The 71565-nt window shown below is 51.2% G+C and overlaps 3 protein-coding genes across 3 annotated transcripts; all 3 read left to right on the plus strand.

The window, feature by feature from the left end:
- Positions 1–30652: 30652 nt before the first annotated feature.
- PMCA (plasma membrane calcium-transporting ATPase 3) lies at positions 30653–46911 on the plus strand. Its single transcript, XM_029110666.1, has 10 exons — positions 30653–30765; positions 30914–31076; positions 31241–31628; positions 31814–32011; positions 33454–33534; positions 34292–34447; positions 34589–35550; positions 35668–36792; positions 40232–40375; positions 46174–46911. The coding sequence occupies exons 1-10, from the start codon at positions 30653–30655 to the stop codon at positions 46909–46911; spliced, it is 4068 nt and encodes a 1355-aa protein (XP_028966499.1).
- Positions 46912–63542: 16631 nt separating this feature from the next.
- LOC100900482 (uncharacterized) lies at positions 63543–65132 on the plus strand. The gene is made up of 2 exons (XM_003740486.1): positions 63543–63773; positions 64008–65132. The coding sequence occupies exons 1-2, from the start codon at positions 63765–63767 to the stop codon at positions 65130–65132; spliced, it is 1134 nt and encodes a 377-aa protein (XP_003740534.1). The 5' UTR covers positions 63543–63764.
- Positions 65133–67499: 2367 nt separating this feature from the next.
- Positions 67500–68810, plus strand: LOC108863793 (peptidyl-prolyl cis-trans isomerase FKBP65-like). The gene is made up of 2 exons (XM_018638386.1): positions 67500–67517; positions 67701–68810. The coding sequence occupies exons 1-2, from the start codon at positions 67500–67502 to the stop codon at positions 68808–68810; spliced, it is 1128 nt and encodes a 375-aa protein (XP_018493902.1).
- Positions 68811–71565: the final 2755 nt, after the last annotated feature.

Here is a 71565-nt window from a genome sequence, read left to right on the forward strand (position 1 = left end):
CTGATTGTAGGCTCAGTGTGAGAGCGACCTTCGCGACATTCGGCTTTGGAATAACACGGCGCGTGGCGCTGACAGGTTCCTTTTAGCGAAAGGCGGGCGGGCATCAGGGAATTGATTTATCAAGTCGTCACAAAACCTCTTCGGAGCCTGACTGACTGACTGAGTGAGGCTCATAGCACAATGGCTGATCCATGGAGACCGGAACTCGAGGTCGCCTCCCATCTCAGAATAATGCGAGACGAGACGTTCGATTCCTGCCAGCTTCCTCAGTCGATTCCTCCATGGAGGATCAAAATCGATTCTTCCTGGTACGGAGACCCTCCCCTACAGTCTGGGGCGGGCGTATGCACCGGACGCTCTCATTTTGCATTGAACACCTATCTCAGACGATAGCGAATCCCGCGAGGACAGATCGTTAACGGAGGCGTTTAATCGGGAAATCTCCTCGCTTCATCTCCCTGGTTCGTCCGCGAGAATCGCTCCGGGGATCCTCCAGGTGGCCTGGGTGCCCCGGGGATTCCGGTCCCGGAATATGATTGTGCTCGAAACTTCGCGTGTCACGATGATTTCCGGCCCGTGAACGCCGGATTTTGTTGGAAAGCGCTTGACGTGAAGTTCATCCATTTTATCGGGAAGGCTGCGTTGCTCTGCTCAGTGTCACATCCGGGTGTCTGGGAGCCTTCCCATTCTTTTTTTTTGCGGCCGTAGGCTCTCCGTCTCTCCGTTTAGCTCCGACAGAAAGTTAAGCTTCTTGTTCCCGTAGGCGAAAAACAGCGCAGAGAGAAAATAGCGGGATTTCGCTCAGCCTGAGTGATCGATCCAGCGGAAGTGCGCGAGTTCGAAAATTCCCATTCCGTTTTATTTTTTGTGAGTTCGCAGATAAATTGGCTGGCTTCTATCTTTTCCCATGGCCTGCTGCGTCGACTCTTTTCGCTTCGTGCCGTGGGTGGAGTTTGGCAGCGAAAGGGCACTGGGTCTTCGGCGTGAATTGTGCCCTCAATGGACGGGCTATCCTGTTGCCGACAGTCTTTTTTCTCTACATTTTCGGGACGAGTGACTGTTGAGGTCTCTATTTTGAGCATGAAACCTGATGGGTTCTCTCAAGGTCATGACGTGTCTCGTCAAGGTTTCAAGAGATCGAAATTGCACTACGAACGTTGTGAAACTTGGACTTTCTTCTCCTGGCACTAGAAGTTGGACTGAATCCGGGGCAATCGGTGAATGATGCTATATCCGAGGAGAAATCGAGGGAGTTCGTCCATTTGGAAACGCAGAAGAACGAGCATGGGCTTCCGGGCGAGAGTGACTCTGTGCCCTGAAGGTCACATTGATCTCAACGTTCTTGACGAGGCTCCCGGGAGAGGTGTGTATGAGACCGAATCAGCTTTATGGAAAAGTTAATTGAGCGTTGAAAGAGGAAACAAAGTCCTATATTATGTGAGTGGGCGAGCGGGTTCGGGACGCGAAGGCTCTTCGCCTGCTTCCGTCGCTGCAAATGGACTCTCCGAGAGCAAAGTCCGCTTGGCAGCTCATGAGTTTCGGAAAAAGACAGCAAAGTAACGCGGTATATTTCCCCGCACCAAGCCGCGGGCGTCTCCCGAATCCTTGGAGATACTCGCCAAATGGAGTTCCGGGACTCGCGGACCAGGGAGCCTCGAGCCAGTAAACACAATCGATTATACAGGCGAATTCCGTCCGTTGCAGATGAAGCTCTCCGAGGAGAGGTCCATCCGAGAAATTCAAAGATATCAATTCAGACCGTCATTATGTGTCTCGGATCCATCGAAGAAGCGGGAAGGGCGCAGCATCTCACCGCGTCGCATCTCAAATCAGATCACAATTATTCGAGTTCCGAGCCAGTTCAGGATTATTATTACTCCACATAACTTCATCGCGGATATTTCGGAATTATCTCGTTCATCGCGTTCAGAGCTCGACTCTCAAGATTCAATCTGCCGGGAACCGCATAGTTTCCAGTGACGGGGAGGATTCGGGTCGAAGAAAAGGGAATCCCAGTCGATAACCCCAGGGAGCTATTTTTCGACCCGGGGATCTCCTCGATTATCAGGAATTCAGAGATAGGGGCGGTTAGGAGAAGTGAAATCATTCAATCAAATCTCGACCAATACTCCCAATAGTCCCGAGCTTCCGAAGAGCTCAGTGTGCGAGAATTCGAAGCCTGAGAAGTTTCTCTCTGAGTAGGAGCCAGGAAAGGGGGTAGCCTATTCAGTTCAATTCGACTTACTGAGTTCTCTCTTCCAGGTAAGCGGCATCATTTATCACGATTGGCGCATCAGGTATCTATTCAGCAGGGGAAAAGTTTAGCTCCGCGCCTCAACCTTGAGGAAGACGCGAATATTTTCCCCGAAGTGTCAACGAACCATTTGATATTTGTCCCCTCCGAAGCTGACGAATAGCGGACGCGGAGGAGCGGACGGGGAAGGGCATGGGGAAGCACGCTTGCCAGTAGAGGGGAATCGATAAATAAAAGATCTAGACGTCGAAAGAAAACTTTGTCTAAGCTGCTGGTGAGCACAAGGCCACGTACACACACACGTATAGCTACACACAGCTCGCTCAGACTCGCTTCACGTTCCTTCTTTTCACTTTGAGAGGTTAGACGAGAACAAGCGTTGGAATCTGCGAGGATTCTCGGGGAGCCCTCGATAAGGCTGCAATGTGTTCCCAACGTGAGCGATTGGAGAGTCCTCTCCTGTGAAGAATTTTAATTCTTCTCGATAACGAATTCAATCAGGTGGCGCGTGCGCATCTCCATTCGACGCTTTTGTACATTTCCATGCCCGGACACCGCCCTCATCTCAAAGTCGAGAGGTTCAAGGAAGCATCCGAGTGCCGCGGAAAGTTTTCCTCATGTCTTCATTCCACCCACGGAATTGCAAACTTCCTTCGGCCGTCGCTGATAACCGGGCCGTGCGCTGAACGCTTCAGGCTCGAGAGGAATTAAGTAAAAGCGTCCACCGGAGCACCAAGATCCAACCATTTCTCACCTCTTCATCGCGCCACCTGAACCCAAGGGCGCAGGATGAATTCTTTCTCCGACGCCTGGCTCCCGCTAATCGACGCCGTGACTATGTTGGGAGGCTCTTGAGTGCTTTTTGATGCGTCAACGCAAGACTCGTCTCGATGAGCTGTCTCAATTGAAGGAGCAGCCGGAATCTGAACGTTGGAAGTTTGTTTCTATGGAAGGAGGCTTCAGCGTGGCAGGTTCGCCCGTCGTCGTCGTCTTGTCTCACCGCCTCTCTGCCTGCCAGTCTGCTTGCCTGATTTTCAGTCTGTCGATAACAGGGGAAGAACTTAACAGACAGCAGAAGGGAACCGTGACACTCAATTTATCATCATTGAGCCTTCGCCGGGTAGACACAGAGAGGACGGGTGCGAGGGTGAAAAGGACACTCGGAGCGTTCTGACTGGTGGAGAGTGCCTCCGAATTTCCCGCTATCTCAGAGCGTGGGGAACTCGATGGCATGTCCCTCGCGGCGCTCATTCGGGGAAAACTCCTCTCGATTTGGTGGAGAAGGATACTGTTTTTTCCGCGCGGCCCTAGTCGATACCCGATCAAGCGGCTCATGTCGGAACGTTCTGAGAACGTTCATGTGGAATTCTGCGCTCCCTTGCCGATCCGATCCTTGCGCTCGGCGGTCTGGGACTCCCGAGCGTTCCGACTGGATCCTTCACCAGCTCGAAGCTCGCGGTTCCGGGGGCGTTTTCCCTCTGGCAAAACGGAATGTCCTGATTCGACCCTTCGCTCGACCTCGTAGATTCGATTGATGCCGTCATTCATCCGCCTGATCGTGAAAGGACTCCCCTGTCGCCATTTGGGCTCGCCCCGATGGCCGTGTCCCCCGATGATTGATCATCGGAGCTTAGCTGCGACAGCCGTCGGGGAAAGAACGTCGGCTCGGCCCATTTAGTGATTCCGATCTCGCTCACGCCCATGTGCGGTCTGACCGTTGCGGGGAGTCGTACCCGTCAGGGGATGCCAAGGAGGCTTTCCCGAGGAGCCGGGACGAGTTTCGCGAGGACCGGCCCATTCTCCAGACTGGATACTCGGACTTTGCGGAGCTGAATCCTCCGTATTCTTCGGAGCTTCGGAGTGTGGGGTGCAGACGGCTCGCGACCCCTTCTCGAGCCAGTCCCATCCATTTCCGAACATACAATATTGAGTCAGGTCACAGTCCAGAAAAAAAATATGCAGGTACTCGGCCTTGATCCTCCTGGGTACATTTGCTCTATGGATCCGTCCTCGGAAGCAACGTGAATAACAGTACCCGGGACGTTAAACCTTGGCTGTGTGGATCAGCCCGAAAAAGTTTTTTAGGTCACAGTCCTTGAGGGGCGGTCAAAAAATCGACCATGTCGTGACTGCTGGGGACATTTGAAATATTCGGAGGAGAGATCCCTGTCATCCAAATCGGATGACGCAGAGGAGTCTTACGCCCAATCCTACGGACCCAGCCGGCGAAGGAATGTAATCTCTGCAGGGAATCGATGACCGGCTAATGTCGTCTGCCGTCCGACGCCCTTGTGATCCCAGTATGTACCGGTAGTCGCCCTCTGCTTCTCGGTCATGTGATGAAGTCCGATAGAATTCCGATAATTCCCCTGATTTTATCTGACCACGTGTGCGCCTCAGGATCGCAGCAAACCAGATATCCAGAGATAGCCGCCGCGATTGACTCTGCTGTTTCCGTCCTGGTTGCCTTCAAGTTGGCCGGCACGGCCGACCGAGCTCGCAGCCGTGCCGGCCTCAGGTTGGTTTCCATTACTCTCCCGGACTCCATCCATCAGGCCTGTTTTCCTTTTTCAAAGCCATCTTATAGTAAACTCTACCTATAGATGAATTCAGGTCCCTACGATCGGGGCACTGCGGTGGTCGGCCGCGTCGTTCCTCCGAAACGACCTTGGATTGAGCGGTGGCGGTAGCAGCAGCGGCGGCGTCTGGAGAACGGAACGCTGAAAGGAGGGAAAACTTCATTCTTTCCCGGTGACGAGGAAATTGCACATTCGGACAAAACAAATTGCGCCTCGTTTCTCATTCGGTTGTGGAATGGGCCGTTGATTCATTTTGCGCGAGAAGGAAGAATCTCCAGTCAACGACCACGAGCTAAATGGAGCCTGCCGTGGACCGAGCTCGAAGTTTTTGGACTTCCGGAAGCGGGGTTGTTCTCCCTCTCCCCTTTCGAAGAGATTGCGTAGGGGGCGAGAAACGCGCCGACGTCTTGACATCTTCTACATGTCGATTTGAAAAAATTCTGCATGCGAAAGTTCGAACGCATGATGACTTGACGACCGATTGTTCCTCGCATCGCTCATCAGAAGTTTGTCCCTCGCAACCGGAGCCATAAATTGCCGAAATTGGCGGTCATAATAGGCTCTGCCTAAATGAGACCCAAGCCCTCTGTGGACCCTCGTCTTGGGGGCTTGCTGGTATAGGATGTGGAGGGAAGTGGGGAGATGAGACTTACGGATGAAAGGTACGCATCCGGGTCAGAGTTCGCTCGGGGCGAATCACGTGAGCCATAAAGGGACATGAAGCATTTATTTCTCCTCGAGAACTCTTGCTCTTCATATCGATTCCGCTGGCTACGCAAGACTTTTCCTTCATCTTTCGAAGATACCGAATCGACTCTTCCACGACAACGGCGCTCGGCTCGGATCGGAACATTTCCCGGGAGTCTTTAGGTTATATCTCTTGCACAAGCACCGTTCTCTCCACTCGCGATTGTTATTGTACGCCTTACTCAGGTCATGACTCATGACCTTCAATCCGATGTGGTTTCTAGAGCTGGCTCGTTGCTCCTGATCGAATCTCCTCAAATGAGATCATCGCTCTGAGACCGGCGGCCACTCGGCTGAGTGAGTTCTGGTCACCGCTGAGTATCGGTCATCGAATGCTCACCCGTCCTCTCCTTCGGCTCAGGCAGTCGGAGCCCGCTAGAGGCGAGAGAATCCTCCGCCCCCCTCCCCTCATAGATGTACCAAGAGCTGTTCGTCGGATGCCTCGGGTGCATGTTTCCGAGGCGACGAAACGGAATTTCAGGACATTTCAAGTCCAAGTCCTCATTTCGTCATAGACCTCGGTCATGGGCTCGCCTTCTTTACCCCATTATCCCGCATGATATCCAGAGTATCGCTTGGAATATCTGGCCGCATGATATCCAGAGTATCGCTCGGAATATCTGGCCTCCTCCCTAAGGAACCACGAAGTTGCACCCGAACATGAGGGACAGAACTCGGGTAGCCCAGAGGAGCGCTCTCCGGTCTCATTGAAGGTGAAGGAGTAGGAGAGGGTCTCTCTCGACCAGACCGAGCTTTATTCATACAGTTGGAGAGCTTTGAATATCCTCAACTAACTTCTGGATCGAAGAGTCTCGCTGAATCTGCCTCCGCGCCTGAGGCTGGGGGGGCTCCAGCCTGATTCGAATAGTATGCACAAACCTCGTCTCAAGCTAATTTGCATCATTTGGGCGTTCTGACCTCCGGGATGAAGAATGGGCCCTGTTGGAAATCATATTACGCAGACATTGGGATGCGTAAATTATTTCCATCGAAATTCCGTCAGTTTCTTATGCGAAAGAAAGTTTCATGTCGAGAGTTCCCTGGCCGATCTCTCCTTCGTCCCCGTCACTCGCCTCCTCGCTTGGTATTTTCTTTTGGAGAAGAGCGGGGCTGGGAACAATGGAGAAGATGCTCTCGACGGGTTGCCGAGTGCTTATCGCGGTTCGGAACGACCGACCTTCGAACGCCCGTAGGAGAACAACCAACGTCGAGTCGGTTCTCGATGGGGCGAGAGGGGACGGGGAAAAACAAGAAAGACGCGGGACGACGAACAAACTACTGAACGACCGAGCGCCGAAACGCCCACCGGTCCGACGGACGTCCCTACGGCTCCCTGTTCCGTTTCATGAGACCAACTGAACGGCCAGGCAGCGTAAGACAGGAACCGACGTACCTCGTTTCCTCAGAGTCATTACCCTCATTACAACCTCTATCTCGGTCCCCGGAGCGGTCGATCGGCGGGCGGCACCACCGCTAGTCCCTCTGTCAGCCAGCCAGCCCCCGGTCCCCTGCCGTCTCTGCCGATGCCGCCCGGTCCGTAGGTGCGCTCGTTTGCTCTGGAGCTTCTAATTCTTGCTACACCTATTAGCGACCGCCGTGCTAATTTGGGAAGGCTTCATCTTACGCCGAGCCGGCCATCCTTCCCGTCGTTCCTCAGTCGTTGTCTTCGTCCTCGCTGCCGGTTTCGGAGCGCGGGCATCAAGCGGCTCGCCACCTTGTCGGAGGGAGGGAACCGGTTTCCAAACGTCTCGCCGCCAAGCCCACGGGCTCGCGTGCGAAGGGCGCACGCGATAGAGCTCGGAGGCCGGCGAGGAAGCTTCTGGAAGTGTCCATTCCAAACACGTCTTGCGTCTAGAGCTGTCCTCCCTATTTTGAGCTGGCTGTTAGCGCGGCAAGCCGAGACATGCTGGGGCGCTGTGAGCAAGCCTTTTCGCAGAACAGGTCGCTCGCTGCTCGGAACATCGAGCGGAGCCGAGCCCTAGTTTGTGACAGTCTGCATCGACTTGGTCGCGGGACTACGCTCCTCCCGGAGGACGGAATCGCGGGACTCCTGCTGTCTTCCAACTCGAAAACTTTCGGTGTACGAATCGGAGTGTTGGAGATTTCGGGGGGAAGGGGGCACGTCTTCGAGCGGAGGAAGCGTATCGGGCAGACACCACATCCTAGTGTCAACCGTGTCGCCATCATAATGAGCGATTCGACGAGTTTGGCTCGCGTGTCGAGCCAACACCGATCCGAACACTCGTGAGTGACCGAGCAAGCGAGCGGGTGGGCGTTCGTGCGAGCGAAGAGTCAACGATACACTGAAGTCATATGGAGCGCCGTGACCGATGCAGCTAGTTGAATATTCACGAGTCGTCCATCCATTCACACATTTGTTCTGGACGAGACCGCGCTCCGCGGTGGACGAGACCGCTCCGGTCTTCCGAGATTTCGCAGTCGGCAACTGCCTCGCCATGCAGCTAGCCTGACTCTCAGACTTGTCGACAGCCGGTGAGCTTGTCATCCGGCCAGCGGAGCTTACCGACTTGCCTAGCTAGCTCGCCTGCTTCTTTCCTTCTTTTCTGCCTGGCTTGCTCGGCCGGCCGGCTGGGCAGCCAGCCAAGCAGCCTGCCCGCCTTCCCTCCTGCTGGGATTCGTTCGAGGACGATGTGGGTATTTTAATATCGGCTAGCTGGAGCGGCGTTTCGGAGAATGGTGGAACCCCTATTTTTGGATGAGCCTGTCCATGATAGAACTTTGTAGCCGTGCCAAGCTTGCCATCAGCTCACCCTTCCTGCCCGCGAGCTCGCCAGCCCGCCTGAAACATGTCGGCGACGACGGCGGCAGCGTCTTTTTCCCTTCGGCGTTTTTCGATTGGCTTCGTCGCGCCGACCGAGCGTCTGTCGGTTGTGGTCGTCCTTCGCCGTCGTCGACGTCCTGGCTTCGTCGTCGGGCCCATCTCGAACGTAGGGCCCGTTTTTTTCGAACAGAAACAACAACGGAACCGATGTACTGATTGTAGTCGGTAGTATAGCTCTCGTTGTTGTTGTGATTGGTACTGCCGCTGCCGCCAAAAATCAAGCGTGTACGCGGGCTTTTGTCATGATCGTTGTTGCTGAGAGACATCAGCCGTGGATTGTATCTCGAAAGAAGCTGCTTGTTCAGAGATTTTCTTCCCGGAGGAATCTCCGCGGAGCTACTGCTCTCGATTGGAGAAGTCACTTACGTTTGTATTTTTCATGGGAATTTGGGAATGAGTCGTCTTTATATCTCTAACGAGTTATACGCTCCTCTCTGTCTTAATCTCCCATTTTTCCGAGATCGAATCTCCTGCATGACATCGTCTATTCCAAGGTTCATGCCATCCATCACCGCCTCCTTCCAACCTTGATTCCCATATTGACCCCTATTCACCTTCCATCGCGTCCGCATACGGAGCTCCGGCTCGCTTATTGGACGAGATTGTTTCCGGATAACTCGAGACCATCGAACTTTGTCATCGATATTCACGCGGGTTTGCTGAAATATCGCGAGCGTGTTCCCCGCGGGAATGACGCAGCTACTCCGTTAAAGCTTGCTTGAGAAAAAAGCTTCTCGAGCCAAGTCGTCCTCATGCCGAGCCTTCCCGTCTATCGAATGAGGTGACAAGATGCTTCGATGGCTACCGCCTTGACTTTTTGTCAATAGGCGCCCCGGACTGTCATCCGCCGGAGTATCGTCGACCGAGTTCAAGACCCTGGGGAAAAAAGGTCACCGCAGCAGCAGATCCCGGGATACGGAGGCGAAGAAGATATGGATTTACACGGTGTTAGTTAGGCAGCGCGAGGGAGAAAATAATTCCCTATATGACAGCCGGGGTCTCACAGCGGCGCCGCGTGACTAAATATAGCTCCAGCCGTGCCTTCGGGGATACGATGACCTTCAACGGGCGTAGCATTATAGCGAGAACGGCGGTCCGATTTATCACCGAGGAAAAAATACACTCCTCGCCTGGTAAGTCACCCTCGGATTCGAGTCAAAATCATGAGGGGGCTCGATCATTGTCGACTCCATTTGTTCGCGGATCCGGGCCGAAAAATTGCACCAGAGCAAACGCTCAGGGAAAAGACGAAGGTATCACAGTCATAAGTGTCTCAGTTACGCTGTCGATGCCGCATGCAATGTTCCCCGATACCCATCGGTGACGCTTTCCGGGAAATCAACACTAGAAAGCTACTGGTGACCGTGACTGTCGACTCGGGCGCCTCCGTCGTCGTTGCACGGCCTTAGGTCGGCTCGTTGCTTGGTCGGAGCCCTGATTCGGCTCCGGATCGTTGCTACCGGCATGATGCGGCGCAGGCAGGAGCCGAGAAGAGGCATAGGCGGAAAGTGGAGCGCAACATTGAGAGTAGGAAAAGTGAGGACGATCAACGGAGAAAAAAGAGAGAGAACGCTACTCGGGACCGTGAGTGGCGTCGACGAAGAGCTCGTCCCCTCTTCCCTGTTGGCCTGGTCCCGAAAGCAGAGTGATTAAGTAAGAGTAATGTTGGAAGCGCGTTTCAATTTAGGACGTGCTTCTGGATCGATCGACCGAGTAAGCGTCCGAGCTGCTAGTTCAGGCGACCAGACGGACGGAGTCTCTCCAGCGGACCTAGTCGGCCAGTAGCCGTCGGGACCTTGGCCAACGTTCTTAGCTGAAAGTAGAGGAGGAGAAAAGGCTAGAGAGAGGGGCGGTAAGGGAGAGAGAGAGTGGCAGGATACGGGAGAGAGAGAGATAAAACGTTTTCAAACCTCTCCTCGGGGGCAGACGAGGAGGAAGAAGGAAGAAAGGAAAGTGGGTACACGCAAAGGGGTAAGAGGAGTGGCGGATAGCCGGAAATAGGGGGTGAACGGCTCACTCAGCGGTGAAGGAACGTTGCGACCAAGAGGAACAGAGAGAGAAAATGGGAACAGGGTGAGATAGAGAGGGGGAGAGAAGAGAGGCGATCGCCGTCAACTGGGAGAGACCGGGAGGGACGATTAGCATCACAATGCATCGAACGACCGCAATACGAATCGAGGCGCGGATCCCCCGTCGGGAAACTTCGGCATTCTAGTTCACAGCTCTTCTCGCAACACAACCCGTCTGTCTGTCCGAACAGTTGGACGGACGGTCGGTCGGTCCGTCGGAATACGAGTCGATCGTCGACTCAATCACTCTCAGCCAGGATCCGGCCGGCCGGCCAGCTAGTCAGTCAGCGGGCAGGCAGTTAGTCGGTCAGACCGACAGGCAGGCAGATACACGGTCGGTCTGCTCGTCGCTCGGTCGCTGTGTGCAACCATACGTTTTTTCAACCGACCAACGGCTCGTTCTTCCGCGGGAGTTCTCTAAGTGGGAGTCGGTCCCTTCTTTTTCTTACTGACTTCTTCTCCTCTCCTTCCGTCGTCGTCGACGTCGTCGTCGTCTCGCTCCTCCGTTCCGCTTCCCCCGCCTCCTTCAATCTGGCTTGCCCTCTCTCTCGTTCTTGCTGGCTTCCTCGTAAAGCAGTTACTCTTCGTTCGTACAGCACAAAAGCAGAGTTTGCCGCCATATAAATGACGACGTCGACGAACCAGCGGCGGCTGCTGCTGCTGGAAAAGATCAGAGAATGGACGAAAGCCTTGAAGAAGATTCCATGTGAAGAGAAAGATTGCTAATTCAGGGAAGCGACTTTTGCCTCGCTGCTGGAAACGCACTGAACCATTGTGCGTAGGGGAACCACCATCCAGTCCGCGGACCAGTCATCCGTCCGTCCGTCCGACGGGCCGGTCGGTCACCCGACTTGGCAGCAGCGAGTCGGGTGAGTCTCTGAAAAGGTTTGCAAGCGGAATAAGCACCGTGTCGCGGAAGGGCGTTCGCTTGGACCGGTTTCCAAGCGACTGAATTTTTCGTGTCGTTTTGGATCTCTTCCACCGCATCCCGAAGAGGGTCCGAATGGGTTCCCCGAAAGCCGCAGACGATCAGTTGATTTGACAAACGGCCGCAGGATTACTCCGGACTTTCGCGATCGCTTGACGAACTTCTGAATCTCTGCCAGGATTCTGACGCGTTACCTTTCACTCGAGAAGCTTTGACCTCCGTTCCTGACGAGTCGATATCGCCGGAATCCCCTGAGAAAGTCGGTAGATATACCTGTGGTTGTCATTCCTCTTCATGATCGCACGTCAGCCACCGGCGATCGACAGTCAAGCGTCCTCCGAGCTGTCGGATAAGGGACGACTAATTTCACAATTAAATTCTTCCAACGAAACGCCGCCGCCCGGGACCTAAATGGAGCTCACTCCAAGTGGGACCGGCTGATGTATCTAGAAGGAGCCCCGAGGTTCGACTTTCTTTGTTGCCCTGTACTTCAAAGCTTCTCTTCTACTCTTGCACAGTCCCTCATTATTCACAATGGGAGCCCACTGAGCACAATGAGAGCATAAGTAACGTTGGCAGGTTTTACTCCAGCGCAAATGATTCTTGCGGGAAATTAAAGCTGCCGGCGCCTGCTGCTGCGTCTCTGACGTTGGCGTCGGCAGCGGTGACGGCAACGGCAGCTAGCTCTCGGAAATGCCTTCCATATAGCTTGTCTTGGTTTTGCCGCTTTTGTGCGCTCTCGCATCCTACGCGACGTGACCTTGGGCCTGCCACGGCAAGGACACGCAAACTTGCCTCTAACTGTTATGCTTTGCTGCGTTCGTGCGGCGGGAACAGCACGGGCAAGCGGACTGGGAGCATTTTTGCTACCGCGGGAACGTTCTGCTAACGATTATGCATTTATCGATATTTCGAGAAAACACGTCGATAAGATAGCGCGCCTTTCCCGCTAATGACTAGCTATCGCTCGCCCGATCGTGTGAGCCCGAGGATCGATGAATGATGGTCGCTTCCAATTGATAAGTATTTACTATACTTCTGATTGATTGATTGATCGAGCTAGAACGTTCCGCCTTCCGTATGAGCAGTCAATCGATCGAAGGAAGAGAAAATGTAAGGCCCGTCGTTCCAACGTATCATTAGTGACGATCCGGTCAATCGGTCGGAAGCTCCCGAGAGCGATTTCTCCGCGGGATACGCGGTTGAAAGACGGAGCGATCCCAGCAGTCGCGATTGTTCGAAAGTTTCTCAAAAAGTTTCATATGAATGAATTTTTCCCCGCTGACATTGTCCTAAATGGGGTCAGTGGAAGATTCACTCGGGTCTTGTGGAGAGCGAGTAAAGGAACTTGCTTTCTGACATTTTGCTTACTTTCTTTGTTCCTTTCAATCTCTGTCATATGTCTGCGAGACCGACGAAAAATTGTTCCCTCTGAATTTGATTGCTCTCGGCGAGCCGACAATGAATCTCGCTGCTCGTAGCCACCATCGTTGTCGTTCCCTCTGCTGCTCATAGCGCCGCCGTCACATACGCGCATCTAATGGCCAGAGGTCAGGGCTTGATTATCTTGGATACTCACACCGGTCTCGGAACACAGAGATGAGATATATTCGGCGCACACGCTTCCGACCTACGTTAGAACTATTCTCGGTTCAGGTTCGAGCTGCTCGGCAAACGCGACAGACCACCGCTATCATACGGCGCCGAATGGACCAACGGCTTGAGAATTCTCCTCGGAAAGCTCAGTTCAGCTGTTCGGACTTTTGAATCGCGGAACCTGAGAAAACAGAAGGGGGCCGCGCTCGATCCGACCAGATCGCGAGGCAGAGATTACCCACGCCCAATCGATGGACTCGAGGAGTTTTTCCATCCCCCACCATGGCTCAGGCCGTCGATTATCGGCTTCATGTACGATCTCCGATGTCCATCGACCAGGGCCGGAGCACCCGGCGCCTCGCGCGATTTTTCGGAGCTCAGGCCGTGGGTCATAACAACGGTGCCTGATCTCCTTGGGGCGGACCACCGAATCGATAGTCGTGATTCGTCCCATTCCGTTCCGCTGAGCGTCTCGCACGGGGAACACAGATCTCGGCAGCATGTTGCGGAGTCTTCAGCGTGTACGAGTCTTCATATCTTAGTCAGGAGGAACAATTTTCAGCGAGCTGAAAAGTCGATGGAGCCTGAGAAGACCGAGGTTCGAATATTCAGTATCCGCAGCGACCTCTCAGAATGCTTCCGAGAACCGGCTGTATTCGATGTATGATGCCAAGCCGAGTCCTTGAGAAAGTTTCGTGTACTTGATAGAGGCGAACATATTTCATGCTGCTAGAAATTCCAAGTGAGGGAGCTCTCATCGGGGCTGAACGTTGGCATGCTCTATTTTCAGTACATATGTATGTAGATAGCAAATGATCGAAGGTCCGACCAATCAGATGCTGATTCGTACGAAGAGCCGCAGAACAGGAGCAACAGTGATGGCCACATTGCACCAGAGAGGAGCGTGTCGTATTCATGATCTGTTTGAGTTTTCAATGAGGTTCCTCTGAGTCCGCTCCGAGAACGCCGGCAATTGGAAGGCTCATAAAGGAATTATGAGCTTCGATTTCCGTGCGGGACGGCGCGACTCTGTTGCGAGAGAAAAGCACGAGTACTTTTTCTTCCACTTCCATTCGAGAGGAAAACTCTTGATTTCGCTGAATCGCTGCCGTTTCTCTTCCTCGATCGTTGTCCGAACCGCTCATTGCTCGTCCACGTTGTCCGACGACGACGACGACGAGATTCGATGCTCTGATCTGATTGAATTAGAGCTAATAATAGAAGTCGTCGACGTCGCGTCGTCTGCTCCTTCAGGAGTCCGAGAGCGCGATGAATAGATTCGTTCGATGGGAGTGATGAGATGGAAAGATATACATATATCGCTCAACTTCCCCATCGATAACTTTCCGAGCCTGTCGACCCGTCGTCGGGGCTCCGAGATCCTTCTCCCTGAGTGTTTGCCCCTTGGCCGAAGAGGGCCGTACCCCTGTAGCAGAGATCTGAATACACAGCTCTCTCCGGGCCGATATTAGCGCCCGAATGTTTTTCTGGGATTCTCTTCGTCGGCTTTCCATCCGGGTTTTCGGGACGATCCCAGAGATCAAGACATCCAATGAGGCTTCGCATCCAGCCGACAGGAATGAGGTTTCTGTCGTTCGGACTGTCTTTCGGGAATCGACTATCGTTCGGGTGGTTCCGGGGCAAGGACGGGGCCGAGCTCCGGGTCCCGGAACACGAGCTGCCATTTCGAGCTCGAATCTGATGGGGAAAAAAAGAGGAGTGCCCCGAGTGTAGTCGCGGTAGCGATCCCGGATGAATGGTAGATCCCGGCAAGTGGCGGCGTTTTATCCGCAGCACTTGTCGTTAAAATGTTTACCTCGAAGTTGCCGTGACGGAAATAGTAGTTCTGGAGTGCCGCGAAAAGATAGTTCAACGACTCGCGCAGACGACTCGAGCCGGCCGGGTTATCTCCGGTCTGCCAGTGACAGGCTTCGCCTGAGCGTAGTGGGTCGAAAGCGGCTCACTCGAGGAGATTCAAGAGAATTTATCCCCGAATGTCACTCGCGGAGAGAGCGTCCAGAGATTCGCGCGCGAATACGCGCTCCTCCATGGTGTGACCATTTCCAACGGGATCTCCCACCGACTGGCTGAGAACTGCGGAGAGTTTTCCCATTCCGTGATTCAGCTGATGGTTTTCGCTACCGGGATCTAATAGCATCGGGTTCGATTGCGGAACGGAGTAGTGAGAACGCTCTTGGGAAGTGTGCGATGCCTGGCAGAGATGTCTCTCGATACCGAAGAAGACGACTCCCAGTCGGACATGTTGAGTGAAACTGTCAACAGAGTGACATCGAACAAGTCGGAACTGTCGCAGCCTGTCCCAACGTTAGTCAATAAGCTTTCTCGTCGAAGGTATACGATTTCATGTTCGTACAGTCCGAATCCGGCGGGTGCGCGATGTACTACTATGCAATTTGTGTGGGATCGACCCCGCTCGCTCTGAAACCTGAGAGCCTCACGGGCAGAGACCCCCTGTGACCTTTGGATTCGACAGGAGGCCTCGCCCGGGGGCATGAATGAAGTACATCGGAGAGCCGAGCTTCCACGAATCAACATTCCGCGTCGAACCAGCCCGACTACTGACGATAATTGCGAGCCACTGCTTAACAATAGCGCATTGTCTCGATGATAGACAGATTTGTCATGTAAACATCGTTCAGAAACATGAAGCCGTGTCCTCGCTGAGCTGTTGCTGCTTCGATTGCGATCCTCGTATTCGAAATTGGCGTGATCGTTGTCGGCAGCGCGGACGGTGAACTCCGTCATTGGCAGCGTACGTTATTGCCGGCTTCGAGCTCCCCACATAGTACACGCTCGACGGACCTTTACGGTCCCTCGGAGCGAACCGTCATTCTATCTCCTTTAAGCTATTTTTGAATATTGATCGCGATCTCTGGTCAATACACCCGGGTCTCCATTCGAGGTACGCGCGTATCCGAGCACTTACCCAAGAACCAAAAGAACATCTAACGGAACCGGAAACGACTTGAATTCTTAATTTATTGAACTCACGAAACGACCGATAATCATGAATGAGATGCATATCGAATTAGGTATTGCAGGGCGCTATCGGTCGAGTTCTATGCCTAGAAATAGGAGAGAGGAACTTCTCGCAGCTGACGCTCTTCTTCACGGTGCGAGGGAACGCTTCTGCATGCTCAAAGCAACCGGACAGCTTCTCTTGTGTGTTCAGCGGAAGATTAACCGCAACTTCGGCTTATGAAAATCATCTGGCTCCGGAAACAACTCAATCAGATGAGAATTCGGGTACCGCGCTGCGTTCGGAATTCTACCGTTGTCGTGGCTGTCGTCCTTGCGATGCTCCGCGGCTAATCCTCCACCGTTTAGTGGGGCTGCGGAATGTTGAATATGCAGCGCGACATTGTCATATCTGGCTTGACATCATTCTCATTACTCGACGAGATGAGAGCGACAGCGTTTTTTTAACGGCGATATCAATCATGCGGAGCAGCGACGTCTTGACCTTCGTCGATTTTCGGGAGACGTGTTTGACAAGTTCGAGGGTACGGAGTTCCTCCCTCCGGAGCACGCGGTCGACGCTGAGCTCTGTAGGACGTGTTGCTTCTCGACCTGGCCTGCTGGAATGATCGTCTGAGTCAATTTCCTCTCCTCCCGATCAGTCGCCGTTCTTGAAGGCGAGCGGCCGGAGTACTTTTTTCGGAGACTGGATATGAGTCAGGCGGAACAGCAGAAGTCGTTTTCGCCGCTTGAAGAGTCGTCCGTGACAGCTCCGGAGGAACTGTCTATCGGAGGAGGCAGCTTTCATTTTCGATTCGGTGACGCCGCTCAGACTCCACTCGTTCCGGAACTCAAAATCGAGGGTGACCCTCGATGTGCGGGAAGAGTGGATTCACGCGGAAACAGGACGGGACACTCATCGTGGGCGCCCCATTGTTGAGCCGGATCGCTCCCACCGGGGAATCGGAAAAGGGGCTATTTTCCATCGCTCATCACATCGCCTTGTCCCTGAGAAATATAGCGAACGTCCGAGTTCGAATATACAGACGTATATGTAGATCAGCTGGAGATTCGCGCGATAAAACACTGAACGTACACGTTCCGTTCTTCGGCGTCTCGGGTGTGAATGATCCGACCGCTTGTCGAATGCGTGTCTGCGTAGCTCTCCTTCCGAATGCAGGTCACGGAAACTCCGGAATCGTTGGGCACTCTTTTAATCATTGCGATCGAGTGACACGTGCTGCCTCCCGAGTAGGCGCCACGCTACTTACGAGTATCTCCGGCCCGCGGTTCGGGACACCGTTGCGTTTTCTTACGAACCGCTTCCCCATGTATGATATGATTTTCTGTGTGAAGGAGCTCTCTACGTTTTTTTATGCCGATCCTCGACTGCAACATGTGATGAATCTGGTTGGAAAAGAGTACGATGCCTCGAACGATTTTATCTGTCAGCAGTCAGGACCAGCATCGATCTCTTCTTCGGAGACCGAGGGAATAATTCTCGAGCGAGTCTGCGGGAGCTTTCGCTTCGAGAGGTCAGAGCATAAGTCTCGCTGCGAGTTGCTGCGTCCCTGAGAGGGCAGAGGATGATTCCGGATGCGTCCCAGAGGTTCCACAATGATGGCGACGAGAACGACGCCAACGACGAGGCTAGACAAAAACACTAGCTCTGTGCCACATCCCTAGGGAAAGCAGGTCGACCCTACTCACACTGCCAATGCGAAACCGAAGCTGTCGGTCGACGACGAGGCGAAGAGGGATGGATGTTCCTCGTCCGAGTCGGAGGAAAGATAAAACTTTCGTCACACCGTAATCGGAAATCTTCTCTCCCCGGTGTTGTTCTTCTGCTGGACAGGACCGCCGGGAAGGAGACTCGGTTTTCATGAATCACTACGCCCATGAAGGTCAATGAGCTGTAGCCGTGTCTATTTCGGAATTCCCAGATTCAGAGAATCGAGTGAATTCCTCGAGGGGAGACCCGATGTCGAGCTCTCGGAGACGATCGTTCTGCGTGAGAGCTCACGATTCTCAGAGAAGGCATGCGACGCAGCTCGTGAATTTTTCGCTCCTTCAGCCAGATCTCGAGATCTCCCTCTCTATCCGTCGCTAACGGCAGCGAAACGCGATATTGCCTCGGGTGGAGAGACTGCGCAAGCTGAGTGAATCGATTCATTTTTAAAGTGAGCGCGACTCGGGCATAGGAAGTCCTCGCTTATGTACGTGTGAATTTTTTTCGGAAGCACTCGCTCTGGAGGTCGCCTTCGGAGAGAAATAGATTTCAGCTGAAAGAACGGACTTTGCCGCGTCTTCGCCGCGGATCGAAACTCGCCGACGTGGCCAGCATGGGCTGATTCCCATCATGATTTGCTTGAAATGGTCGAGGAATTTCAGAGCATCCTCCAGCCTTTTCCAAGGGCAATCGTTTGTTCTGCCAAGTTTCCAATTTCTTTTCTCTTCTCGTCCCTTGTGCATCACATCACGGCTTCCTGCGATCAGCGAGCTAGGTGCTCGTTGAGTCAGGTCTGGCACCTTGCTTCATATTTAAAGGCAACGCGATTTAAGGGTGGCGACGAAGTCGGCTGCGTGGTCCTTCAATCCGGATATGTATGTTTTCGCAATGTTTCTCCCGTTTGGCTTGCGGGAATCACCTGCGAGCGTCTAACACCGTCTCAGGTCGAGCTCAGTCGTTGTGTCCCGCGGTTCCCTTAGAGCTTCGAAGGAGTGTTCGATGAAATTCACGTTCTATCGGGATTTTCGGAAAGTCGCCGTATTCTCGCACTCCTTCCGTGCCGTGGGTCGCATCACATTTTGAATGGACGAATTTCGACCGTGCCCTCCGTGCGAGATGCTCGGCTGTTCCGATGAATGCTCTCCGGTCGCGTCCCGAGCGTCGAAACGTTATTATCGATAAAACCACGGTCATGCGCTTCGAGAGTGCCGTAATGAATTGGCGCTGCTTTCCAGGGCGCGTCCGCCCTGGTGGTGGTGGTTTATTCGAGTGAGTGTGAAGAGCGCCGTTATGCTGATGTGTGGAGTCATTAGGAATTCCATTCGTGCCACATGATATTTCATCTCGGATCGGATTAGCCGTTTTTGTCGACGATCGGATTAGGTGGTAACTTCGAGATTTGTTGATTTGCTGGCTGTCTGCCTCTGTCGCCATCACCACGGCGGATTCGATGTGTATCAATAAAGCCCTAAACCGATTGAGTTACTCGACTGACCGACTGCTATCGGTCTGAGCGACGGACGGACGGACCGACTGCCCGTCGAGCCAATGGTCAGGCACACACCATCGGATGGTTTGTTGTGAAACGGGGGCAACCCCGAACCATTGCTGACAATGCTGCCCCACGTCTCACAAAGCCTGTCCGGAAAAAATGCCGTCGAAGCGCTTCGACCGTCTAGGACAGCGAGAGAGATGGCGGCAGAAGGGATTCACTCTCTCCCTTCCACAGAGCTCACCGCTAGCGCCCCATCGCCGTGTTCTGATTTATTGTGCTTTCGACCGAAAACAATGAATGACGTATTTGTATACAACATCTGCGAACATTTGTTCCAACGGTAAGGCCGCCGCGCCGCTCGCAATCGACTTCATCAACGGTTGAGCTCGAAGGCGTGGGTGAGGGAGGCTCCTGCTTCCGAGCCCACGCAGGTACCCACGTCCGGGTCTCCTTGAAGATTAATGCCGGCTATACGGGATGCCGTTTGCATTCCCCCTATCGTAAAAATCCAGTGGCCGACTCCCGTTGGAGAGCGAGCAATGTATCCGGGAGGCGTCCTTGAATTCTACTCACTGCGACAAGGGAAACATCTTTGAGTTATTTCCAACCGAGTCCGAGCAATTTGGAGCGAGGCCAAATGCCCTTGCGGTCGACGTTTGTCCCTTTCTGAGTCCGTCGGACTCGGGGCGAAGGGAGAGGAAAAGAGAGATCTTTGGCTCGCGAAATGACTTCTCGGTATTCGATGTGCTCCGCGCAGTTTACCCTCTTCTGGCGAACAAGTAGTATAGTAGATACTGAGCGAGCGCGACTTCATCCTACACTATGGGTCGCGGGAGCTCTGGACGGCCAGGACTGTCCGACAGTTTACGGGAGGAGCTGTTTCCCTAGTATGTCGATCCTGCAGAGCTCTCGGAGCCTTCCTCCGAAGACTCACGATCCGTCAAAATCTCGAAGACCGCGGTCGGATTCACTCTCAGTCTCGTTTTTCGACCCCAGTCCCTTGAATCTGAGGTTCTGGACCATTGTCCTCCAACCTCCCCCCCCCCGTTTTCTTCGCCCGGTTTCTTCGATCCTTGAGTTCATTTTGAAAATGTACGGCGTGGCGCGCGGACCGGACATCCACTTTGCCCGACCGAGGGGACGTCACTGAAATCCTAGAAGAGTTTGCGACTGCCGCCAATGTTTCCGGAGGCCATCATCTCAGTGAGTGTCTTCCCTCGACGATGCACTGCGAAACCGAATCTTCAAGGAATATTGTTGTCTTTGTTCCCTCTGCTCGTCACTTTGTGCGGCCGACTTGCTGTTCATCGACGAGTTTTTTTTCCCCACGTGCCCCTCTACAAAGTATCAAGAAGTCGGAAGAGAGCGCTCGGGGCCGCGACGGCTCCGCCAATGGCGTCAGTCAGGAGGACTCGCTGAGAATATTTGTTCTTTGTTGTTGCTCCTATTCTCGTTGCTTCTCCTGCTGCTGTTGTTGTTGTCGTCGTCGTCGACGTCGTCGTCGTGGTGAATGTCGCTTTCGATCTGGTCGAAGATGGCCTCGTTGTCATGGTGTAACTGCTGCAGCTGCCAATGCAGCTGTGAGTGCTGCGACTACTGTTCGCCGTGGAGACCTTGCCCGAATTGCCAACTCTTCCGAGAGTGGTAGCTGATTCCCCGAGTCGATTCTTGGAGCTTCTCGCTGAAGATTTGATGCTGGCGGTTGCAGCGGCTTCGACGACATCAGCGTCACCTATGAAAAACGATTGATATGATTTTTTTTCCGCGAAAATAAGAAGACAAGCTATTGATCCGCGCAGGCGCTCCGTCGAGTGAGTCTGTCTGTTGAGGGGAAGGGTCGCGCGCGCCCTGAGTCTGTCGGTTGGTGCTAGCCCGCTTTGTACAGGCTCGCTCTGCAGTGTGCAGGATACTCAACAGAAGGTCCTTCCTTGCGAGCACGCCAACCAGCTCGTCTGTCCGTTTGTAAGTCTCCACATCCGTCCGTCTGACCTGGAGGTCGGTTTTCGCTGGATCGGTGTGGTAATGTCGGAGACAGATATTCCACTGCGAATCGGTCTATTTCCCCGAACGCAGCACGGCTCCGGACTCTGTGGGGGTCTGTCTGTCGACTCCAGAGTCGCCAAGGAGCTGCAAATAAATGCCTCGGGCAAGCTCAGGTGGCCAATAGAAAGAGTTCGCCGTTGGCTACCGCAGCTCGATTGATCGATTAGAGCGGCTTTTACCAGACGGGTATTTCAAAGTATGAGAGACAGCTCAGCTGACGAAGAGCGTGGCGGTTATCGTCTACGGTATCATCGTCGGCTACTCGGAGTAGTACAAACGACATGGTCTGAAGGCGGGAGGAGGAAAGGAGTTTCGGAGGAGGGGAATAAAAATGGAGGCCTACCGACATGAGGAAGGACATGTCGAACGACTGAACGATATTGAATTCGACAGTCAGCTTCGGAGTGCATCGCGGGATTTCTTTGCATTACCGAGCTGATCGGTCCACCGAAATTACGGGTCCTTGCCAACGAGCTCGACACCTAAAATAAGGTGCAAGAACTAGCGGACAGGCATGCAGGCGAGCAAGAAAGCGAGAAGGCCCACGATCCGACTGACTGGCTGGCTGGCTGGCTGCTCGCCCGGCTAGCGGGATGCTTGGCGGGCGAGCGGCGGGCAGGCGGCGGGAAAGCAGCCCGCTTGGCTGGATGGCGGCCGATCGGTCACTGGTTCAGGCAGGCAGGCAGGCCGGCGGTAGGCTCTTCAGGGAAGGCCCCGATGCCTAAGAGGAAGGAGGGTAGAAGCGTGAAGCTGTCACCCATCGAGGCAACTAGCCAACAGCCAGCCAGCCGTTCAGGCACCAGTCAGCGGGCAGGCGGCGGCGGCATCAGCAGTAGCAGGACGGACGAAGGAAGAGAACCTGCTTACCCTTCCCTATTTGCGCACTCTTCGCGAGCGAGCGAGCGGTGGGTCGGTCCGTCGGTCGGTCGGTCGACAGGGAGGGCGAACGTAGATCGTCAAAGGCGACTCCGTCAGACCACCTTACATTTGCCGAAAAACCAGGCACCGAATCCTGAACGAGCAACGGCAGGAGCAGCTCCGAGCGAGCCAGGACCAGTTACCCCGTCAGGCAGGCAGGCAGCCCGCCAGCCAGCCAGCAAGCCACCGAAACGGCCAGTAAGGCTGGCAAGAGGCAGGCTGGCAAGAGGCAGGCAGGCAGGCAGGCAGGTAGCTAGCTAGCCAGCCAGCCCACCGGACAACCTCCCCGATCCGAACTGGGTAACCGCTCGCTCGGTCCTCGACGTCCTCTGAGTCGTCCCCGATTCTCCGTGTGACCACTGTGTGAGTGAGGTCGACGGACGCCGTCGTCGTTGGCAGCTCGACGGATCTCTGTGATTCGCCAGCCTGTGCTGCTCTTTGTGACTGATCCCCAGCAGGAAGTAACCACGGATTCTCTCGGTCGGAACTCGTTGTCAGCGTCGACGCAGCCGTCGTCGTCGTCGCCGTCACCGACGTTGTTGTTCATGTCGGGTGAACCGTGATGGCAAGCCCGTCGCCTGAAACTGCACAGTCCTTCAGCACACAAGTTCTCTAAGCGCCCATTGATCGACGACGGACTGATCGCCCCTTGTTGCTGTTGCCGCCACACCACCGTTGCCGTTAAAGCATCTGAGGTAGCAAAAGCAGCAGCACTAAGGACATCACCGTGAACACCGAACCGGAGATCCCACTTTAGCTACGGATTCACTTACCGACTGACGCACGGATTGACTGATGATCGTTCGGTGTGTCCGACTGTTCGAGTGTGTGACCACGACTAACTACCGCTCATCTATCAATCTATTCATCGGAGTACTTGATTGGGTGACTGAGTGTCTTTCAGTCGTCTGTCTGTTGTGAATTGAATCTTAGTGACTGCCTATCGGTGTGTATCAAACAGGCATTCGACCCAAACCTTCCGGGGACTGTCGGAACAAACCCACCGTTCAACCAACCCAGCAACTGACCGACCGATATACAAACCAAGTCCAACCAAATACGTTGGCAGAGTCGGGAAAACCACGGACAGGCTGACGGACTGACTGACTGCTTGACTGATCGACTGACTGACTGACTGACTGACTTCTGTCTAAGCGACCGTTTGTTTGATACATGGATTTATTTAACTCATGGAGTGTCCACCATCCGAGGAGTTGATCGAATAATCTGTTCGGACTGCATACCGAAAACCTGCCATACGTACTGCCGGCGAGAGCGCGACAGAGCTCCGTGTTCTTTTGAAAGTCATTGCAACCGACCGACTGACTGACTCGTTGGTTGTCTGTCCGTCTGTCTGAGAGTTGGATTGATTGTTCGACTGCCGAGCGGGTGATTTTTCTCGAATGCGGACTCGCTGATTATCGCCACTGATTTCGAAAATTTCAACAGAGTCGGTGGTGTCCTAGTGTCCGCCCCTTTACCCGACCGAGTGCCTGCCTGGATCGTTTCGAACTCATGGCCCTGTGTTAAGCCTAGTGCAGCAGCAGCAGCAGCCGCAGCCGCCGCCGCAGCAGCAGCAGCAGCTAGGCCATGTGACAGACTTTTGTACGATCGTCTTTTTTGTGTGTCGGGACATAAGTATCAGTGCTCAACGGCCTTCCAACGCGAAAGACCGTTCAGAAATCAGGAGTTTGTCGCCATGCAACGGTAAGATATCTACTGCATGCAGCGTCCATGCTTCGTATTAAAGGTCACTAGACCATTTTCTGGAACGGAGAGACAGGCAGACAGACAGACCGACGAGCAGAACGATGCTTTCTCTTACACACGAACCGAGTGAGCGAGCAGAGCTGCTCTGGCAACGAATAGACTCACAAGCCGGTCGACGACTCGGCCTCACCTGGTCTCGCCGGGACGATCCCATTGATTCGGCTCGCTCCCCGAAGAGAATTCTGGCCCGACGAGTCTGCGTTCTCCCACCGGGCGCTCTGCTCCCCCCTTCGAAGACGCTTGTTCCGGACTCCCCCCCTCACCCAACGTGAATGTCCTGATGTCCTGGTCGCGTTTCGGAAAAACAACTCCGAGACGATTCGGCTGTTGTCTCCGCTTGAGAAGAATCAAAAATCGGACGCAGAAGGGAGCCTCCGTCCTTGTGATGCTGGAGCTGATCAGGCCCTTCAGAACACCTGTGCCGTGATCGAAGGCCGAGGGCGGAATACCAACTCCGCCTTCATTCGCAGATATTCGCACGCAATTAGCTGCTCTGTGCGTTGCTCGCTCCGGTGGATAGGTCGTTTTCTCGGTCGTTTCTCCGTCTTTCCTTTCCTGGTGGAACTCCGTCACGAGCTGTAATGTCGAAACAGAGTAACCGAAGTCGACCGATGGGGGAAGATGAACGCCACCGAGGAACAAAGGGCTCTTAGTCGCACTCATTGGCTCGGCTTCGAGGACACACGCCGTCATTGGCGAGCGAGAAGGCTTGCGTCTTGCATTCCGCTTCCTGACATCAGGTAGGCTTCTGACCATCCGACTTCCGTCGTTCTCCGCTGGAAAACTGTGGGGGTCCCGCGGGGAAGTCTCGCCCGAAGCTTTGAAGCCGAAGTGTCCGCCGGCAGGTACCGTGATACCTGGAACCCGCGACTACGCTGGTCTATTCGTCCGAATGTAGTTTGAAACTCGTTCCCAATGAGACGACCACGCTTTGCGACCGGGACGAGTGACTAAATATCCTCTTGACGAATTCTTCGGAAGAGATCAAAGATAATTTCTTCCATTCGGATGTCATCTCTACCGGCGACGTGTCTGGCGCTGCTGCTGCCGCCGTTGCCATTGGCACTAATGTCATCCCACATCGGCACTGAGGGCATCAAGAGTATATGACGGCGGTTATTGTTAGTTTGATCGGTGGCCGGACGAGCCTTTTTTAGAGTGTGTTTAGCTTGGCCTACTTGAGGGTTGGCCTAGCGACCACGAGGGACTTCCTCATGTATTGCCAATGATTTACAGAGATGTAAAGAAGTGGTAAAGTGCGCACCGAATTCACATCATCGGTATGCGTGCTGGCCGATAGGAAAGAGCCACCGGTGGTGGCGGCGGCTACCGCATCGTTTTCGAAGTCACGGCGGCTTCGACTGGAATAGTCGCTCTGTCGGCCCGACTGACTGAGACTGTCTGGCTGACTGACTGAGTGAGTGTGCAGGTCCAGATTCTCCCGAGATCGCCCTCCATATTGTCTGGTCTGCCGCTGGGTACTCGGCTATTTCTGGCGAGTCGCTGGTTGCCGCTTCTCCACGCGCGGAGTTTAGCGCGCGGCCTTTCGCTTGCTCACCCAACAACAAAACGTTCACTGACCGTGCTGTGGGAATCGAAGCGACCGAATACCGTGGCCGAGCAGACCACGCCGTCGGCGACAAGAACCGGGAAACTGGGAGGAGACACCGGGTCTAGGAAGGATTTTTTTTCGGGATTCGACGCGCTGCGGAAGTATCGCTCGCTGTGAAAACAATTAGGCATTTGACGCCGATCGCGAGCTCTGCCAATCGTTTTCGAAGGCTCGGGAGGAAGCGCGCTCCGGAGATTCATTCGGCCACGGGTCCCGATCGAGAGAGACCAGAGAAGTCGGCTTGCCCACACCGAGCCCTGCTAGTGCCGCCTCGGCTGCCGTGCTCGATCTCTCTCCGTCCCGTTGTGAATGATTTCCGCGACAGAGGCTGCGCGAACGAGTTCCCTCCGGGCTGTCCGTCTGGGCGGAGGTAAATTCCTCATGATCTTACGCGGAAGAGCCAAGGGAACGAAATGAACGGGAATCCAATGAGACAGCCTTTTGTAAGCGAGGATGTTCGCCAGCAGCATTGACGTCTGCTTCGCATTCGCATTGTTTCCGGTGAAGCGTTCCGAAATCGATGAATTGAAGATTTCAGGAGAGCTACCGGTTCCACGGGGAACCGATCGGTGCCCTCCCCCTTCTTCCAACCCTCCGAGTACCATCAACAATCGACGATGCTCTGGGCAGAATGTCGTAAGAAATGCTTTGTCGAGTATCTTAACATATGATCATCTTCCTCGACGTCCGTGTTGGGACTCGTTGGGAATCACGCCACTCGTATTCACCGGGACCAAGCCAACAATGATCTAGTCGAGAAGATCTGAGACAACGTTTCTAAGTGAAGATCCGAGGATCTGAGGGAACGTTGCTCGGCTGGGAAGGGAGACATCTGGCATGAGTCCGAGATGGATGCGAAGCTTATCGCCCAAATGGGGCCTCCAGCAGTGATCTTCGACTCCATCGCGATGGCAACCGTGGCAGAGGAGATCGAGTGAAACCCTGATGATGATATTCCTTGTCCCCTTCGCTTCTCGGTCATGCTTGTGACATGGCCATCGGTGTAGCGCTGCTGACAAACAAAGTCCTAATCCGACCTCACACGCAAGGTCTTCCTGTTATAACTGCTACGATTACAGTTGCTGGAAGTCCTGGTGTCGTTCTCGTTCTTGTTGTTGTTGTTTTTGTCGTCGTCGTTGTCGTGGGCCTCAGCGTAGACGATAGTGGCGGTCGGGCTGCAAACTTCTCCGGGAAGGCTTCCAGCAACGCTTTTCTTATCTCTCCTCTTTCGGTGTATCAGGCGAGCGGGTGGTCGGGTGGACGACCGACCGGCCGGCCGGCTGGACGGTCGACGGGCTGGCTGGCAGGCAGGCCCAGTTGCCAGGGGGGGGAGAGTGGATTTTTTGGCTCCGGCCTGGTCTGGCTCGACGACTCCAAGGCTGCGAGCAGAAGACGAATCCACATTGGTGTACAGGGCTGCAGAAGGAGCAAAACGCACAAGAGAATCGGAAGTTATTAGAGGCATTGATAGCCAGCCCGCCGTCCAAGTACACCGACAGTCAGACGGCTAGTCAGCTAGTCCGTCCGTCCGTTCATCGTTCAGTCCGTCGGGCTCTTGGCCCTCCTGTTGTGACGCCTCGGGCTACAATATTGAGCCAGCAATATCCGAACGCACATGTCAGCAGCGCCCGCGGTCGCCCGGGAGGAGCCGCAGCAAAATGCGCCTGCTGACCTTTACTCCGTTTCTCTAAGAGATAAGGACAAGTTCCGTTATCAGGCTCGCCCGGAATCACGAGGTCTCCGATTCGCCGTGCAACGGTCGGCAGGATCTTCGACGGTATCTCATGCTCGATGACGAGCTTCTTTCCCGGCTCTTTCCGTCTTCAGCGATGTCGGCGAGTACGTTGCCGGGAGCAAGGAACGCCGTCGATTCGATCGAGCCATCGGCCAAGAGCCGTGCCCAAAGAGGAGGCTGAGGGGACTTGTCGATTCATGTGGCGTGGCAGAATATTCGCGCGTCGGTTCCTGCCTCCCGAGTCACATAAATGGTGTCCGAGACTGTATGTATATTGGTCGGTTGTATAAAATCAGCTCCCTCAGATCGGGGCAACCTGATTCGAGCGAGGAACCTCTGGAAGAGGTGGCGCCGTCTGGAGACCACGTCGAACACCGCGCTCATGAGCGATTCCCTCTTCTCCCCACTGCAGAGAAAGGGCGCCCTATTCGTCCGACCCATGGGCGGAAGGACGAACGGACGGACGGTCGGACGGACCGGAGGCTCCACACGCCGGCACGCACGCACGCGCGCTTTAACACTTGCCCTTGCATCGATGGAGGCGAAATGCGGCCTTCTTGTGGAAAAACTTCTTATTTTTGCTATTCGCGGTTCGCAGACAATTTTCCGGGCAAACAATAAACAATCGGCATCTCCCGGTGGGAATCCTCCGGAGCGAGATAGGAGAACGCAGAAAAAAAAGCCGATGTGCGCCCGAATTCGGAGAACAGGGAGCCCGGGAGGAAGCGCGGCCTGGCCCCTCTGGTATTGGGCTGTCGTTCATAAAACCGACGGGGAGGTGTCTCCGCAGACTGGGTTTAATCCGTAGCTTCGGGAAAAGGATCGTCGAATCGATATTCTGCGCTGATGCGGTGTCTACAGCTCGATGTGGATGCGCAGAACGGGGGGGGGGGGGTGGCAGGGGAACACTCATCTCCGATGACGAGAAGGATGCGCGTCGTCGGGACTTGGGCAAATGAATTATCCGTCAATATCCGCGCGTCACATGGGTGGCCTCCGAGACTCTCCTGGGACAAATCGAGGGCCTTATGAATCGTGTTTCTGACCCGGTTGTCGCGGCTCTGACTCCGTCCGTTCTGGGTCGCGAGCCCGGCGCGTGTCTTGGCCTGTTAGGGCAAGCTCTCCGATTCCGATGCTCCTGCTTTTTCATCCCGAGACTACGGTGATTCTGATTGACGACAGCCGACAGCTTCCTGGTCGCATCCTTCTGCCGTGACAGATTGGTCATAGCCTCAGGCACGGCACAATGCACGCCGAGTGCTCTCGAAAAGTTCGCACTTTTAATTTCTGTGTGGCTTTTCGGGGTAATTCAAGCAACGTCGTCGCATCTCTTGCTCAGGAGTTTCGGCGTTCGCTAGCAGTCTGCGATCCGCCCACCCCTCCCACGATCTCGTGTTTCCCACTGACATTATTTCAGAACGAGGAGAAATACATGTACAAGCCGTTGTAATTCGCTCCCGTGACTCGTCCCGAACTTGCCACGGCGTGCAAAGAATCGCTATCTGTAGCTCATGGTCAAATACTGTTGGCTGGTTGTTTATAGCTCATCATGGGATTCGTTGTCATACTATCGGCAAGGTCTAGCATCTGAACGTTCGTTGAGAAAATGATAATAAAAACATGCAAGAGATATTCACGGTTCATTCTTCTTCGCAGGTCACCCGTATGTCGTCTCAATCGTTCCTGCCCCCGACAGCCTGCCAACTCACCTTGTTTAACAATCACTCCGGTGAGTTTCTTCTACTGAAGTCATTCCGAGATTTCTCCCACCGTCGAGTTAGCCCCCGGTCCGATTGTGCCCCGAAGACGGAACCCGCAAGTCTACAGGCGAAGGAATCCCCCTAGAACGTCTGCTGTCAAGCGATACCATGTATTGTTTCCAAACCCTCATGGGGAGACCTCTCGACGCGGGAGGGAGAATATTATTTTACCCTGAAGCTCGCCGACAACAACTTAATTCATCGGCTCAAAGCGCCATTTACGCCTCTGCCATGATGCGGTCCAGACCTTCGCTGCTGCCGCGGTGGCTCTGATGAGACAGAGAGATTCCGGACGCAAACCCGGCGGCGAACGCGTGAGAGTCTCCTCTTCGTAAAGATCGCTCAGCTGCCAAGAACAGCAGCGGCCGTTGCTAGAAGTCTTTAGTCTGGAGGAAGGCTGGTGGACATTTCCCCGAAGCTGCAGTCTGCTGAGATGCTGGTGTCGGTCATTCTGAACTCGGTTCCATCTGATGCCAGACGACCCAGCGCTCGAGCCGAGCTCGCTGAATAGCTCAGCCCGCGAATAGGTTATTCACAAGATATGCAAAACCCGTGGTTTCGAGAGCATTCGTCGAACTCGGCTTGTCGGTCGTCCTCGATCGTGATTTCAGGGAATCCTCATGCGAAGTGTCCCGGAGGCAAGGGAAGTTCTCATTCCGACCTCATCAGGAAGACTTTGATGTGGAGCTACATAGATACTGGAATTCAGAAATAGCGATTATTCGATTCTCCTTGCGGAGATTTTTGTTCTCCGCCGTCTGATTTGTGCCTGCTATCCTCTCCGAAGGTAATTGGAGTTTGCTTCGAGCTCGTTAAATCTCTCTCTCGGATCGAGGTCCGAACATAATCGTTATCTTCCTATCCTGTATCGGAGATGAAGGACGGGAACATCTCTCTCCGCGAACGCCAGTGAGCGGGGGAGCAACGATACACGTCTTCCGCTGATGAGCTCAACACGAAGGCAGCGCTGAGCCTCGACGATTGAGCGGGCGCTCACGGAGAACGCCGGTGGCGTTGTGACATCGGGGCCATGTGCTCATAGGTGGTTCAATCAAGGAAACCGCTCCGTGTTTTCCGGCATCTGCGGATCTTTCGAGATCCGGGACGACCTCCTGAGTTCTGAGACTGTAGAAATATTTAATCGGACTAGGGACGCTTCCATGACGAAGCTCGAGACGGTACGATAACGTTCTGACGGGAATTTCCTCTTTTAGTTGCAGGCAAAGTGGTCTACGAGGTTGTCGTCGATGGTTGAAGGCGAAGCGAAGGGCTCGAAACCTGTGACTCTCGTCTAACTATCGTGAAAACGGCCCAACGACTGCTTTCCTGCTCCGTTCTCCTCCTCGATAGTATCCCTGACCAAGGGAGCTCTGCCCTAACAAGACTGCCATTGGAAGACTGACCGATTGATCTGTCAGTCTGATTGTTTGACTGTATGATTGTTTGGAGATCACTTGAGGATCGTTTGTTTTATTGTGCTGAAGAAGAAGACTTCGAAGAAGAACAAGGAGGAGCGAGAGAAATTCTCGTCCGCTACGAGATAATATAATTCAATCCAATTGAGTCGAGTCAAGAAAAAAAATGACCGAACCGACCATGACGCAGTTCACTGTGTCAGTCCAACAGCTCCGCGAGTTGATGGAAACTCGTGGTCACGAAGCCATCCAGAGAATCGCCGATGATTACGGCGGAGTGCAAGAACTCTGCAAGTGAGTACCGAACAGCTCCCGTCGTTCATTCCTCCCACAGTCTCTCGTCATTACGTTTTGTCATCCACAGCGTGCTCTTCGCTCTTCGGCAACATATCTCCGCCGATAACAGTAGAGTTGGACAAAAATATTTTTTCTTCTCCCGCAGAAAACTCCTCACGTCACCTACGGATGGCCTTTCGGGTGACGCAGGAGACCTTGACGCACGCAAAAAGTTCTACGGCGCCAACTCAATCCCACCAAAACCGCCAAAAACCTTCGCCCAGTTGGTATGGGAAGCGTTGCAAGATATGACGCTTATCATTCTGCAGGTGTGTTCAGAGGCGAAAGCCCACCTTTCTCCTTCTACGTTGAAACCTCTCCCTTTCGCTTGACGTATACGAACGAATTCATGTGATGAATACGCCGGAACTCTCGACATTCTCGGCATGCCGTAGGTCATCGGTTCTCAAGACCTTCCATTCGTGGTTTCCAGGTGGCAGCTGTTGTCTCGTTGGTGCTGGCATTTATAAATCCAGAAGGCTCTGCAGAGCCGGAAGAAGAAAGTTTTCCCGGAGAAGGAGAAGGAAGCGACTCAGAAGCAAGCTGGATCGAAGGAGTCGCGATCCTGGTTTCGGTTATCATTGTTGTCCTGGTTACAGCTTTCAACGATTACACCAAAGAGAGACAGTTCCGAGGTCTCCAAAACCGCATTGAGCAGGAACACACGTTCGCTGTTATACGCAAAGCCGAATTGCTGCAGATCGGCGTGGCAGAACTCGTCGTCGGAGACATTTGCCAAGTGAAATATGGAGATCTTCTGCCAGCCGACGGCATAATCATTCAGTCGAATGATTTGAAAATCGATGAGTCTACTTTAACCGGTGGGTTTCCCCCCCCCCCGAGCTCGACCGACATATCACTCTCTATCATACTTTTGTGACGACAACTCAGAAGCGGAGCCGTGAAAAGCCTTTTGGATTAAAAGCGTTTCCCCCTTTTTTTTTCATGCCGCTTCCGTCGCATTGCCCTGCTTGACCGCATCGCTGTGATCCTCTCCGGCCCGCAGGCGAGAGCGATCACGTGAAAAAAGGTGAAAACTCTGACCCAATGCTGTTTTCTGGAACGCATGTGATGGAAGGATCAGGAAAAGTTCTTGTGACGGCCGTCGGTGTCAATTCTCAAGCGGGTATCATCCTCACGCTCCTCGGAGCTGCCGACAACGAGGGTGGCAAGGAAGGAGACAAAAAACCAAGAAGAAGGGTAAGCGCCCGGGAGGAAATCCGAAAGGATCAACGCTAGTTCGGGAGTAGCAGCGGTCGAGGTTGAGAAAAGCTGATTATTTTGATTAATCTCCGTTCGTTTGATCGCATTTTACTGCTTCCACATAGAGCCAGCAGACGGAAGAGAGTCGCCTCTAGTTCCCTCGTCTTTTCCCCCTGATTTAAATAAGAGCAGGATAGCTGTAGTGATAGCGTTTCTCCCCTCGGCAAAAGGCGGCATGCTTCCCTCTGTTCGCCGTCGCTGGTGCGGCCATCAATTGATGGATTCGTTTGATTCCCTCGGAATAGATATTCAGAATGATTGATCTTGATAGCTTGTTTAATCGGTTGTTCTATTGAAGTGCCGTTCCGTTTATTCCTCTAACGACTGACTGAGTGGTTTTTAGATTCATTGATTAATCTATCAGAGACCGACCGGCTGATTGATTGATTTATTCATTGATTGATTGCCATCTAGAGACTGTGATCGTTTCCTGAGACGCCGCAGAAAGACCGAGACGACTCGAATCAGTTCAATTATAGTAGTGATCGAGATATTACTAATCGCTAGTCGTAGTTGTAATACTGGTTCTGTTTCCCGCCCTTCTCTCTCTCTCTGTTGTGGTACGTTGATAATCTCATCTTACTCAACAAATCAGAAGCCAGGCATCCTCCTCGTGCTGCAAACACAAGTTCGCAAACGGCTGCCCAAGGTAGAAACTCACTTCAGAATAATTTCGATGTCCTCTGCGACTTGTCGTTCTGGTTGATCTTGATGTTGTCTCTCTGGTCTTGATCGACGCTGGTGTTGTCAATGCTCGATTCGTTGGTATCACCTTATGATCGGATGATTGTGTGCTCTTTCTCACGATCATTCATCCGCATTCTCACGTTCAGCAACATTTTATCCCAATTATTCTACCATCGATGGTTCCCAGCCCATATGATTGGTATTTGTCTTGTCAGAGGAGGTATGCGAAGTCAACTTTTTTTTTCGTATTTCCGCTGGTGAACATTCACGGAAAGCTTTCCATTCGATGCATAAATCAGCACTGCAGCAATTTCAAGACCTCGCTTGCTTTTGTCGGTAACCTGATGCTGATCAACGAGTGGGTCTCCCCAGCGCTGTCAAGCGAAGATTTTCGGAATGAGATCTGCCTAACCCATCTCGATTAGCATCATGACGAGAGAGCATCCGATAGTTTTCATCGTGATCTCTGCGACGATGGGGGAAGCGGCATGTTCGAGGCCCATCGATGGCTTTGAAGAGGGGGAGGTACAGGAAAGTGCGACTCTGCGTCCGATACCCATGCGTCTAGCATCGCTCGAGTCGCGCGAGCTCCGTACACAGTTTCACCGTCAAAACCAACATGAACATCGCGGGAATTTCCTTAAAGAACAGTGCTCGAATACAGTGGCAGCTCGTTAAGTTCGGTGGATATTTCAGCGGTTGGCCAACGGCGTCACAATGCTCAGACCGCGGACAGCGAAAATCATCAGGAATTGTCTCCGCTGACTTCAGGCCACGGTATTTTGTCCACGTCCAAATCTTCGTGGACCTCCCGGTCCGATCTGTCTCTGAAGCCGAAGCAAAGCAAAACTTTCTCCTAACAAACTCCTTCCATTTTCCTATTCGGCCCCAACTGTGGGGCTCCTTTACACGCTCACTCTCTGCCGTGGAAATGAAGATCTCGCTCCAAGCTTGAGTCACATTCGACATTCTGTCGGCGGTTCATGACATGCGAAGGAAAAAATGTTTTCCATCAATATTCTCAATAAACTCCCGGAATATGTCGGAGCCGCCGAGAATCACACGACGACTCGAATTATCAACATTTTCCACACGGTGACGGACACAGTGGGGTTGTTCAATCGGATTCGGTGTCGGGGCCGGTCAATCTTTGACAATATCGCCTCCTCTCTACCATCTGTCGTACGAGTCTCTCCTTCACCTGAATGTCTCTGAAGAGCTTGCCTGACTAAACTTTTGCTTGAGCATCCCTTTTTCGATTTCGTTTCGCATGCTGAATGTTGTGTAAACAGCTCGAGTGGGGACTCGTTGATTGAGCCGTGATCGATCGATGCACACCCCTCCTCCGGACGACTGTCCCATTCGCGCATCAATTCAGTCTTTGATCAATGATCGATGGACGGAATAACTCCATGATGTGACAGTACGATGGAGTCGACGGGTGTTGTTTTCGGTCGACTCGCTCGTCAACAATCATATGAGCTGCCTGTAAAAGCAATGCGGTTTTTCAAAAACGCAGTACGTACGATTTTAGATGAGGAAGCCGAAATCGGCATGCCAATGGCGGACCGATCGGATGCTGCGACCTCGCCCGTTCGTGAGCGAGATTCCGAAGAGGAAGCTCACCGGAAAGAGAAATCCGTTCTCCAAGCGAAACTTACCAAGCTCGCGATTCAAATCGGATATGTCGGTAAGTGCTCTCACGCGAATCTGATTATTATTAAATTCGATGTGCGAATAGTGTGTTTGATTTCCGTACGAAATAGACCTCGTACCCCTTGAAGCAACTCGGAGCGTTGAGCTTATCACCGAATATCTCTGTCGCTTACAGGTTCCGCGATCGCCGTTTTGACGGTACTGATTCTCGTAGTGCGACATCTGATCACGGTGTTCGTCGTTCACCAGAGATCTTGGGCAACTGGTGATACTCAACACATGGTGAATTGTTTCATCATAGGAGTGACCGTTCTTGTGGTTGCCGTACCAGAGGGTTTGCCGCTAGCCGTCACCCTCTCGCTCGCGTACTCGGTGAAGAAAATGATGAAAGACAACAATCTAGTTCGTCATTTGGACGCCTGCGAGACCATGGGGAACGCGACCGCTATTTGTTCCGACAAGACCGGAACGCTCACCACAAATCGCATGACCTGCGTGCAGAGTTTTGTCGCAGGCGTGCATCACAAATCCACTCCGAAGTACTCTGACCTTCCAGCAGCAGCCGCTGATAAAATCGTCAACGGTATTTCAGTAAACAGCGCGTATACAACACGTATCATACCACCGGAGCAGCCGGGAGAGCAGCCGAAGCAGGTCGGGAACAAGACAGAGTGTGCTCTTCTAGGATACGTTAACGATATCGGCAAAGACTACCAGAAGGTGCGCGACGACCTACCCGAAGAGCAGCTGTACAAAGTGTACACGTTCAACTCGGTGCGCAAATCGATGAGCACCGTTGTGAGACTGCCCAACGGCGGATTCCGAGTGTACACGAAAGGTGCTTCGGAAATCGTCCTCAAGAAATGCACCTCGATCCTCGGGAATAATGCCAAGCTATTGAAGTTCAGTCCTGAAGATCAAGATCGACTCGTACACGAAGTCATCGAGCCGATGGCCAGCAACGGTCTGCGAACCATCGGCCTCAGCTACAAGGATTACATCCCTGAGAGCGTTGAACGCACTGATAGTTCTCAAATTCTGTTCACCGAAGAGCCAAACTGGGACGATGAAGACGACATCGTTAGTGGACTCACTGCCGTCGCCATTTTCGGTATTGAAGACCCAGTCCGCCCAGAAGTGAGTAGAAACCTCTCGTCCTCCGCAAATCCTGGGGCCAGCGACGATCTTGGGGCCCCCGCTCGAGCCATCGATCGAGTTTTATTCGAAAGTACCTAAATCTCCGTTTGTCCGCAGGTGCCCGAGGCTATTCGAAAGTGTCAGCGCGCAGGAATAACTGTGCGCATGGTGACCGGAGACAATGTGAACACTGCCCGCTCGATCGCCCTGAAGTGCGGTATCATCAAACCGACGGACGACTATCTCGTGTTGGAAGGAAAAGAATTCAATCGAAGAATTCGAGACGCCAACGGCGACATTCAGCAGCATCTCATCGACAAAGTGTGGCCCCGACTGCGCGTGTTGGCACGATCGTCTCCGACCGACAAATACAACCTCGTCAAAGGGATAATCGACAGCAAGATCAGCGATAATCGGGAAGTGGTCGCAGTAACGGGAGACGGGACCAACGACGGACCCGCGCTGAAGAAGGCCGATGTCGGCTTCGCCATGGGCATCGCCGGCACTGACGTCGCAAAAGAAGCGTCGGATATCATTCTGACCGACGACAACTTCACGTCGATCGTCAAGGCCGTCATGTGGGGACGGAACGTTTACGATTCAATTGCCAAGTTCTTACAGTTCCAGCTGACTGTGAACACAGTCGCCGTCATCGTTGCGTTCACGGGTGCGTGCGCAATCGAAGACAGTCCCCTCAAAGCCGTACAGATGCTCTGGGTCAACCTCATCATGGACACTCTTGCCTCGCTGGCTCTCGCTACCGAGCTGCCGACACCGTCGTTACTGTTGAGAAAACCCTACGGTCGAACCAAGCCTCTGATTTCGCGAACAATGATGAAAAACATCCTCGGCCACGCAATCTACCAACTGTTCGTGATTTTCATGCTGCTCTTCTTCGGGCCAAATATATTCGGCTTCGAAAACGGCATGGGCACTCGAGTATCCGAGCACTTCACAATGATCTTCAATACGTTCGTCATGATGACGCTTTTCAACGAGATCAACGCTCGGAAAATCCACGGAGAACGGAACATTTTCGAGGGCCTATTCACCAACCCGATCTTCTACTGTATACTGATAATTACGGCGATCGCCCAGTTTTTTATTATCCAATACGGAAGCGTGTTCTTCCAAACGAAAGAACTCTCTCTCAGTCAATGGCTGTGGTGCATCTTCTTCGGATGTGGTACCCTCGTGTGGGGACAATTCATCACCTGTATCCCAACGAAACGAATTCCTAAGGTGAGTTCTCACGGTAGTCTGCCCCAACGTTGTCACACTTCTATGTACGAGCCGAACTCGGCACTAGTAGTCAGATGATTCACGGCTTAATATTGATCCGCAACCGGAACTAGAGATATCCTGTCTGTGTGTCCGAGCGTGTGGAGATTCACGAATCGCTGGCCTGGCTCATGGGAATGAAAGTGAGCGTTTGCGTCACCATTCTCAGCCACACTCGCTACGCACAAGAATGTATGTCGTGGGTAGGGGGTGGGGGCGGGTAGTTGCTTTGGCGGTTCAGCGAGAATCCGGGGCGGCTCAGAGCGTCCTGCGAACTTTGACTCTTGGTACTTATCGAGCGGGAATCACGGAGCTCAATGACGGTAGTCCCGTAGTGAATGAGACTCATCGGACAGGATGTGGGAACAAGCTGTAGCGACGACAGCGGAAGCAGCCGCAGCAGTGAAAGAGATCGATATTCTTCGGCCCTCTGTGGCTTCGACGCTGCAGTAGTTGCCTAGAGAAAAGAAGTCAATGCGAAGACGATCTTCTTTTGCAGACTCCTGAAGCGACCGTTGTGTAAGCCAACTATACAAAGTCCCAGTCAATACTGAGAATCAGTTCAGTTACTCTTTCACATACCTGCTACCGGGAAACGGGTTCACTTTTTTGAGTAACTCGCACAGTTTTTTCAAAGAGTCTTAGGGTTTCGTTTTTCGAATTCTGCGGACTGTGGTGAGAGATTCTGCGATTGCAGACACACCGGGTAATGACAGAGGCGTCAATCAAAGATCAAGAGAAGATCAGTTGATAGTGAAGTCCCCGTCAAAGCTTCGAGACACAAGTCAGAGTGCGTTGTAATCAGTGAGACCGCACGTCGTCGTTTCGTGCTGCCGAGCGGAGCCCTGCCGGGGAGAAACGAGCCTCACGAGCTCCGGAATGGCCATCCGACCGTCGATGGCCGAGAGGATGAAGACGATGATGACTAGGGAAAGAAACTCTGGTCCATCATTCGACCTAATCGTTCGACTGAATCAACTCAAACGGGGGATAGATGATGCTTCACCTATGCTACCGATCAACGAGACCCGATCGAGCGCACGGAAATCTTGTTCCTGTTGCGAACTCTCGTGATCCGTCATCGGGCCACGGCCGTCGAGTCTTCGGTCTCATTCGAGGCAGGTGCCGCGATCGTTGCGAGACATTCAGACGAACAGAGACATCATGGAGGGCAACTTTATGATCAGACGGTCTCCGGCAGCAGGCCGGAATCCGGATCGCAGGCATCACTCCTTCCGAGCGAAGAAAACTCATCGAGAGACCTGTGAAAGCAAGGACAGCGACCGTCTGAAAGCAGTGAACTACCGATTCCCGAGCGTGGTCAGTTGAAGATATGGTGAATCATGCCGCGATTTTGTGCATTACACAAGCTGGTTGATCAATGGTTGGTTGATTGACCATTTGGCAATGATCGCTGCCTTTAGATCTCCCTCTCGAAATAGGAAGCCTAATCGTGCAGCCGGCTAGCGGGCTGGTCGGCCGGTCGATTGATTGACTGGCTGGTCGACCGATCGATTGATTGATTGATTGATTGACTGACTGGCTGACTGACTGATTGATTGACTGAGATTTAGATTTTGAGATGTAGAGGCTGACTCGGACAGATGCTCCCATTTTTATTGTTCTGATGATGATGCTGATTTACTAGCGCTGCCGCTGGCTATATTAGCGGTTGAATGAATGATTGAATTATTTTATCCATTCGCCATATGATCGACTGATCAGTGGTAGATTAATCGAATATCCCATCTATGAGTCGATAAACAAGAACAGCCTCGGTCTCATTGGCCTGTTCGACTGGTGATTCGATTGATCGACAGGTGGGTCGATCGATTGATCGATCGATCCACAACAGGGTCTCTGAAGGCTATGCGGGACATGGAACGCGTAAAGGACACCATCGATCGTGTGTATGATTAATGAATGAAGAATGCTTCGAGTGCCGATGCGAATGTGCAAGAGGCGACGAGAGAACCGCTCAATCATTCTCGCATTTATTCATCGCTCCATCGACTTCAGTCTTCGCTAAACTTTCAGTTCCTTCCCCTGGTCCGAGTGTACGATAATCCGGGAATCCACCGTTGTTTTGATCTTTCGCCCCCGCTCTCTTTCGAAACCTTCATTTATTATTTTCCGATGCTCGGAGACGGGGCTCATGATCACTTCCTGCTGTCCGTTCTCGGCTCGGAGTTTCCCACCCAATTTCGTTACTGCCTAATTTGGAAGTATGGGAAACTTCTGCGTACCTTGCACTTGCCGATCGAACTCTGTCGTAAAGCATAGTCGGATGATTCGCGAGCCACGAGCTACCCGTAATTGAATCCTGCGCTCGAAGAAGCGAGGAGGAAATCTCCCGATTTCGTCAAGATCTCGGTGCCGGAAGGAAATACCACCGAACACGACCTTGAGACCTCGGATAGTCTCTTTCCTATTGTGATGAGCGTACGCTCAGATTCGAGAACTTTTCGAGATCGATTGAGCAACTGCTCATTCATCCGAACGACACAAGAAATCCTCCGACCGGTCAAGCGTGAACTTGTGTCAAGTCGATTACCTCATCATTGACGACGACGGATTGAACTGGATCGGATTCGTCTCGGCGGGAGTGCAAGCAATGGCAGTTATACTCGATCCTAGTCATTACCATAGGTTGTTTGATTGATGATTCCGAATCGCAATGACAAACCAACGGAGAATCTATAAGATTCGTTGTGTTGGGTTTTTATTATTTCTTCGTTTTCAAATGACGTCTGCGTTACTTGGATTGAGTTTCCCGTTCCTATCTCTCGATCTATCGTCATCCAGCACCACATAATGTGGTGATTGTCGTTCATCTCGTTAATTTAATCAAGGTCGCCTTGACCCGATAGACTAGTGGCTTATTAAACCTTCATGATGACTCTTGTAGCTAAGTGGATTGAGTTTATCATCGCGCAGTAGTAAGCAGACGGTTCTAGTTCAATCGAGCCGACGATCGAAAGCACCACCTCGTTCCGTCAGCCGCCACTTCTTTGCCCCTGTCTTTCTGCTCGCTAATAATCCGCGGAGAGTTTGCGCAGAAATCTAAACTTCTAAACTCGTTCTAGATGCGGCTGTAAGACATCTCTGTTACATTAAACTCTGCCATGAGCAAGCTTCTTGTTGTTATCTTGAACAGTGCAGTCTGTCTGCAGCAGCAGCAGCAGCGAGCCCAATTCTATCGAAAACGTACTCTTTTTGAGTTCTAGCGCTTTAACCCTCGAAGGCCTTGTCTCCGGGTTAAGGAATGATCTGAAGATCAGTCTATCGTTTCCTTAGTGGATCTTATAGGTTCTCAGTTGCTACTTCTACGGCTTTGCCGGTTCGGATAGACAGTTGCCGCGGCCGCATCCGATCGAGACTAATGTATATTTTTTTATAGACTTTCACATGGGGCTCTGGCCCGGTGGAAGAACACGCCCATTCGTCCCTCGTGGAAGATGGTTCTTCCGGATCCCTTTCTCAGGATGTCAAGCGGACTGGACAGATCCTTTGGATTCGAGGACTCACCCGTCTCCAAACTCAGGTATGTGGATTATTTGGTTTCGCTTTGGTCTCCCTCCTCCCGAAGACGAAGCTACTACTTAGGCGCGTGCAGATGACTCCAGAGTACCGGCCGTGTCCATCGTGCGTGCATCTCTCACACTCTCTCGTGCACCCACGCGAACGACGGTATAACTCTTTGAGGCCCGAGGCATCAACTGACGAAACGATCCATTGGTCCGAACAATCCGATTGATTGATCGGCAGATCGTCGAACTACAGATCGATTGATTGATTGATGGATTGATTGATTGACTCCCAGCAACACTCTAACTAATTGATTGATTGGCTGATCCGTTGTCTGTGGGTTGGTCGATCGTTGGGCCGGCCGGTACACCCCTTGGCTCGTAGTGTGGCCACGATTTTCACTCGTTCACCCATGCAGTGTCCATCTCCAGCTGTGAATCCGTGTGAACTCTATCGATCCACATTACTAATCAATCAAGCCAAGTTTCGAATCTCTACTCTCTAACTGGAAATGATGATCCCGATCTGATTCGATGTCCCACTGCACATTTAGTTTAGTTTCGCTGCACAGAAACCGAACAAAAGAAGAGGAAACCTAAACTGATCAGTGGAAGTGCCCGCAAAAAATGCTAAAAGTTTTTCGTCGATTTTTCAATGACGTGTTTCGTCCCGTCCTCGGTGGCGCTTCTGGCGAATATATGGTGGCGGTGACGCTTCCTCGTAGACGTCGGGACGCTGAGTTTTCGTTTGCGAGCCAGAGTCCACCAGGCTGGTTTTGTTTTTGATTTGATTCATTGGTCTATTCATTCAGTGATCCATTAATAATCATGTCGATGATGATGACGGTGATCATCATGTTGCTGCTGGTGGTGATGATGATTATGATGATCGGAAACCTCTTAGCTTCCAGTTTGTCTTCCCCACTCACTGTCTAGTCCCTGTCCTTCCACGATTCGGGAATGTTTTCGTCTTATCTTTAACTCTGCATTGTGTCGACGAGCACAATCAATCGACTTCCAAGTACCACTATCGCTCCCAGAACTATTACCAACTAATTATTGAGCTATCCCGATTGTTGGTACCTTTCACGACAATGACAACGACTCAGACCGAAAGATTGACTTGACGATTCGAGAGAGAATTACTCGCATCACAAGCCCGACATCCGCGACTGTCAGATGCTGTCGCTCCTCTAGAACGAACGGCGCGATGAAAGAAAGACGCGATTGCCCGATTGCCCGATTGTTGACCACTGACCTTGGGAGGGATGGGACGTTGAGCTGATACTTTATAACGAGATCGTCGGCACTGATCGCCTATCGATTCGAGGCCCAGTTCTGCCCTGGGATCGATTGCTGGCTGGTTAAGATGATTATAGATCGGAGAAGAAGTTAGGTTTCCGACGGTTGGAGCCGTCATCAGTCCGGGATGAATCGGAGAAGACAGGGATCTCCCGGACTTGAAAAACAATCTCAGGAATGATTCCTCGTTGTCTGTCCATACTCGGACACCCCACATGCCCGCCTTGGCGCGTTGATGATTGAGCCGCTCCACAAATTCGAGCACCTGGGATACCGTTCTGAGGTGCTGCTAGCGATGAGGATGTTGGTGATGATGACGACGACGAAGATTCTGAGTGGAATTCGCCGCGATCCCTGCATCGGTGGAAGGAAAAATAGCAAACGGGTTTCTGTTACTCTGGTGGCTATAGTGAAGATGCTTGCTCGTGGGGACGGACGTGTGGAGTAGAGCTGGTCTAGCGTGATTGATTTCATGGACTTCGAGTGATGGATCGACTGACCGACAGGATGAGTGATGACTGCTCAGTAGATCAGATGAATCGATTGCACATTGATCAGAAACAAGCACTGCGGGATCACTCTTTATCGTCGCCTCGGCAATATGTAAATCGCTGGCAAAGATGGCTGAGTAGAATCAAATCAGTTGCTGGTCTCATTGCTCCGAGGACTTACACATCCTCCCTGATCAGAGCGGTTCCCCACGATGGTCGTCTCTCAAGACATTGTCGTTTCTCCGCCCCAACGATATCGTTCACACTAATTAATTAAATGAATAACGTATTCGATGTTCTCTCCTCCGTTGTTGTTGTTGTCGTTGTGACCTCTTGATTGATCTGATTGATTGTTCGATGGTTGCACTCACTGACCGACAATGAAGTGACTGACTGACTGACGATGATTTGCTCTAATTCGCGCATGCCATCATGAAGGCACACATAGAAGGCTCGGTATCAGACCCTATCCGAATCTGAGTGCGTCAGCTACCGCAACAACGACTTCTACGACGTCGTCATCTGCCGCTGCCACCGCTGTTCTACTGCCACTTCTCCTACTACTACTCTACTACTTCTCCTGCTGCTACGACGATGACGAGCATTCTTCTTTCCTCGTTTTGTCCTCTGTAATCTACTTCCGCTTCCGTCAGTCCGTTCGTTGCTCTTCTACTAAAGCCCGCTCTGTGAGTTGATCTCCTTAACATCTGCGGACGTTCCGTCTCTTCTGCTAGTGCTTTTCCACCCCGACCTCTCATTCTGGAGCTAACCCTCCCTCCCCCTGCCCTCTCATCTTCTTATTGTGGCTGTGAAACCTTTCTCTTGCCTCCGTTGATATCATGACCGATCGTTGATAGGAACGCGATACTTGATGTCGTGCGTGCATGATCGACCGATACACACTTTCGTCCATTCTCGCGCTCGGAACACGGAGCTCAGGAAACGACCGCGAGTAGGAAACTTGACATCTAGCGGAAATGTACACTGTCATTCACCGTGGATTACTGTGCATCTAGGAGATGATACCTTCTGATATGAATCAGCCGGCTCGCGCATAAAGTCCTGGATTATCTATGTTGTGTTTCCCCCTCCCTGAATCCTGTGGGATGCTCTCTATGTGAGACTGGGTGTTTGTACGAAGATATGCCCCGGGTCCTCCCAAAGCTCTTCCACGTTACTCCATGAACCATAACGCAACCAAGTCGAGTCTGTGATAAACCTCATTCCTGTGCCTGGCTCATTCAATATGGTAGTTTTCGCAGCTAAGCTCGTGAGCTATCAGTGATATGCACCGGCTTCCCAGGGCCGATGCCACTCTGGAACACCACACTATTGTTCATGCCGCAATATCCTACACGGAGCTCTCCCTAGGCTCCAATTTGAGTCCCCGAATCATCCACAAACTCCGCCGCTTACTCTTTCTCTTGGTCCGACTTCGGACATTATCGGCCGTCCCTCCGAACATTGAAGTGTCCACGAGTCGATTATGCGTCTCGGGAATATACCGGGGAGAAGCGTGAATGCGGCTTCCGTGTGAGCTATGATCTCCCGTGCCTAAGTCTGTGTAGCGTTTGTCTACGTCCGCTCGCTCTGGTCATTGGGTTTGTTTGTTCAGGACGTGCATCAAGTATGACTGGACTAGGCGTTTGAGCACGGTCTCTGTTCCCGTATGAGTATCCATCTCACTTTCCGGAAACATATGGGACAGCTCGATCCCCCCACAACTCCATTCCTCTGTTCATTGTCAGTTCTGACTTGGAGCGTTCAAGCTTCCTAGCGGTCGCGATCATCGGAGTGAACATCCATCATCTAACCGTGAAGCGTTGAACTCACTCGAACGGTGTGATCTTGCTAACTGCTCGTGGCATTTTCCTTTTCTTGACGTGTTTCAACATGTCCAATTCGCTGGATATCCCAATCGGTTGTGATTCCGGAGCAAGACGATCGGAAGAACCACAGGTCCGCCGGTAAGCGTTGAAACGTTTTTTCCTCCAAGGGCTCGAATCCCGCCATCTGCCCAGGAGAGCACGGTTCCAGAGGCTCGCTCGGATCTATAGGGAAATCGCAGTCATCGTTCTGACGCCAGGAGTCAATTCCCTTTGCTGACGCCGACTCCATCACCTCCTCGGCCATTCGACTCTAGATATCGCCAAGGGGAATTGACAGAAGTCGAGAAGTCGACGCGACGGGGACATCAGAACCTATCATAAGAAAACAATCCAGACAACCTGTATCATATGGTTTGAGGGTGTAACTCTAGTAGTTCCTGTTTAGCAAGATCACCGCCTTCCGACCTTACACTCAATCCGGTGTCGTTTCCTTAACTGCGTTCTACTCTGGGTCACAAAGGTTATTGGCTCGTTCCTCTTCCTTGAGTAGGTATGCGGACGGGTTCCTAGCTGTCGTTCATGTTGTTCGTCATTGATAACCTGATCAAATAAATGTTGCCGTACCAAATGTTCAGGTGGTTGTTTCGATGTGTGGTGTTCCTACTACGTGTGTGGTCCTGCTCCGTCGACTTAATCCCTCCCAGAGCCCGGTCTTGGTCAAGTGCTCGCTACCCAGAGGCGTTCTCGTATGGGGAACCGAGCCCTGAAATTCGAGCCGGATGCATGGTTGAGGCCTTGGAAAGAAATTTCTCAGAATATTCTGAATTCGCCACGGAATTTCCGAGGCATGCATTCTTGTGCTGATTTGCATCCTTGACCTCTTCCCGGATTGTGCGGATATTCCCTGGATCTAGGGAGGCACGATTCCCGTCGGAAGTCCTCTGTAGCGCGCAGACGGTTTCCCGAGGAATAGTTGCGTGTATCCTGAGGTGGCGCTTCGCGTCAGTCTCCTCGCGCAGAGAGCACCACCTGCTGGTGCGTCCATCGCCTTCAATGAGTTCGTCTCTCCCTAAGAGATGTTCTCTAGCGATATTCCCTAGGGTCAGCGAGAACGAGACTGTGACGCTCGGAATATTTCCAAGAGCTCAGAGATTGAGGATTGATCCCTTTCGACTTGAGATGTGCCGAGCTCCGGCCATTTGACCCGTTCGGAATCCTTCATCGAGAATCCATTGGTGTATCGATCAGCTACCGGGTCGATAATGTCACCGGAACTCCGGCCCGGCTCCTCGAATCATTCAGTGAGTAGAATCTCACACGAATCTCCAGCGGCATCAGTCCCCGTTCGGACGGGGCGGCATGCGGGGAGGGTCCGTGAATCTCTCCCTGCCGGGCAGTATTTCTTCGTCGGCGTCCGGTTCCAAAGAGAGCGCACTCAGTTGGCCCGCGAACTCTCCCCACCTTTGCCATAACCGAATCACTCGGAGGGAGCCATAAAAAGACAGAAACCAACAATTGGAGAATTCGGTCGCGGTCGCTACTCAACCCGATCTTCCCAATCCACTTCCCCCTCGCCCATTTCGTTTCCTCACCTCTCAGTCGCTCTATTTTCCTACGTCACGTGCCTCCTTCGATTCCTCTATCACATCGTCGAGTTCCTTCCGGAGTTTGCTACCTCTCCCCTGATTCCTCCACCAAATCGCCGAGTTCCCTTCCGAAATTCGGCTACTTGTTCCCTTCATCGGAATCAACTCCTCCATCGACTCGGTGAACCCAGTCTCGTTCTGATTGTTCTTCTTTTGTTTTTTGAAAGTTTTCTCTCTCGCATATTTTGGAGATTTTCGCAGATTTTTTGCGGGCTACGGCTTTCAGAGGCTAGTCGAAGCAAAGCTGTTGGCAGAGCGCATAGCTGTTTAGCGGAGTCGAGAGGCTTTTGAAGTGAATGTGCCTAGCGAAATGATCCATGCATTGGGGATTGCTCATGATTGGCAAATGACTCCGACAATGAATGAATGACTCGGCGAATGATCAAGCAATGATGAATGGGAGGGTCATTGATTGATTGATTGATTGACTTGATCCTGCGGAACAGTAGTTTTTTTTAGGCAAGAAAAAGCAAAGAGGAAGAGTTCACAAGGTTCATTGAAGTAGCATTCACCGACAAGAGACTAACTCTGATCTCGTTCACGACAGCTTCGAGTTGTGAGGGCTTTCAAAAGCACCCTTGAAGACATGGAAGACAAACGTAGTGTACACAGCGTCCACTCCCTCCACAGTATCCGAAGTTCCCGTTCTCATCCCAAGCAGCTGAGTTCTATTGCTGATCAGGACGAACACGCGTCGTCCCGCGCAAGCACTTCACCGCCTCATACCGCCGCTTCGAAGACGTTTGTTGACAAAGCCAGCTCGCCGCTGACAAGCCCAACATTGCAGTCACCAATGGCTGTCATCTATCCGACAGGCTACAGACCCGTCGAACAGGCGATGCCCCCCGCAAGTTCTATCGCAGCAGCTGCTACGACGACAAGTGCTCATAGTAAAGTTCCTCCGTTGCCACCAGTTCGTCACACCGCTGGCCTTAGCAACAACAATAACATCAATAACAACAACAACAATAATTGCAATAGCAGCAGCAACAACAACAATTGCAACAGTAATGTAGCCATGAACAATAATGGCCGCTTGAACCATATGGCACCGCGGTCGCCCCCTGCCACCACTGGCGCGGCCCAAACTGGCATCTCGTCCCCGCAGTCGCCGCAATCGATCGCCAGTTCGGGCTCTTCGAGTTCGATATCGTCTGCGTCGGACCGAGGAGGTCCTGTAATGTCACCTCTGTCACAAGGATATCACTTGCTCACCGAACCCGCCGATGGGAGTCAGACGCCCCCAAACGGTGGTCCTTCGAAACTCCACGAGACCAGCATATAACTATGATGATGATGATGACGAGGAAAGTGCTGCATGGGAAAATGGATGCAAATTGTTCCTCCACGTGTAATTGACTTCTCGTCCGTGCGCTTATTCGCTCGCTCGCTCGCTCCGTCGTCCATCCACCAGCCCGTCGGCTGGCAATCCAGCCAGACACGCTTCCACCTCGAGGACTCCTATCCGAAAATTGTACCGGGCACTATTGCCCACCCTGAACGAAGGAACTCTTATGTTGGGATTCCCGCCCATGGTGTGTTAGGTGGGTCGACGAGCGGCACGCAGGCGAGCGAGCGAGCAAGCAGAATGAACAGACGTGGAGACCAACAAGAGGGAAGAAAAACAAACAAACAGAATGACAAACAAGACAAAACCCCAGTTAGAAGCCAAGTGCCTAATTGGACGGAGGTGTTATTCAAGGATCATCTATGCCGATTCTTGCTCACACCTTTTCCTCGTTCTCTCATCGTTTTGCAATAAAACGCATTGCTCACAGCAGAAACGACAAGTCAGAATGTCAGTCAGGCAACAAGGTAACAAACTAAACCAACAAACAAGAAAACAGAAGCCCGATAGACGAATGTTATAAGATACACCTATTCAAACAACAAACAAACTTATCTTTCTAGTATCGATGGTATAACCTCGACGAATTGCCTCCTTGTATCCGCATCTATCAGGTTTCCTACTCTCACTCTCTCTCTCCCTTCATTCAATGCTCGACGCGCATTATTCGTATGATCTCTGAATCAATCAATATTTCTCAAAGAGACCTCCCTGCACCGCCGCGGACCTCTTTCTAGACAAGCGAATTTCTCTGACAGACTTGAAGTTGGATAGATCACACAGACGCACCGAATAAAACAAGTCTTCAATGCGTGTCTTTTGAGACGAATATGCGTCAACTACGAGCGAGAACTACCGCGTTAGGCAGCTGGAACCCAGCTCACTGGAATAAGTCAGATAGAGCGAAACTTGGGAAGTCATCCCTGGTTAGATTTTGCATTCTTACCTACCCTACATCCACCTCTATCGAGCTCAAGTCAACGCAATCAAGATCTTGTCTCTGTATGAATTTCATCTTTGGGAAGAGAGCTGGAAGAGAATTTAGGACATTCTGCTAACAAGGAGATCGCCGCGGCTTTCAAAACCGCTATCGCAGTCGCCAAATTAGTCGATTAAGCAACGAGCCAGTAACCTAGGCTTCCGCGGGCTCGCCATTGACACCAGTACTGAGACTTCCGGCGCCACCCAGTTTGCCTTCGCCGGCCATCCGATCTCCATTGAGCGAGACGAACAAAATTCTGGTTGGCGATCGAGTGAATCCGCTTGCGTTATGTCGCGAGCGCTGCGAGATGGTGGCGCCGGTCGCGACCGAGTCGGTCCATCAAACATCCGAGGTCTAAGCTTCTTCTGCTCAAAGCTTGTTCCCTTCGCCACTCAGTACCTCACAGAAACGCAGGAGTCATTCATGTCTCTCAAGCATTTCCAACGACAGAATCAACAAGAACAATACAGAACATCGTCAGTTTGATGTCCGTTATCCCCCATAAGATTGACATCTGTTGACAGATTGTGCATTTGCCCTCATTCCTCCCTGGCACCCACAGAGAATATATGGCTCATCTATCACCGGATTCATACAATGGGTATTATTGGATGTACTTCGGAGAGCCAAGTCAATTCTTGCGCCGATGTCTGGAAAGTTTCTCCAGACGCAGATAATGCAAGTTCTAGTCATGAACTTTGACGCGAGAACGAGTCATTTTGTCGAGGTACGAAGAAATTTATCGAGAAACAGCACTACATGGAACCGTGGTCCCATGAGTAACGGGAACAACAAATGACAACCGACCAGCCGACATCAAAACCTTACTGTCAGGAAAAACATCAGAAGCGAAAACAACGAGCACTCTTGAAGTCACCGCGAGATCAATGACAGCAACACTGAGAATTACATGTAACCACAACAAACAATGCGCAGAAAACGGTCAGCTATCCTACAACAACGATGACAGCAAGAGCTCAAACACGAGTGGATTGAATAGACAAAGTCTGCTATCAGTCGGATTCGCTCGAAGAATCGTTGCGAACAACAAAATCGTCGACGAATTTAGATTGCAAAACAAATGGAAGAGTTTAAACCTAGTAAGCGAAGCGACGAATTATGCTGTCCCTCTTGATACAATGGCTATTACGGTTATAATTTTCTAAAACTAGTTCTTATTCAAGTTGAATACTTGGCGTAACGTTTACAGACATATACATATTACCGGGTACGAGAATATATATATATACATTAATATAAATTTATAAATATATATATGACTGTTACACTATCGTTGCTACGACTCATTCCACTCATTTTTTCTACCATCATAGCTAGCGAGCACACAAATTTGATTTGAGCAACACCGGCGAGAAAATCAGGCAGAGTTAATGTACGACAAAGGCATCGTCACGATAGCGCTAACCAAACTTACATTCTGCAAGACGCATTCTCATCGAAAACGTTCCCTGAAAGAATCCAAACGGTCGACGTATTCCCGGGCTCTGGAGATAATCGCTCGCAGATCGCGACATAATCTATGTAGAACGACATAGGGAAGGAATGAAGCGTCGGAGAAACGAAGAAACTAGAAGCGAATGAACTAGATTCAAATAATTGCGTCTTCCATGAGACGCTCACAGAATTCCGCCGCCGAATGCTCGGCAGTGTTTATTTCAAGAGACCAAAGAGCTGCTACAAAGCCACGGAAAGCGGGCGCTCGATTCTTGTACTGGATCTTTCGTAGTCGTGTTTTGCTGTCGTTTGTGTCAATTGAGTTCATTCCTTGTAATTAAACGTTAGGCTGGCTTGGAGGAAACTTTCAAATCATCTTCCGAGAGCGAAAGGATTTAATGCAAACGAGTATCGATTACTTCGAATGGTCCGCACGACACTGACATTTTAGATTCAATTGAGTGGTCGATCGCTTGATTGTTTCATCAGTCGATCGATTGAACAATCAATAAGTCAATCCTTCTCAGCGTCATGGATATGTGAGCAAGGATAACAATAATGAGGAGAATAGTACTATACGGAGAATCACGACGATGAAACAATAATAATGAGATGAGTGATGAGCACTCAAAAATATCGATGGAACGTGGCAACGATTACTGTATCACCCAAACCCGTAATTAGGAGGCAATGAAGATGAGGAAGACGACCGAAAGTAACAAAAGAAGATACATATTGATCTAGTACTATATTATTGACGACATGATGTTATCATCATCAATATTTTACATAGCAAATGCGGGGAATAATTACGGTGAGAACTACCGTTTACATTGTGTTACAAAAACACACACCTGAGAAAAGGGACAAGCACCCACACCTCCGACGACCTTACGGAAAAAAATACCCTGAGACAAGCGACAGAATGGCTGGAACAGGCACAATCGTTATCAGCACGGCAGCCCGTTTCACTCCTCATGAGTTTTTTGGCGAGTAACTCATCCTGAAAGATGACGGTTCGTAAGACATGAGAGATCATGATCTGAGACCCGCTCTCATACGGAGCCAAGATGGGCGAGAGCCATGTAGACTCGGACAACTCCAATCATCTCTCGGTGATAATCGACACAAAGAGATGGAGGTCCAAGGAGGGTATCAATGATCATTTCAGTGATGACGCAAACAGGATAAGTTCAGCTTCTATGCAAAATGTCAATTAGTAGGCGGGCGGAATTACAGGCGGCAGACGTTGCTCTCGAGCAGCCGGGCTCATGATGCGCGAAAGTCGTCGAAACGATTGTCCATTGTCATGGCCATTGCCAACCGCATTCACGGGAACGTGAACAACATCAACAATCGCTATAGCCGTCTGAGTGATGTCGAATGATTCCGACGCCTCAGCATCGATGGCGCATTATCAGATCAGAGCGGTCATGAGTGACTCCATGAGACTATGAGTCGTTGGGGCCGTTCGTGCTCGTCAGAGGAGCAAGGACCCTTTGCGCCCCTCGGGGAATATTTTCCGGCGTGCGACTGCGTTGAGGCTCAGAGTTGACCGCATCGGATCATTTCGAATTTCGAACTGTAATCGTTGCCGTAGCATCTATCGACTCGCTGCATCGGTCGTCATCGGATGATGATTCATCCTCTCATTTCATCTCACTTTGGACCCCCGCAGTCCTGATCCGCTCTCAGGGCGGGGACAGCATTTTCCTTCGATTGATTGACACGAAGTGCGAGCTATTCGTGGTAACCATGACGAGAGAAGCTTGTCAAAAAACGACCCTTGAAGCGGCGGATCGATTAATTCATTCTCCGGTCGTTGACTTCTTCTGATGGGTGACTTTGATGGGATGATTGGGCAGCTGACTCTCCGATCTTCCGATCCTCCGAGTGAGCCCAACCGCCGCTCGGTGGTCGGCGTTTGAGGCCTTGCCGCTGTGGAATCTCTTGACGCGTCGAAATTCGAGAAGCGAATGCCTCTCGAGGCAAGCGTGGTGCCGAGATACGATACGCTGTAGACAACGCAATATGGAACAACGGCACGAGTCGGTATGCTAGTTACGCATGCCTCCAAGACATAGTGCAAAACTAACATATGCAGATGCAGCCCGTGTACGGGCTTGAATCATCCATTCAAGCTATCAGGAACAGCTGGAGGAGCAATACATGAACCAGTCTAAATGCCCGCTTTGAGAAAAAAAGACACACCATAATAATCCTGAAAATCAAATCCACAGGCAGAGGAACAAATCTTTTCATTTTTGAAGCTAAACCATCCCCACACTCTTAGATTTGCGAGAGAGGAAGCATACAGAGTCGAGATGCAAACTTTGCTACCAAGATTGATGATGCCCACGAATGTATGATATCGATGATGATGATGACGATGCTTTTGTTGGGATAAAAGACACAAATACATCTGCGTGAACTTACTGGCAGACGAAATGGTGGGTATAGGTTGCTATGACGGGCTTAATGGGTGGTGAATGACACGACAACATCCCTTTTCTCTGTGTTAACCTTGAACTGATCCAGTGTATGGAGCCGTTGTTCAATGAATACCACGAAGTTGTGGACAGGAAGCTAATTAATTATGGATGTGGCACATACTGAAGCATTATTATGAATTCAATGGATTGATCTTGCGACCGACCGACGAATGGACGGACTGTTGGAAGCATTGACAGACTTATTGACGAATGTGCAGTCGAATATGATGCACTCGTGCCGTGAGAGATAGAAGCTGATACTAGGTAATTGATTTTTTGAATTGAAAACATGCGTATGCCATCTTCGCAAACTTCATCATCATCTTTCCTCCCTATTCCTTCGCCGTTGCCGTAACCGCCGCCGCCCCTCCCTCTCCCATATGAGATATTTGTGACTCAATAATGAGATGATGGGTCGCCCCGACCGTGTCCTCTAATTGTGTCAATACTTTCCTCAAGGAAAATGAGAATACTTTGAATCAGTATCCACAACCGAGAGACCGGATAGATAGATTTTCGAGATGGATGAAAAGAATAAAGCTATCTGTTCGCAGATGATGCAGTGTAAAACAATGGCTCATCATTACGTTCTCTCAATGACTTCATCCACTACTCTCACTGGGGCACTCAGTGTACCGAATGATCAAGCGAAGGGCGACATGAAGCGACTCTTGCTTCGCTCGAGATATCGGTGAATGTTGCCTCCAACATACTACCGCTTCTCTTCGGTCAGTCAGAAAATCGAGCGGGGGCAAAAAACTATCCAGAATCTCAATGATAGGATATGACGGCAGCCTTAAGCGACCCGGGGAGACGCATACCATCTTTTCCGAGGCGATCCTTCCCGCCGCTCCGCATGTTTCGTCAGAGCGGCGCTCATAGGTCGATTCGCCCTCCCGGAATGGGAGAGAGTATGGGTCGAAGAATGCTTCTTTCATTTACTTGGCAAACTTGAATGTCTTCCAAACTGCAAGGAGACAAGGAGGGCATTTCTCTGGTCCCGTCATACACCGTAGAAGAACGATAGTCTTCAAGTTGTGTATCCTAGGATAAAAACCTGGGTCTCTGCTACATGCGGTCCTCATTCATCTTGCATGCTGGCTCATTCCTCGAATCGGACGAGAGACTTCCGCGATCGAGCAGAATCTCCTGGGGCGTCGGCAAAAATCGTATTGAATGGGCTGGCTCTCAACAGGCGCTCAGACAAACGATCCCTTGCCTTCGAATCCGATATCGTGGTGTATCCACAGAGTTCTCTGCCTCGATTTCACCATCATGATCATCATCATTATCCACCATGCCATTTGGCAGATGAGCGCGTGAATACTACCAGGGCAGGAGGGATTCGGGGGCAGCACTCCCGTTAGGTCATGCCGTCATCAACTGCGGGCTCGCGCTGTATTTCTCTCACAATTGTCACGAATCAGGGGGGGTCTTCCCTATTGGAATTGATCCAGGATCTTGTGGCATTACGTGTCTATGCGGGCGAACTTCGAATCGATGCAGTGCTTCCTGTAAGATGAAAACCGGAGCTTCCTAAACTTTAGAAGGGACTGCTCATCGTCGGAGGAGCGAGCATTCTCTCGACTTGGGGATATAGCACACCTCTCGGGAGGAGACTACCGCGGCATGGCGGATCGATTACAGCATCGACGAAGCTTCGAGGAGAACGGACATGCTCAGTTGCGTAGATATGTGCAGCGCATCGTCAGTGGGATCAGATTTTTCCGAAAAGAAGACGAGTTCTGAAGACGAGACGAGCAGTATAGGTTCTTAGACACGATCACCTACCTGTGTGACTCTGATGAAAAAAGTGACTTTTCCTTCCCTGCCGCTTCGGAACGATCAGGTGATCGGAGGAGAGCTCCAGGACAGACTCATACCCGTACCGTACAGCAAAACGGCAACAGACCAAGCTGTAAGAACCCAGCTATCGCTCGCAATTCCCGCTAAACCACGTCGATTCCCCTCCTCGTTCAGTTTTTTTTGATGACGTAGATTCAATTGTCGATTCCTGCCCCTCCCGAATTCATTGCTGTCCCTATTTTCGCGATTATGAACCATGCTTCCTACAGAGGAATGCGAAATTTTTTCGCTGCCTTGGTTCCGAAATGTCGTTGGCGGAGCTCCCGTACCACCACGTTTCTCAGCTCATCGGATGGCATCCTATATTGTCCAAGATTCTTTCGGATGATTATTTGGCCTGGTTGACGAGGTATAATGTATTCTCCTCGAACTTACCCAACGGACTCGAGTCGCTCAATTCTCTTCGCCTCAAACCCGGGAATTCGCGGAGAATTCACGCTCCCATAGGAAGACATTGCTGGAATTCTGATCTCCTTTCGTTTTATGAGTAGGGATACCTAAATCGATACTGCGGATCCTTTTTTGATCGAGATGTTTATCATACCACTGAGAGATCAGGGCATGTTTCCGCCTGTTCCGCCTCCGAGGTGTAGCTCACACGAAGCGTTAGCACTCATGTCACCCTATTCGAGTTGAATCTGAAACTCTCCTTTTTCCGAAGGATAGTAACGAGCAGACGAGCGAAGGAGCGAGAAACTCTCTGCGAAAGCCCTCTTTCCTAGCTTATACACACGGAGAAGCTTTGGAACGTTTCCGAACTCCAGCCTTCGCTATGTAGCAGCGGCTTTGCATTGCGACCGAATCAGCCGTAATCAGGCAGTGCAAGAGAGAGCAATCTAGTAATCGAGCAGTCGAAGGCCATCGCAAGAAAACTTATGAAGAGATACTCGATGAGTCGAGTCCCTGTGAAAAGAATTCTAGCATCTTACCACGCATCCGGCCCCGGATTTCTCCGATATTCCTTGAGTTTCTCCAATTGGGCCCGCATCAGATTCCATGAAAATTTATCGAAAATTGATTGTTTCCTATCCCAAGCTTAAATCGAGTAGTCCTCATGGTGACCTTGTATGAGTCCGTGCTTTAAATGGGAAGGAATGAAACCGTTCACTCGGAAGATCCCTCTCTCACGGGTCCTTCAGAAAAATTCCCCGATCCTCTCCCGAGTCGAGACTAGTTGCTGTTATACTTTTGCGAGAACATTCAGTGATAAGGCTGCTCCGAAATCCTCACGGTGTTGAATAGTCTACATAGGCGATGCCGTGTTTTTTCATGCGTTCAAAGCTAACGAGAGACTTTCGCTACTTTTTTTAATGTTGCTGTTCCACCGATCTTCTCACGCATGTTACGCATCGCAGGGGAACCATCCCAACCTCACGAGACAAGTAAGTCAGGTGCCTCCGACGTACTCCTCTACCTCTTCCGTCCGACCGTCTCCTGTGCCTCCCGAATCCTTCCGTGAGAAAGTTGGCGATACTCCGGGATCCGACAGCGACGGCAACAGAGACGAGAGCTCCGTGGGACCGGAGCGGAGCTGCTGAAATCTCTCAAGCTACGGAGGAAGCAGCCTCCTATCTTGGTGGAACTATCTGCCGATGGAACTCTCGTCCATGATAGTCTCCTCGACCCCGATCCTCCCCCCAGAGGCGCACAGATCATTTCCCTCTCTTGTGACCGCTGTCGGACCTTAAATTGTTGTTCTTGTCGTTCTTTACGGAGCTGTAAGCAAATCTCCGACGAGCACCACATCCCGGAACAGCAAGGTCTCCGATTCCGCAGATTCTCTTCGACCTCTTCCGGGATCAGGCCCCCTCGATGCCGATGTCGAGGGGGGATCTCGCTCCGGCTGCAGCTGCTGCTGTCGGTATCCGTCGTTGAAAGTTCGTGGAAACATATTCGTCAAATGAGCTATACATATTCGGCAGAATCACTTTCCTCTTCTCAAAGTACCCAAGAACGCAGGAACGGATCTTGAAAGGCACAGGGACGGGTCGGTATAGTTGCGTCTGCGCTCCGCTGCTGAACAGATCGACAAGGCGCTGCGAGTGGGCTGCTAAGTCGATCATCTGTGTGTTATCGTGTGTCTTCCGCTGAATTGGAAGCATTGGCCGGCTGGCTGACTGACTGAATCGTCAGCAGTTTTTCGAGTCTAGAATTTGAACGAAATCGAACGAACAAGTGAGCAATATCTTTTTCGTTGTTGGACTCACCACTCCAGACTCACAACCTCTTCTGTCTCCTAGAACCACAGCAGGAAATGTCCTAGTCGGGAGGTCAATTTCATAGAGGAGTGGAAACGAAACAACTCGCCTCGAGACGTTTCAATCAGATTATTGAAAGGAAGAGAAGTTGGAAGAGAATGAAGAGAGGTCACGGAAGAAAGAATGTGGAAAGAAATGATTTGATCGAAGGTTGCTTGGGTTCAACACGAAAGCTTTGCCCTCCGGAACCGAAACTTTTTTCAGTCACTTGGATATCTACCATCACCCCTATCACTACTGACAACAACGACGAATCTTTCCCGTTCAGTTGCTGTTGTAGCCTTCCCTGCCAAACTTCACGTGAAGTCCAAGCTCCTACTTAGATACTGCTCATTGTTTCTCCGACTCCCTCAACACTCGCATGTGCTCCGAATAAATCCAGCGACCAAGCTGCTTCGTTGCATGAGTAAGCGCGAATGCTTCCGCTCGACCTTCCAATGCATCGCGAAGTAGATCGTGAACGGAGATTGGAAGATGATAATTCCTTGATAAATACAAGCTCACCGCATTCTCAAATAGCTTATCGAAGCCAAGCCCCATACGAATGAGGCCATCCGCGAGGCCGACCATATCGGAGCTAACTATTCAGCGGGGATACATTCAAAAAGTCGAGACGCATACGAGAATGCAACCAACTACATATTATGATTTGACCATTTCTTCACCGGATCACTCTTCTCGTAGCAGAAATTTACGCTCACTAAATGTATTGTACATGCGTATTCGGCCGTATGCGTTCAATGTAATGCGTGCGACTGCGTGAGCATGTACAACTCCATGGTCGAAGGAATTCATCCTCGCATCCGATACGGAGCGTTCGCCGCGGAAGCCTTGACAATGTCGCATGCGTCCAGAGATTGGCTGGTTGTGCTTCAAGATCTGCTGTGCTCCGGCTGGAAACCGATGTCGGAGCGCTAAAAACTCCGGATCTGTAGCTGTTTGAGCTCATTCGATCATGTTGTGAGTCAGATTGACGAGGTATCGTATTTCACTGACTGGCGTTTACGTTTTACAGATCCGTGTTGTAAATGCCTTCCGAAGTACTGTCGACACCCGACAAAATCCAGCGGCGGCCGCCCACTTCAGCAAGCGCAACTCTGGAAGTATCCCATCACCTAAATCACCGCAAAGCCCCACCTCTGTGCCCACCACAAGCAAGGAGCAGGAAAACGTTGAAACCGCAGTGTGAACATCCGTCTGACTCGAACCATGATGCAAAACTCGAAGCACTTAAGGTCACTACGATGACGAACAAGTTAGGTATTATCTGAACCTCAAGGGATACATGGGTTACTTAGCGAACCGTATACGTATGAGCTCTAGAAAGCGAGTGAGTGAGAGGAAGAGGATTGAGACTAAGGGAGAGAACGAAAGAGAGTTTGCCTGAGACGTGTGATGGCTTGCCAGTGCTATCGATGCTAACAATCAGATTCATGAACATTGATGACGTCTGAGTTTAATTATTACGCGTGAAGCTCGCCTTTTCATAGTTCAAACTAAGCAGGAGGGAATGCAAACGAGTACATGTTCATTGTTGGAATAATCGACGAGGAAAATGCGTACATTGTCGTAATACCTAATAGTAATATCCACGTGAGCGAAACTGGAGAACCATTGGGTACATTGTTGTTGTTGTCGTCGTTACAACTCCACCGTGGAAGAAATTCGTAGTGATGAAAGAAAAATATATATGATGATGATAATAGCCGTCTGCGAAAAGCTTGCCATGACAGGGATGAAGAGCGAGCGAAGCGTTTCTGTCCAAATGTTTGCTTGGAGAAGTAGCCATAGAACTGAAACGGCACATGCGATTCGCAGAATTTCTGCGAATATTTTTGAATGCAGTGGGTATGGTGTGGTTGCGTCATTACCGCTCATTGAGATGGATAGCTGGAAGTTTTTCGAGCTCGGATGAAAGAAACAGGCCGAGACAGAATTTCGTTAATTTTGTTGATACTTCCAAATTCTAGCGTGTACATGAATGCCCAAAGTTGAGCGGGAGCTGATAGGTGCAGTCACGAGAGTCAGTACGCGTTCGTGTGAGTGGATGTGCGGGTCAGCGAATGATTGACTCACTATACTGATTGATTCTTCAGCAAGTCGGTCATGAGAGTAAGATGATCCTCAAACAGCTTGGCTTTTCCTGGGAAGGTTCAGTTTTCCACGGCGAACACAGAAAGAGAGAGTATCATGATTGTGGAGCTTTCATCGACGTGAGAAAATATCCGCGGCGAAAGTACAAGAATTGTGGAACGTACGTTCTGACCTTCAAGTACACAAGGCGCTTTGAGACGCCAAACGTCCCGTGCCGACCGAGATTCGGTTTTGCTAGGTAAATGAGAAGCTTAAGTGCAAAAAAAGTCCCGATTCTGATCGCCGAATCAGATCTGAGCGTGCTTGCTTGCGTGCGTGCGTTCGCTCTTCTAGGTGGCTTTTCTCTATTCCCTCAGCCTCCAATGTAAATACCGAAAATCCATCCTGCTCTCCATGCTGCGACTCGTAAGACGATAGAAGCAGAAACCAGGGGTCTCGACCATCGATCCGATCGAGAACTTACCGCCGGACAATACAAGTCGCCGAGCATTCCCGAGTCCTCAGAACCTTTCCGGCTTCTGCTTCGCCTCTAATTCCCTGGAATTTTGTCCGTCGCAAATCCCCGATCGCCAAGTTTAAAAATATTGAAGACGACCAACAACCCGGCTGGTCTCGAGGTAATCGATATCGGCTCCGACGTTGTTGTCAGTTGAGTCTGGAGGGTCCCCAATGCTCGCTGGGGGCACCTCGCTCATGAAACCGATGTCCACAGTGTTCGCATCTCTCTGATATGTATTGCTTATGAATTATGAATAGTCACACACTACCAACACCAGAAACTGCGATAAACTGCGTTAACAATTTCCTGCTCCGGAACTTCTGTTCACCCACTCGCCATCACGTCATGATTTCCGACACATGTACAGCAGCTCACAAACCCCTACTGTTGTCGAGGTCAGTTATGAGAATTTCCACCAGGTCCTGAATTCTAGGATCCGACGCTCCGAAGGCGTCGAAACCAATCATGGGGTAGAGAGTTCGAGGAAAGTGACATCTTCGGTCTCGAGAGGAGATGGGCCTATATCGGGCACGTGCTCTGGTCGGTGCAAGCGTGACCATTTGCTCCCACGAGCAATGATCACCAAGTGGAGCACGACACGAAACGATTCACATATCCTCGTAGAAGAGGTAGGATGCCCAGGGCTGCGGCGGGTACTCCTTTGTTTTTCTGCAGATTGAGCTCACCAGGAAGGTGCGGCGTCTGGCTAAGAGCAACAGCAGCAGCAGCTTGAGGGTTTTCATGCGATTGTTTATTGCGGCGAGACCGGAGATCATAAGAGACAATTGAGTCGGGCATTTGAGCCAGCGTCGCTCAATACCGGCTGTCACGATTGCTATGGAGGAAGAGAGTCCGAAAGAGAAAGGGAGCGACAAGAGAATCGATTCGCGAAGCTTGAGGCGTCGTCGCGAGATCATCGGCGATTGATTCTCGCGGTGTGCCGAATTTCGTCAGTGCGTTTAGCTGACTGACATCTGCATCGGGTTGGAACAACACACCGAGCTCCTTGGCCGATCCCGAGAACTCCTGCGTCAATTAGTAGAAACTTCCGATTGGTCCAGAACGACTGCTTGATCATCTGATTGATTTCCTCATCTTACAATATTTTTTTCATCATCTGGGATCGAGCAGCATGAGTGATTCAGGAACCAATTCCTCGGATCAAAGTCTCTGCACGATGAAGGACTGACTTGGAGACTTTGTAACTCTAAATTCGAAATATCTCCGCCGCCTCTGCCGCTTCCATTCATTACGACCTCGGTCGCTTGGGACTCTGTCTGCTTCGGTGATGTTTTTCTCTTCGCCTCCATTATATTCGCCCCATGGAAGCCCACGAGTACGTTGACTAGACAACGGAAAAGCGAGCAAAACGGAAAGGAGATGCAGAACGCCCGCGAACGGAGCTCCGGTGAAGGTGCCGGCTGCTTCGCCGTCGGACTGCATTTATTGATCACAGGAGAAGAAAACACATTATGATACTTCCCACTCAGGTAAACCTCGCTTCTATGCAGCTGCTGAGAACACAACATCGTAGGCATCGTCTTGTGCCATGGATCTTTCAATCTCTGTATGTTCGGGTTTGGTTCTCCCCGCTGATCGCTTGATCTTGTGCAATGTGCACCCTCCTAATCCCCCCGTTTGAGTCGGTGAGCTCGTGGGATGGCAATATTTTTTGCGAGAGGTCTCCCCATGACTTCAATGATGGATACATTTATTCATGTAATCTCGAAAAGATACAGAAGAGTGTGAAGATAGCGTGTCCGGGTCGATTCGAGCTCATACGATGCAGACGACGATGATGATGCTCCCCGAGGGGAGAATTTCGTGTCGCAGACACGTACCCGCTGTGATTCGTTCCTGTGTTCGACTTTCGTTGTCTATCAATTTTCCAGAATATTCACAAAACGTCTCAGCCTCCATCTCGCTTCCATATCCCCTATTCCGCCTCCTCTGAGCGGCCTCCTCCTTCTCTCCCCGCTCACAATTTTTTATGGTCTCCATGTGTCAAACTCCCGATTGTCGCTCGTGAGAGATCTGATCGGGCCTATCTGAACGTGCGTTGAATTATCTTCTGACGTTGAGAATTTCTCGATGGAACTATCACCGATGGGGAAAACTCGGAGAATATTTATTACACAGATGAGGATCAGGATTACGATAAAACCAATAATTATAGATGATGATGACTATGACGATGATAACGATCGGTAGCTGGAGCGATAGGCGAAAGACTTTAGTTGTTGCAGGGTAAATAATGATGCGCTGGCTGACCGAGTTCTTGAGAATCTATTTGTCGAATCCAAATCCGACTTTGATACATCGATAGGGAGAATGTTGAAAACACTGATGATGACATTTAGGATCACAGCACTCGAAAACGACTAGGACGTTAGCCTACGGGATATGTGAAGTGATCGTCATTTGAGACGAGACCCAGTACTTCAGGTCTTCGCAGTCGTCATGCCCGAGCCAAGGCGTAAGTTATGCTTTTCTTCCCAAGCAATCCTTTGCGACTCAATTCTATTCAACTCCTATAAGCACTAGAAGTTCCACCTTCTTCAACCTAATCTTTATCAGTCTAATACCTACTCACCTGAGGGGGCAGTAGCCCCGAGCTGGCAATCGTCCAAGCAACTTGAGCGATTATATGAAATGCAAATACCTATTCGTTCGAACCGATTATCATGACATTCGCTCCTCTTGTAAGTAAATATTTCGAGAACGTCGAAGCCTCGCATCAAGCTCTGTTACTGAGTGACTCATTGACCGACCGGGTAGGCCCGAGGACCTAATCATGTTCGCATCCATTGAAACTTTATCATTGTGCGTTGCCAGTGTTATCTTAGCAGGTCCCGAGATCTTTGAGCTCGTCAGATATTTTTCTCCTAATGGATTTTGACCCTGACCATAATTCCACGTGTTCGTCCTACTATACCCTTTCCTCCTCCGCTTCATTAACCTCGTCTTTTTCTGCCGTTCCTGCCTCTCTTCCTCCACCCTATTCATTGTGGCCACCTCACTACATACAACTCTCATTGAACCACCGATATTACCAATGCTGATACCACTACTTTCCAATTCTCTTATTCTTCCCGAAAGGATCCTCTATGTTTCGAATTGTGTTTTAGATAGACAGATGAGATATAATTGAGAATATTAATATTGTTTGTATCGTTGACTCATATTGTAGTTTGAGTTCGCCAACGATGTGTCCCTGACCAAGCGTAGCTAGCCTATTGAACCTCTAGGTGGCTCGGCACCTTGTCTCTGGGTAGCAAGAGAACTCTTTGAAACAGACTTACCAAACCAAACAACCAACAAGCGAGAAAGAAACAAGCGATTCAGACCCGAAACCGACTCAGCTGCTTAAATGGAGAACTTATGTGTCTCAACCACGTCTCGATCATGAGCGGACATTCCACAAGCCACTCAGCAGTGCGCAAGAACCACGTGATCTCTAGTCGGCATATGGTCAATTACAAAACGTACTGAATCTTTGAATGAATGGGGAGAGAAATACACGGAACACTGCAAAATGGAGAACTTCGAGCAGAGGTAGTGAGTACCACAAAATAGATGATGCGCAAAACTTCTCAAAGAGGAACAGAGACTGCCCGAGTATGCTCTGAGATGTTCATTTCATTACTGATTCGGCGAGTCGCTGGATTTGATGAAATCGAATACGCGGCGAAGTCAGAGACAGGAACATCAGTCGTTACAGTTCAGAACACCAGATAATAAGCGATTATCGTGTTGAAAAGCAACATCAATAGCGACAACATGGAATTTTATCTTAACCAATAAAATGAACTCTCTATCTCAACCGCGCTGACTTTTCGATACGCTGACTCCGAGATCTTCGCTCGACATGGGGATAATTTTATCAGAACTCGATTTCCTTTCGTACCTGCCTCAAAGAGGGACGAGCTCCAGCCTCGTCGGCCACGAAGACACTAGTCCGAACCGGTACTGCGGACTCATCCGTCCTCATTTAGGGCTGGACTTTCGCCGCGGTATTTCAGCCCGGAATTCAAGGCATTTTCCAGCTCCCAATGACTCCCTACGGGGTTGTGCTGCGGAAAATCCAGGCTTTCGTTGCCGGCCGCGACGAGAGACCAGCCCTAGCATCATTCCCGACTTCCATGGGCTCGGAGAAGAGATGCATATTCTAGAGCTATATCTTGAGGAGAGTTTCTCTTGGAGAACCATGACATGGTGAAATTCGTCATGGAATGAAAATGGGTTCTTGGATAGAGATCCATAAAGAGTGTCCTCCAATAGGTCAACCAGTATCCAGCCTCAAGTCTGCCGCTTGCCTCTGACGCAATGAACGAGTGATGATGGAAACATCAAGGCGTCATTAGAGCTCCGAGGATTCGGTCCTTAAATCGAAGACCCTATCGTGCTCCTCCAGGAAGTTTCTCGAATGCTGAGAGAGGTGGCGATGAGGGGAATCGAACTGATTACACCTGGGAGTTCGAGCTGATCGTGATCGGCATTTCGGGAGCTCGGCGAATCGCGTTCGCATCAGGCCATCGATTAAAGACGTCGAATCTACGGATCCATTGTCATCTCCTCCTAAATATAATTATCAGGTCTCCGATCAGAGCGGAGCGGCCGCTCGCTAAGCCCCATGAAGAGCCCTCCGCTGCTCTGCTGGTCTTTCTGGCGCCGCTTTCGAAATAGCCGAGAGAGCAAGAAGATTCCGCTTCCGCGCCGGCTCCGATTCGACAGAAATCATTGGACCTACTTCAGTATACGCATACGCATCTCGTACATGGGCGAATGGCTGTTTTCGATGCCTCGGTGACGAACTTCCCACGTTTCCCTCTCATCCCTCACGACATAAACGGATGCTCACGAGGCGGTCTTTAGGGCGACTTTTTTTCCGAACGACGGGTACAACAGGCAGGTCGAAGACTGGTGCGGTGGTGGCTGTGCGCTAACTCCGTCGATAATCCCGGACTCGCCACGTAATAGGAGCTGAGCTCGGCGAGCTTATCGGTGTTCGTACTCGTGCAGACTCTCTCACGGCTCTGACGAGCGAAGATCGGTCCGTCGAATGACACCGAAGGGAGCAACAGGAGAGAGAACACTCCGTGTTGAACAATACTCTGGCTTTCGGTTCCGATCTCAAAAAAAGCATGGACAAGGTGAGTCACCATCAGCTGGTAGAAGCTTGACATTGCTACGAAGTCGGAAATTCACCATGGGTCATAGGGTGGTATGAAATGCTGATGACAGTGAAGCATTGTTGAACGTCGCCTTTACGGAGCTGCAGCTCAGGGATCCTTGAGCGCTGGATCGACGCAGCTAGCGTTGGTTAAGACTCCTCTCCGCATCCATTTCCCAATTATCCTCTTATAGACCACCCTACATATTTACAGATAAGCGTGGATGAGCTAAAATCGAGTGGGGAGCCCTTGCTCCCCGATCTCCTGTACAAACTCACCATCGCAGCTGGAGCAGGTGATACCGTCCAAGGGAATAGCGAGGTCGAGGTGGAGTTACGATTGATCCTGAAGGGTCAGACTGTCTTGGAGTACTCTGATAAACCCTTCGTCAAACACCTGGACCAGATCCTGCCCACCGGGTTGAGTATTGCTCTATCTACCATGTGCCAAGGCGAAAGATCCCTTATCTGGATGGACTCTTCTCTAGCCTTCGGCCCGAACCCGGTTTTATTGGGACCTGGAGTGAAGATACCTAAGGATTCGAACCTCGTTTTCGAAGTACAGCTCAAGTCGTGGAATGATAAGCCTGCGCCGAGCAAGCTGCGATTCAAGAACAGAGCAACGTCCGAAAGCTTCTCGCTGATTCAAGCTGAGCTTCTGAAGGCTGAAACTCTCATGGAAAACGGCAGGAAAAATCAGGCTTATGGATTATTGAAGAGCTGCTTGCACTCGGCTCGAAGACTGAAGATCGACTGTGAGAAAGCGCGGGAGGAGAACGACGCTCGGGAGAATCTGGTTCACTACCTGACTGTGAAATCGGCGGGATGTGCCTACGAGCTGGGAAAATATCCTCAGGCAGTTAGCCTTTCGAAAGAAGCCCTCGAGATGGACCGATTCGACTCCTATGTGAATTACATCTGCGGGTGTGCGTGTTTCTCCCTTGGACTCTTAGCTGCCGCTATACGCTACATGCGTGCGGCCCATCACAACGATCTGGAGAACCCGGTGTATGAGAAGAAATTGCGGGAGATCGAGAAACATCAGGCTCTGCTGGAAAAAGATATCGACTTCGATTCCGACAAGGAAGAAACGGAGGAATACGCTGCCGTGCTGCTACAGAAACTCACTCTCAATGAGAAGAAATTGAGGAGGGATATCAAGATTTTCGTCAACGAACAATTCGAGACAGAGAGAATTGTTCTCGTAGGGGGTGGGTTCCGACCGAGTCTCCTTCGAGGAATAGCGGACAAAATCCAGGAGAACTCCATGAAGCCTGGACGCAACCCTGGAATCCGTGTCATAAATACGAAAGATGACGTCTTGAAACTAAGCCGTTGATACGGCGCAAGAAATCCATCTTTTTTTAACAGTGCCATTGATTGCGGAGCTTCTCAGGATTCCCTCGAGAGAGACAGCTTGGAGGAAGGAAAGAAGCGGAGAAAGTTAATTGAAAGTACTCGTTCCTTTCATCGTGGTACCAGCCGTTTGGGCCTTGCTTCCGCGGGCGCTCTCATTGATCGTCACGTCATCGGAGGCAGAATCGTGAAGTCTTCGAGATTGACGCACATTCTCTCGTTATTTCTTCGTGAGTGATTTGTGTTTGAGGAATAAGGGGAGCTCAGAGAATTCTTCGAAGAATCGAGAATCAGAGAGGACACATTTATTGTGTTCAGCGACTCGGGATATGGTGGACAACTTGCGAACAGTCCCTCGGAAATCCAACTCCTGAACGAGCGGACATGTGCTTTTTTAAAGACATGGAGGAGATTCGATGATTTTATGCGAAAGTCCCGGCATGCGTGAGACTGGGATCAGGACTAGGACTTTAGCTGCCCGGTGCCGGATTCTGCGATTCCCGTTGGGTCATTGAGCATGGACGAATCTTCTGGATCAACAAAGAGCCGATAGGATATATTTTATGAAACGAGTACTCATATGCTTATTTTTTTTTGCACCTTGACTCCAGACGACTTCGCACTCAACACCCCCGACTCCCTCCATGTTTCGCGATGGCTGACCTCAACCTATGACGGTGGTCTGTAACCCCGCCGGAAAATATCTGGGGCGATTCGGAGTTGAAGCCTCCTCGGGGAGATTTTCCTCATGGAGTTCACCTTGCTACGCCGCCGATGATTCTTGGGCAGGGACGTCGAGGACTCGGAAGCCGAGAGGTTACGGCGCTTCAGTTCAGGATCGAGACCAAGGCGCAATACTTTGAATAATGTTTCAGAACATCGCTCCCACCGGACAGCCGTGTGAGATTTCGGGAACGTCGCATTTCAGGATGCTTATAAAAATATGTAGAATGTAGATAAAAACTGGACTTTTCGCTGAGAACCTGTTTCTTTTCCTCGACACGGACGACACAATTCCGGAGCCTGGCTTCGAAAACCAGGGCCTGAGGGCCGTCCTTTCAAACAGTTCTGGTGCTCATCGGCCCTTACCCCCGTTCTCCAGGGACGATGAAGTCTCCGCCCCGGATTCGGAGGGGCTTCTCGTGGGTCTTTACAGGGGTCGTCGACATCCATGAGGTTAGCTGTAACGGCTCGCTCCGTAATATGGGATGCCTTGAGTTAGAGGCTTCATGGGGTACTTCGGATGCCCCTCCAGCTCTTCCCGTCTACATAGGCAGGTATCCGACGTTGTCCGCCTGGGAGGAGTGAATTAAAATCGCACCGGATGCACTGCGCTCGCGACGAACGCGCATCATAAGTTGACACGCCGCGTCGCCTTGCAATAGCGAATAGATACAACATGATGGTTCTCTGAGGGCTCGTAGAAGTAAAGAAGCTAGCACCTCTCGGAAGCGTCGAGGCAATGGTGGAGGAGATAGGGAACCACGCTGGAAGAAAAACGGGGTTTCCGCTCCTTGTCGTGAGCTCGGAGCCCATGAGCCCCGTGGCTTTCGTCGCGTAGCCGCCACAGGGTGAACGAGCTCAGACCGATCAAGTTGGGAATCAAGATTGAGGTCGATTGATTCCTCTCGATATGGCCCTCGTCAGATTCAGGTCTAGATAAATGAGATTCGAGTCCATTCGTTTTGACAGAGTAGGAATAAGAAATAAGTCCAGCGCTCCGTTCGTTGTGCTGTTTCCCGCCGCCCAAGATCTCGAGGGTTCGTTCCGAGCTTCCGCGGAAGATCGGATAGAGTTTCGAGGAGTTTCGTTTACATCTGACATCGGCCGCACGTCGTCGGCAGCAGGGCGGTCGGAAGAGTCGGAAGCAGCTTCTCGAATGTTCCGACAGCGCGCGATGTTTTCGGCGCCATTTTTTGCCATTGAAAATTGGTTCCCGCGAAAGAATGTCGGGATTCGCAGAATCAGCAGACACAGCGCGAGCTCGGTCGCTTCGGTCGTCGTATTGCGGATCTCCGCCGACAAAGAAATAAATTTTATCTACAGTTCATCCAAATTCACCGTCCTTTTGGAGAAGACGCGCGATTTCAAGTGATGTTCACCTTCTTGTGGCAGTCTTTAGCGGATGTGCACATTCGACAAAGTATGAAGTTCCACTGCCGTTACCGTGAAAAATGCATAAGCCGCTAGCTATCAGCAGCTGAAACAGTTCCTGAAGGCTGGTTTCCCGCCGCTCCATTGCTCTCAGGACGTGACATCCGGATGCCAGCGAGGAAAGCCAGCTTTCGAAGATACTCGTCAGTCGTCTGATCGAGGGAGTTTGACGAAGCGCGTGTTAACGTTGACAGCAATGGCTAAGTTGGACAAAGTGCGTCTCTACTGCTTTGACAAGCCCTTCCTCAGTTCAATGATTTCCTTCGCCGGGCGCCTATCGGATACGTCTGTCCGTGGTATACCGAGACTCCCGTGCGGAATCGTCCGGGCATGGATAATTGAGACCCGGGATATGGTGCGCTCGTAACATTTTCATTCGACGTGATTCGCTTTCCAGATAAGCATCGAGACACTTAAGGGAAAGGGTGAAGCCTTACTCCCAAAACTTCTCTACAAACTGCAACTCGCTCCGGGAGCTGGCGAGGACGTGCCTGAGAATAGTGAAGTGCAAGTCGAACTCCGCCTGATCGTGAGGGGTCAGAGCATTATCGAATACTCGCAGGAACCCTTCGTGAAACAACTGGAGCAAGTTCTGCCGACGGGATTGAAAATCGCTCTCTCATCGATGCGGAAAGGTGAGAGGGCTCTGATCTGGATGGACTCGGCTCTGGCCTTCGGATCGAGTGCATTGTCCTTGGAGCCTGGCGTGAAAATAGCCAAGGACTCCAATCTTGTTTTCGAAGTTTTCCTGCGGTCCTGGAACGATAAGCCCGAGTCGACGAAACTGCGGTTCAAAGACAGAACTCCTTTTGATAGCATGGCTCTGATCCGAGAGGATCTCAACGCTGCGGAAGCTCTCATAGAGAATGGCAAGAAGCTACAGGCTCTTCGGATTTTGAAAAGAAGTCTGTGGTCTGCCCGTAAGGTGCAGATCGACGCAGAGAAATCACCAGCTGAAGAGAGAGCTCGTCAGAGCTTCGTTCACGCCATTACGGTGAAGACAGCAGAATGCGCCTACGAACTGGGGCACTACCCGCTGGCTGTTTCTCTGTCAAAAGAGGCGCTCGAAGTTGATAGATTCGACGCATACGTTAATTACATCTGCGGTTGTGCTTATTTCTCGCTGGGCTACGTGAGCTCAGCGACTCGCTACATCCGCGCGGCCCATCATAGCGACTTGCAGAACGGAACGTACGAGAGAAAAATGCGGGAGATCGAGAGACATCAGGCGCTGCTCAACAAAGACGTAGACTACGACTCCGACAGAGAAGAGTTCGAAGAATATGCGGCCCACTGCCTCAAGAAAATCGACGAGAATAAGAAGGCTCTGAGGAAGAGCATAAGGAAATTCGTCAATGAGCAGTTTGAGAAGAGGCAGCAGACAGTCTTGATCGGCGGCGGTTTCCCACCGGCCCTCCTTAAAGAGTTCAAGGATAAAATTATGGCAGGAGGATCGCGTATTTATTTTGTTCATGGAGGTGACGATGTCCTCGAATTGAAGTATTAGTCCGCCCTGGAAGATCTCTTCTTCTGCCCCGCGCCGCTGGTGATCTCCGATGTTTGGAATTCTTCCTGCTCAGTGGCGTACCAACGAACGGAAGCTTGGTCTCTCCGAAGATGTATGGAAGGGGGAAAAGGAATTGAGACTCCCGATGGAAAACCTGTGGTTGAGTGACGAGATTCGACGTCAGAAGCAACTTCTTGCATATAGGTCTCGATTCCTTGAGGGAATCCGGCGCGAAAGCTCATTTCCAGGGCATTGTGGTGGGGAAATAATTCATGGAAAACAACATGCGTCTTGAGACAGCGATCTCTGATACTTGTCAGCTGTGCCCGAAGAAGTTCGTGGCCGCGTGCTTCTCGATTTTAAACCTCATACTGTTCATAGTGGAGAGAAACCATACATTCGCGTGCTCCGTCGCGCGAAAGCCCGTCGAAGTCGACCATCGTTGGAAAGGTCCGGAGGCATGATTTTTTCGTCGTTATCTTAGCAAGCGATAATCCGCAGCGCCTGGGGCATAATTTAATTTGAGAGCAAGTTCACTCTCAGACCTGCATAACACCTCCCTGAGGTTTCGAGTGATGTGAGGAAGAGCGCATTCCTCCTAATCGGTGGCTGTAGTCTTGTATTCGAGTCATCCCAATTGGGAACACCATGAACGACAATACGAAATAGAATCAGGTCCTGTCGGCGACTCATTGAGACCACTCGGCGGTGGTTTTGTCCGGAAACCGAGAAACGCAATGCGCACTGTTCCGCGCAGGAAACGACCAATTTTTCGATGCAGAACCGTCATTGAATAGAAATTGCTCCAATCTTCACTCAGAGTCTCTTCACTATGAATCCCTGTCAGCTTGACAGAAGGCAGCTATAATATGTAGATGTCCGGGAGGATTTCTCAGGATTCAGAGGAGATAGCCTATGATCATTGATAAAACTGTAGAACACTTCGTGCGTCGTAACAGAGTTCCTCTTATGAACCCATACTGATGGAAGCACTGCTTTTTAGCGATGCAGTCTTGTATGCACGAATCGCGTACTATCGCACAACGCATCCGGTGACCATCGACTTCTCTCGAAAACAGTCATATCCAATGCACCTAGAAACCGTTCGGGAGCCGCATCATGCGTATCAGTGAATTGCCAGGCTCGTGAGTCCAATTATGTTGATGTGTGATTGAATCGTTCGTGAGACGGGGCGCGTCTGCCCACTGAGGATTGGCTGTAATCTGCTCAAGAGTCTTGTCTCCCATCGGTTGGAGCATCAGAATGTGAGATATCTGCGGGAAGGTAAGCTTAGCTCATCATGTGCGACTGCCTTACCGATCGATACTTCTCGGAGTGCTTCGGCGACCCGGGGGTTAGTGCCTCCCGGCCCGCCTGCTCGGATTTCATGGACTTATCATGCGGCGGACCTCGCTGACTTGCTGGATGAGACGATTAAACGATGTACCTACGCTTCTCCGACGCTCCGTCTTCGATCATCTGCCCTCGTTGGAGATTCCCTTGAGCCGGAACTTCGCAGTGAACAAACAGCTCGAGTATTTCCACGGTGATGGACTCCTCATTCATGGTATGATTGGAATGTCGCGCGATTCTGTGGGGAGAGTTCACCTAAAAGTTGCCTATCCTCTCGATCTAGACGGACCAACGGAGCCGGGACCCAGTCTCTTGTGTGGTCCCGAAGATGAAAATCTCTGAACACTGTCCACTTGTTGCCCAATGAAAGCGCAAAGGAGGAGCTCCCAGCTCTTCCAAGGCGAAGAAAAATGTTCCAAAGACAAGATTTCTCATTTATCTGATTCATCTTCTCCTCTCCAATCCTAATTTTCTCCAGCCCAACAGAGCCGATATTGGTCATCACGACGACGAAGCCTCGGACGATTCAATCAAACTCGAATATGATGACAATGAGGACCAAATCATAGAGTCTCATAGGCGTCTCAGGAGACAAAGCTGGAGCAGCTCTGGGCTCTCAAGAAAAAAGCGCAGGCTACTGACTGAGTCTCTAACTCAGTCGGGTAATGGGCGTAGAACTACGCTCTTTCTCAATCGGCTTCCTCCAAATGCCTCACGGGTCCGAACATTTGTTCCACAAAACGTAGCAACCAGAAGGTTGGCGGAACTGGAGTACGTAGACTGAATTACATATGGAATGTATTGTAGGGTAGGGTTCACCACTGCCATCATAACTCCAGTCGACGGGACGTAATCCCGGGATAAGATTAGGAGACTTTCTCTGACTGCTCTGCTCTCTCATCTCTCATAGATGGAGTAGGGTTTCCAAATCATCGACATCAGCTCTACTGCACTGGTTCCTCACTCCGATTTTATAATTAGGATACTTCGTTCAAGGCAATTGGTACGCTTAAGGTAGTGACATCTTCGAGCGAAAAAATTATCATACTAAGACGCTCGTTGACTGCTGGATCTGCTCACAGTAAACATCGTTTTTTACCATAAAATGATGAGATAACTTCGGATGAATAAGGGACGCCATTACGAGCCATCGCGGATATCCTTTCACGCTTGACCACAATGAAAATCATGCTTCCATGCGTGCAATCATGGTTCTCCCCATCAGAGGATGGAGATACATCGCTCAAACGTTCCTAAGGGAGCCAATTGTGTCTATGAAGTAGATCACAGATCACAGTTCCCGTGTCACGGTATCACGGAAAATCGAGATACCCTTGTCAGCCCTATATACTCTAATAGTCGACAAAATAAAGCGCAAATAGGTCCGAAATATTTCATATAT

The sequence above is a fragment of the Galendromus occidentalis genome, unplaced genomic scaffold, assembly GCF_000255335.2.
Source record: "Galendromus occidentalis unplaced genomic scaffold, Mocc_1.1 scf7180000076951, whole genome shotgun sequence".
NCBI lineage: Eukaryota > Metazoa > Arthropoda > Arachnida > Mesostigmata > Phytoseiidae > Galendromus > Galendromus occidentalis.

What these genes read in the sequence shown, in the direction of transcription:
- PMCA (XM_029110666.1), top strand. Translation starts at nt 30,653, where the DNA reads ATGACGCAGTTCACTGTGTCAGTCCAACAGCTCCGCGAGTTGATGGAA. An exon ending in TCCGCTGACTTCAGGCCACG is followed by an intron (nt 33,535 to 34,291) that starts GTATTTTGTCCA and finishes GTACGATTTTAG; the next exon opens with ATGAGGAAGCCGAAATCGGC. An exon ending in AAGACCCAGTCCGCCCAGAA is followed by an intron (nt 35,551 to 35,667) that starts GTGAGTAGAAAC and finishes GTTTGTCCGCAG; the next exon opens with GTGCCCGAGGCTATTCGAAA.